Consider the following 70028-nt stretch of genomic DNA (forward strand, 5'->3'; position numbering starts at 1 on the left):
GGAACTTTTTGCCACCACCCGACTCCAAAATTCAGCGATTCCCCATCTCAGCCCAGAATGCAGGTAGAACCAAGTTTGTGAAGCCATTCAGCTGCCTCCCGGGGCAGTGTAAGAACTACCAAGAGAACTCCTTTCTGGCACCTTCCCCGGTGGAGTTGTGCATGGGGTGTGTTTGGAACATTTTGCCGCCAGCCGACCGCAACAATCAGCGATTCCCCATCTCAGCCCAGAAAGGAGGTAGATCAACTTTTGTGGTGCCTTTCACCTAGCTACCGGGGCAGTGTAAAAACTACCAAGAGAACTCGTTTCTGGCACCTTCCCCAGTGGAGTTGTGCATGGGGTGTGTTTGGACTCTTTTGTCTCCAGCCGACTCCAGAAGTCAGCGATTCCCCATCTCAGCCCAGAAAGGAGGTAGAACAACTTTTGTGGTGCCTTTCTGCTGGCTACCGGGGCAGTGTAAGAACTACGAAAAGAACTCCTTTCTGGCACCTTCCCCGGTGGAGTTGTGCATGGGCTGTGTTTGCAACACTTTGTCACCAGCCCAGTCCAAAATTCAGCGGTTCCCCATCTCAGCCCAGAAAGCAGGTAGAACAACTTCTTTGGTTCCTTTCAGCTGCCTCCCGGAGCAATGTAAAAACTGCCAAGAGAACTCCTTTCTGGCACCTTCCCCGGTGGAGTTGTGCATGGGGTGTGTTTGCAACACTTTGTCACCAGCCCAGTCCAAAATTCAGCAGTTCCCCATCTCAGCCCAGAAAGCAGGTAGAACAACTTTTGTGGTGCCTTTCAGCTGCCTCCCGGAGCACTGTAAAAATACCAAGAGAACTCCTTTCTGGCACCTTCCCCGGTGGAGTTGTGCATGGGCTGTGTTTGCAACACTTTGTCACCAGCCCAGTCCAAAATTCAGCAGTTCCCCATCTCAGCCCAGAAAGCAGGTAGAACAACTTTTGTGGTGCCTTTCAGCTGTCTCCCGGAGCACTGTAAAAATACCAAGAGAACTCCTTTCTGGCACCTTCCCCGGTGGAGTTGTGCATGGGGTGTTTTTGGAACATTTCATCTCCAGCCGACCGCAACAATCAGCGATTCCCCATCTCAGCCCAGAAAGGAGGTAGATCATCATTTGTGGTGCCTTTCAGCTGCCTCCCGGAGCACTGTAAGAATACCAAGAGAACTTCTTTTCTGGCACCTTCCCCGGTGGAGTTGTGCATTGGGGTGTGTTTGGAACTTTTTGCCACCACCCGACTCCAAAATTCAGCGGTTCCCCATCTCAGCCCAGAAAGCAGGTAGAACCAAGTTTGTGAAGCCATTCAGCTGCCTCCTGGGGCAGTGTAAGAACTACCAAGAGAACTCGTTTCTGGCACCTTCCCCGGTGGAGTTGTGCATGGGGTGTGTTTGGAACATTTTGCCGCCAGCCGACCGCAACAGTCAGCGATTCCCCATCTCAGCCCAGAAAGGAGGTAGATCAACTTTTGTGGTGCCTTTCACCTAGCTACCCGACAGTGTAAGAACTACCAAGAGAACTCCTTTCTGGCCCCTTCCCCGGTGGAGTTGTGCATGGGCTGTGTTTGCAACACTTTGTCACCAGCCCAGTCAAAAATTCAGCGGTTCCCCATCTCAGCCCAGAAAGCAGGTAGAACAACTTTTGTGGTGTCTTTCTGCTGGTTACCGCGTCAGTGTAAAAACTACCAAGGGACCTCCTTTCTGGCACCTTCCCCGGTGGAGTTGTGCATGGGGTGTGTTTGGAACATTTTGTCACGAGCCCAGTCCAAAATTCAGCAGTTCCGCATCTCAGCCCAGAAAGGAGGTAGAACAACTTCTGTGGTGCCTTTCAGCTGCCTCCCGGAGCAATGTAAAAACTACCAAGAGAACTCGTTTCTGGCACGTTGACCGGTGGAGTTGTGCATGGGGTGTGTTTGCAACATTTTTTCACCAGCCGACTCCAGAAGTCAGCGATTCCTCATCTCAGCCCAGAAAGCAGGTAGAACAACTTTTGTGGTGCCTTTCAGCTGCCTCCCGGAGCAATGTAAAAACTACCAAGAGAACTCCTTTCTGGCACGTTCCCCGGTGGAGTTGTGCATGGGGTGTGTTTGCAACATTTTTTCACCAGCCGACTCCAGAAGTCAGCGATTCCTCATCTCAGCCCAGAAAGCAGGTAGAACAACTTTTGTGGTGCCTTTCACCTAGCTACTGGGGCAGTGTAAGAACTACAAAAAGAACTCCTTTCTGGCACCTTCCCCGGTGGAGTTGTGCATGGGGTGTGTTTGGAACTTTTTGCCACCACCCGACTCCAAAATTCAGCGGTTCCCCATCTCAGCCCAGAAAGCAGGTAGAACCAAGTTTGTGAAGCCATTCAGCTGCCTCCTGGGGCAGTGTAAGAACTACCAAGAGAACTCCTTTCTGGCACCTTCCCCGGTGGAGTTGTGCATGGGGTTTTTTTGGACTCTTTTGTCTCGGGCCGACTCCAGAAGTCAGCGATTCCCCATCTCAGCCCAGAAAGCAGGTAGAACAACTTTTGTGGTGCTGTTCAGCTGCCTAACGGAGCAATGCAAAAACTTCCAAGAGAACTCCTTTCTGGCACCTTCCCCGGTGGAGTTGTGCATGGCCTGTGTTTGCAACACTTTGTCATCAGCCCAGTCCAAAATAAAGAGATTCCCCATCTCAGCCCAGAAAGCAGGTAGAACAACTTCTTTGGTGCCTTTCAGCTGCCTCCCGGAGCACTGTAAAAATACCAAGAGAACTCCTTTCTGGCACCTTCCCCGGTGGAGTTGTGCATGGGGTGTGTTTGGAACTTTTTGCCACCACCCGACTCCAAAATTCAGCGGTTCCCCATCTCAGCCCAGAATGCAGGTAGAACAAGTTTGTGAAGCCATTCAGCTGCCTCCCGGGGCAGTGTAAGAACTACCAAGAGAACTCCTTTCTGGCACCTTCCCCGGTGGAGTTGTGCATGGGGTGTTTTTGGAACTTTTTGCCACCACCCGACTCCAAAATTCAGCAGTTCCCCATCTCAGCCCAGAAAGGTGGTAGATCAACTTTTGTGGTGCCTTTCAGCTGCCTCCCGGAGCAATGTAAAAATTACCAAGAGAACTCCTTTCTGGCACCTTCCCCGGTGGAGTTGTGCATGGGCTGTGTTTGGAACACTTTGTCACCAGCCCAGTCCAAAATTCAGCCGTTCCCCATCTCAGCCCAGAAAGCATGTAGAACAACTTTTGTGGTGCCTTTCACCTAGCTACCGGGGCAGTGTAAGAACTACCAACAGAACTCCTTTCTGGCCCCTTCCCCGGTGGAGTTGTGCATGGGCTGTGTTTGCAACACTTTGTCACCAGCCCAGTCCAAAATTCAGCGATTCCCCATCTCAGCCCAGAAAGCAGGTAGAACAACTTTTGTGGTGCTGTTCAGCTGCCTAACGGAGCAATGCAAAAACTTCCAAGAGAACTCCTTTCTGGCACCTTCCCCGGTGGAGTTGTGCATGGCCTGTGTTTGCAACACTTTGTCATCAGCCCAGTCCAAAATAAAGAGATTCCCCATCTCAGCCCAGAAAGCAGGTAGAACAACTTCTTTGGTGCCTTTCAGCTGCCTCCCGGAGCACTGTAAAAATACCAAGAGAACTCCTTTCTGGCACCTTCCCCGGTGGAGTTGTGCATGGGGTGTGTTTGGAACTTTTTGCCACCACCCGACTCCAAAATTCAGCGGTTCCCCATCTCAGCCCAGAAAGCAGGTAGAACCAAGTTTGTGAAGCCATTCAGCTGCCTCCCGGGGCAGTGTAAGAACTACCAAGAGAACTCCTTTCTGGCACCTTCCCCGGTGGAGTTGTGCATGGGGTGTGTTTGGAACATTTTGCCGCCAGCCGACCGCAACAATCAGCGATTCCCCATCTCAGCCCAGAAAGGAGGTAGATCAACTTTTGTGGTGCCTTTCACCTAGCTACCGGGGCAGTGTAAAAACTACCAAGAGAACTCCTTTCTGGCACCTTCCCCGGTGGAGTTGTGCATGGGCTGTGTTTGCAACACTTTGTCACCAGCCCAGTCCAAAATTCAGCGGTTCCCCATCTCAGCCCAGAAAGCAGGTAGAACAACTTTTGTGGTGTCTTTCTGCTGGTTACCACGTCAGTGTAAAAACTACCAAGGCACCTCCTTTTTGGCACCTTCCCCGGTGGAGTTGTGCATGGGGTGTGTTTGGAACATTTTGTCACCAGCCGAGTCCAAAATTCAGCGATTCCCCATCTCAGCCCAGAAAGCAGGTAGAACAAGTTTTGTGGTGCCTTTCAGGTGCCTACCGGAGCAATGTAAAAACTACCAAGAGAACTCGTTTCTGGCACGTTGACCGGTGGAGTTGTGCATGGGGTGTGTTTGGAACATTTTGTCACGAGCCCAGTCCAAAATTCAGCAGTTCCGCATCTCAGCCCAGAAAGCAGGTAGAACAACTTCTTTGGTGCCTTTCAGCTGCCTCCCGGAGCAATGTAAAAACTACCAAGAGAACTCGTTTCTGGCACGTTGACCGGTGGAGTTGTGCATGGGGTGTGTTTGCAACATTTTTTTCACCAACTGACTCCAGAAGTCAGCGATTCCTCATCTCAGCCCAGAAAGCAGGTAGAACAAGTTTTGTGGTGCTGTTCAGCTGCCTCCCGGAGCAATGTAAAAACTACCAAGAGAACTCCTTTCTGGCACGTTCCCCGGTGGAGTTGTGCATGGGGTGTGTTTGCAACATTTTTTCACCAGCCGACTCCAGAAGTCAGCGATTCCTCATCTCAGCCCAGAAAGCATGTAGAACAACTTTTGTGGTGCCTTTCACCTAGCTACTGGGGCAGTGTAAGAACTACAAAAAGAACTCCTTTCTGGCACCTTCCCCGGTGGAGTTGTGCATGGGGTGTGTTTGGAACTTTTTGCCACCACCCGACTCCAAAATTCAGCGGTTCCCCATCTCAGCCCAGAAAGCAGGTAGAACCAAGTTTGTGAAACCATTCAGCTGCCTCCTGGGGCAGTGTAAGAACTACCAAGAGAACTCCTTTCTGGCACCTTCCCCGGTGGAGTTGTGCATGGGGTTTTTTTGGACTCTTTTGTCTCGGGCCGACTCCAGAAGTCAGCGATTCCCCATCTCAGCCCAGAAAGCAGGTAGAACAACTTTTGTGGTGCCTTTCACCTAGCTACCGGGGCAGTGTAAGAACTACCAACAGAACTCCTTTCTGGCACCTTCCCCGGTGGAGTTGTGCATGGGCTGTGTTTGCAACACTTTGTCACCGGCCCACTCCAAAATTCAGCGATTCCCCATCTCAGCCCAGAAAGCAGGTAGAACAACTTTTGTGGTGCTGTTCAGCTGCCTAACGGAGCAATGCAAAAACTTCCAAGAGAACTCCTTTCTGGCACCTTCCCCGGTGGAGTTGTGCATGGCCTGTGTTTGCAACACTTTGTCATCAGCCCAGTCCAAAATAAAGAGATTCCCCATCTCAGCCCAGAAAGCAGGTAGAACAACTTCTTTGGTGCCTTTCAGCTGCCTCCCGGAGCACTGTAAAAATACCAAGAGAACTCCTTTCTGGCACCTTCCCCGGTGGAGTTGTGCATGGGGTGTGTTTGGAACTTTTTGCCACCACCCGACTCCAAAATTCAGCGGTTCCCCATCTCAGCCCTGAATGCAGGTAGAACAAGTTTGTGAAGCCATTCAGCTGCCTCCCGGGGCAGTGTAAGAACTACCAAGAGAACTCCTTTCTGGCACCTTCCCCGGTGGAGTTGTGCATGGGGTGTGTTTGGAACTTTTTGCCACCACCCGACTCCAAAATTCAGCAGTTCCCCATCTCAGCCCAGAAAGGTGGTAGAACAAGTTTTGTGGTGCCTTTCAGCTGCCTCCCGGAGCAATGTAAAAACTACCAAGAGAACTCCTTTCTGGCACCTTCCCCGGTGGAGTTGTGCATGGGCTGTGTTTGGAACACTTTGTCACCAGCCCAGTCCAAAATTCAGCCGTTCCCCATCTCAGCCCAGAAAGCATGTAGAACAACTTTTGTGGTGCCTTTCACCTAGCTACCGGGGCAGTGTAAGAACTACCAACAGAACTCCTTTCTGGCACCTTCCCCGGTGGAGTTGTGCATGGGCTGTGTTTGCAACACTTTGTCACCAGCCCAGTCCAAAATTCAGCGATTCCCCATCTCAGCCCAGAAAGCAGGTAGAACAACTTCTTTGGTGCTGTTCAGCTGCCTAACGGAGCAATGCAAAAACTTCCAAGAGAACTCCTTTCTGGCACCTTCCCCGGTGGAGTTGTGCATGGCCTGTGTTTGCAACACTTTGTCATCAGCCCAGTCCAAAATAAAGAGATTCCCCATCTCAGCCCAGAAAGCAGGTAGAACAACTTCTTTGGTGCCTTTCAGCTGCCTCCCGGAGCACTGTAAAAATACCAAGAGAACTCCTTTCTGGCACCTTCCCCGGTGGAGTTGTGCATGGGGTGTGTTTGGAACTTTTTGCCACCACCCGACTCCAAAATTCAGCGGTTCCCCATCTCAGCCCAGAATGCAGGTAGAACCAAGTTTGTGAAGCCATTCAGCTGCCTCCCGGGGCAGTGTAAGAACTACCAAGAGAACTCCTTTCTGGCACCTTCCCCGGTGGAGTTGTGCATGGGGTGTGTTTGGAACATTTTGCCGCCAGCCGACCGCAACAATCAGCGATTCCCCATCTCAGCCCAGAAAGGAGGTAGATCAACTTTTGTGGTGCCTTTCACCTAGCTACCGGGGCAGTGTAAAAACTACCAAGAGAACTCCTTTCTGGCACCTTCCCCGGTGGAGTTGTGCATGGGGTGTGTTTGCAACACTTTGTCACCAGCCCAGTCCAAAATTCAGCGATTCCCCATCTCAGCCCAGAAAGCAGGTAGAACAACTTTTGTGGTGTCTTTCTGCTGGTTACCGCGTCAGTGTAAAAACTACCAAGGGACCTCCTTTCTGGCACCTTCCCCGGTGGAGTTGTGCATGGGGTGTGTTTGGAACATTTTGTCACGAGCCCAGTCCAAAATTCAGCAGTTCCGCATCTCAGCCCAGAAAGGAGGTAGAACAACTTTTGTGGTGCCTTTCAGCTGCCTCCCGGAGCAATGTAAAAACTACCAAGAGAACTCGTTTCTGGCACGTTCCCCGGTGGAGTTGTGCATGGGGTGTGTTTGCAACATTTTTTCACCAGCCGACTCCAGAAGTCAGTGATTCCTCATCTCAGCCCAGAAAGCAGGTAGAACAACTTTTGTGGTGCCTTTCAGCTGCCTCCCGGAGCACTGTAAAAATACCAAGAGAACTCCTTTCTGGCACCTTCCCCGGTGGAGTTGTGCATTGGGGTGTGTTTGGAACTTTTTGCCACCACCCGACTCCAAAATTCAGCGGTTCCCCATCTCAGCCCAGAAAGCAGGTAGAACCAAGTTTGTGAAGCCATTCAGCTGCCTCCTGGGGCAGTGTAAGAACTACCAAGAGAACTCCTTTCTGGCACCTTCCCCGGTGGAGTTGTGCATGGGGTGTGTTTGGAACATTTTGCCACCAGCCGACCGCAACAATCAGTGATTCCCCATCTCAGCCCAGAAAGGAGGTAGATCAACTTTTGTGGTGCCTTTCACCTAGCTACCCGACAGTGTAAAAACTACCAACAGAACTCCTTTCTGGCACCTTCCCCGGTGGAGTTGTGCATGGGCTGTGTTTGCAACATTTTTTCACCAGCCGACTCCAGAAGTCAGCGATTCCTCATCTCAGCCCAGAAAGCAGGTAGAACAACTTTTGTGGTGCTGTTCAGCTGCCTAACGGAGCAATGTAAAAACTTCCAAGACAACTCCTTTCTGGCACCTTCCCCGGTGGAGTTGTGCATGGGCTGTGCTTGCAACACTTTGTCACCAGCCCAGTCCAAAATAAAGAGATTCCCCATCTCAGCCCAGAAAGCAGGTAGAACAACTTCTTTGGTGCCTTTCAGCTGCCTCCCGGAGCAATGTAAAAACTACCAAGAGAACTCCTTTCTGGCACCTTCCCCGGTGGAGTTGTGCATGGGCTGTGTTTGCAACACTTTGTCACCAGCCGAGTCCAAAATTCAGCGGTTCCCCATCTCAGCCCAGAAAGCAGGTAGAACAACTTTTGTGGTGCCTTTCAGCTGCCTCCCGGAGCACTGTAAAAATACCAAGAGAACTCCTTTCTGGCCCCTTTCCGCGGTGGAGTTGTGCATGGGGTGTGTTTGGAACTTTTTGCCACCACCCGACTCCAAAATTCAGAGGTTCCGCATTTCAGCCCAGAATGCAGGTAGAACCAAGTTTGTGAAGCCATTCAGGTGCCTCCCGGGGCAGTGTAAGAACTACCAAGAGAACTCCTTTCTGGCACCTTCCCCGGTGGAGTTGTGCATGGGGTGTGTTTGGAACATTTTGCCGCCAGCCGACCGCAACAATCAGCGATTCCCCATCTCAGCCCAGAAAGGAGGTAGATCAACTTTTGTGGTGCCTTTCACCTAGCTACCGGGGCAGTGTAAAAACTACCAAGAGAACTCCTTTCTGGCACCTTCCCCGGTGGAGTTGTGCATGGGGTGTGTTTGGAACATTTCGTCTCCAGCCGACCGCAACAATCAGCGATTCCCCATCTCAGCCCAGAAAGCAGGTAGAACAACTTTTGTGGTGCCTTTCAGCTGCCTCCCGGAGCACTGTAAAAATACCAAGAGAACTCCTTTCTGGCACCTTCCCCGGTGGAGTTGTGCATTGGGGTGTGTTTGGAACTTTTTGCCACCACCCGACTCCAAAATTCAGCGGTTCCCCATCTCAGCCCAGAAAGCAGGTAGAACCAAGTTTGTGAAGCCATTCAGCTGCCTCCTGGGGCAGTGTAAGAACTACCAAGAGAACTCCTTTCTGGCACCTTCCCCGGTGGAGTTGTGCATGGGGTGTGTTTGGAACATTTTGCCACCAGCCGACCGCAACAATCAGTGATTCCCCATCTCAGCCCAGAAAGGAGGTAGATCAACTTTTGTGGTGCCTTTCACCAAGCTACCCGACAGTGTAAAAACTACCAACAGAACTCCTTTCTGGCACCTTCCCCGGTGGAGTTGTGCATGGGCTGTGTTTGCAACATTTTTTCACCAGCCGACTCCAGAAGTCAGCGATTCCTCATCTCAGCCCAGAAAGCAGGTAGAACAACTTTTGTGGTGCTGTTCAGCTGCCTAACGGAGCAATGTAAAAACTTCCAAGACAACTCCTTTCTGGCACCTTCCCCGGTGGAGTTGTGCATGGGCTGTGCTTGCAACACTTTGTCACCAGCCCAGTCCAAAATAAAGAGATTCCCCATCTCAGCCCAGAAAGCAGGTAGAACAACTTCTTTGGTGCCTTTCAGCTGCCTCCCGGAGCAATGTAAAAACTACCAAGAGAACTCCTTTCTGGCACCTTCCCCGGTGGAGTTGTGCATGGGCTGTGTTTGCAACACTTTGTCACCAGCCCAGTCCAAAATTCAGCGGTTCCCCATCTCAGCCCAGAAAGCAGGTAGAACAACTTTTGTGGTGCCTTTCAGCTGCCTCCCGGAGCACTGTAAAAATACCAAGAGAACTCCTTTCTGGCCCCTTTCCGCGGTGGAGTTGTGCATGGGGTGTGTTTGGAACTTTTTGCCACCACCCGACTCCAAAATTCAGAGGTTCCGCATTTCAGCCCAGAATGCAGGTAGAACCAAGTTTGTGAAGCCATTCAGGTGCCTCCCGGGGCAGTGTAAGAACTACCAAGAGAACTCCTTTCTGGCACCTTCCCCGGTGGAGTTGTGCATGGGGTGTGTTTGGAACATTTTGCCGCCAGCCGACCGCAACAATCAGCGATTCCCCATCTCAGCCCAGAAAGGAGGTAGATCAACTTTTGTGGTGCCTTTCACCTAGCTACCGGGGCAGTGTAAAAACTACCAAGAGAACTCCTTTCTGGCACCTTCCCCGGTGGAGTTGTGCATGGGGTATGTTTGGAACTTTTTGTTACCAGCCGAGTCCAAAATTCAGCTGTTCCCCATCTCAGCCCAGAAAGCAGGTAGAACAAGTTTTGTGGTGCCTTTCAGCTGCCTACTGGGGTAGTGTAAAAACTACCAACAGAACTCGTTTCTGGCACCTTCCCCGGTGGTGTTGTGCATGGGGTGTGTTTGGAACATTTTGTCACCAGCCGAGTCCAAAATTCAGCCGTTCCCCATCTCAGCCCAGAAAGCAGGTAGAACAAGTTTTGTGGTGCCTTTCAGCTGCCTACCGGGGTAGTGTAAAAACTACCAAGAGAACTCGTTTCTGGCACCTTCCCCGGTGGAGTTGTGCATGGGGTGTGTTTGGAACATTTTGTTACCAGCCGAGTCCAAAATTCAGCTGTTCCCCATCTCAGCCCCGAAAGCAGGTAGAACAAGTTTTGTGGTGCCTTTCAGCTGCCTACCGGGGTAGTGTAAAAACTACCAACAGAACTCGTTTCTGGCACCTTCCCCGGTGGAGCTGTGCATGGGGTATGCATTGGGAATGTTTGTCTCCAGCCTAGTACAAAAGTCAGCGGTTCCCCATCTCAGCCCAGAAAGCAGGTAGAACAACTTTTGTGGTGCCTTTCTGCTGGCTACCGGGGCAGTGTAAGAACTACCAACAGAACTCCTTTCTGGCACCTTCCCCGGTGGAGGTGTGCATGGGGTGTGTTTGGAACACTTTGTCACCAGCCCACTCCAAAATTCAGCGATTCCCCATCTCAGCCCAGAAAGCAGGTAGAACAACTTTTGTGGTGCCTTTCAGCTGCCTACTGGAGCAATATAGAAACTACCAAGAGAACTCCTTTCTAGCACCTTCCCCGGTGGAATTGTGCATGGGGTGTGTTTGAACTCTTTTGTCTCGGGCCGACTCCAGAAGTCAGCGATTCCCCATCTCAGCCCAGAAAGCAGGTAGAACAAGTTTTGTGGTGCCTTTCAGCTGCCTACCGGGGTAGTGTAAAAACTACCAACAGAACTCGTTTTTGGCACCTTCCCCGGTGGAGTTGTTCATGGGGTGTGTTTGGAACAGTCTGTCAGCAGCCGAGTCCAAAACTCAGCTGTTCCCCATCTCAGCCCAGAAAGCAGGTAGAAAAACTTCTGTGGTGCCTTTCAGCTGCCTACCGGGGTAGTGTAAAAACTACCAACAGAACTCGTTTCTGGCACCTTCCCCGGTGGAGCTGTGCATGGGGTGTGTTTGGAACATTTTGTTACCAGCCGAGTCCAAAATTCAGCCGTTCCCCATCTCAGCCCAGAAAGCAGGTAGAACAAGTTTTGTGGTGCCTTTCAGCTGCCTACCGGGGTAGTGTAAAAACTACCAACAGAACTCGTTTCTGGCACCTTCCCCGGTGGAGTTGTGCATGGGGTGTGTTTGGAACATTTTGTCAGCAGCCGAGTCCAAAATTCAGCTGATCCCCATCTCAGCCCAGAAAGCAGGTAGAAAAACTTTTGTGGTGCCTTTCAGCTGCCTACCGGGGTAGTGTAAAAACTACCAAGAGAACTCCTTTCTGGCACCTTCCCCGGTGGAGCTGTGCATGGGGTGTGTTTGGAACATTTTGTCACCAGCCGAGTCCAAAATTCAGCTATTCCCCATCTCAGCCCAGAAAGCAGGTAGAACCAAGTTTGTGAAGACATTCAGCTGCCTCCCGGGGCAGTGTAAGAACTACCAAGGAACTCCTTTCTGGCACCTTCCCCGGTGGAGTTGTGCATTGGGGTGTGTTTGGAACTTTTTGCCACCACCCGAGTCCAAAATTCAGCGGTTCCCCATCTCAGCCCAGAAAGCAGGTAGAACCAAGTTTGTGAAGCCATTCAGCTGCCTCCCGGGGCAGTGTAAGAACTACCAAGAGAACTCCTTTCTGGCACCTTCCCCGGTGGAGTTGTGCATGGGGTGTGTTTGGAACATTTTGTCACAAGCCCAGTCCAAAATTCAGCGATTCCCCGTCTCAGCCCAGAAAGGTGGTAGAACAACTTTTGTGGTGCTGTTCAGCTGCCTAACGGAGCAATGTAAAAACTACCAAGACAACTCGTTTCTGGCACCTTCCCCGGTGGAGTTGTGCATGGGCTGTGTTTGCAACACTTTGTCACCAGCCCAGTCCAAAATTCAGCGATTCCCCACCTCAGCCCAGAAAGCAGGTAGAACAACTTTTGTGGTGCCTTTCAGCTGCCTACCGGGGCAGTGTAAGAACTACCAACAGAACTCCTTTCTGGCACCTTCCCCGGTGGAGTTGTGCATGGGCTGTGTTTGCAACACTTTGTCACCAGCCCACTCCAAAATTCAGCGATTCCCCATCTCAGCCCAGAAAGCAGGTAGAACAAGTTTTGTGGTGCCTTTCAGCTGCCTACTGGAGCAATATAAAAACTACCAAGAGAACTCCTTTCTGGCACCTTCCCCGGTGGAATTGTGCATGGGGTGTGTTTGAACTCTTTTGTCTCGGGCCGACTCCAGAAGTCAGCGATTCCCCATCTCAGCCCAGAAAGCAGGTAGAACAACTTTTGTGAAGCCATTCAGCTGCCTACCGGGCAGTGTAAGAACTACCAACAGAACTCCTTTCTAGCACCTTCCCCGGTGGAGTTGTGCATGGGGTGTTTTTGGAACATTTCGTCTCCAGCCGACCGCAACAATCAGCGATTCCCCATCTCAGCCCAGAAAGCAGGTAGAACAACTTCTTTGGTGCCTTTCAGCTGCCTCCTGGAGCACTGTAAAAATACCAAGAGAACTCCTTTCTGACACCTTCCCCGGAGGAGTTGTGCATGGGGTGTGTTTGGAACTTTTTGTTACCAGCCGAGTCCAAAATTCAGCTGTTCCCCATCTCAGCCCAGAAAGCAGGTAGAACAAGTTTTGTGGTGCCTTTCAGCTGCCTACTCGGGTAGTGTAAAAACTACCAAAAGAACTCGTTTCTGGCACCTTCCCCGGTGGTGTTGTGCATGGGGTGTGTTTGGAATATGTTGTCACCTGTCGAGTCCAAAATTCAGCCGTTCCCCATCTCAGCCCAGAAAGCAGGTAGAACTAGTTTTGTGGTGCCTTTCAGCTGCCTACCGGGGTAGTGTAAAAACTACCAACAGAACTCGTTTCTGGCACCTTCCCCGGTGGAGTTGTTCATGGGGTGTGTTTGGAACAGTCTGTCACCAGCCGAGTCCAAAATTCAGCCGTTCCCCATCTCTAGTCCAGGAAGCAGATAGAACCGGTTTTGTGGTGCCTTTCAGCTGCCTTCCGGGGTAGTGTAAAAACTACCAACAGAACTCGTTTCTGGCACCTTCCCCGGTGGAGTTGTGCATGGGGTGTGTTTGGAACATTTTGTCAGCAGCCGAGTCCAAAATTCAGCTGATCCCCATCTCAGCCCAGTAAGCAGGTAGAACAAGTTTTGTGGTGCCTTTCAGCTGGCTACCGGGGTAGTGTAAGAACTACGAAAAGAACTCGTTTTTGGCTCCTTCCCCGGTGGAGTTGTTCATGGGGTGTGTTTGAAACAGTCTGTCACCAGCCGAGTCCAAAATTCAGCCGTTCCAAATCTCTAGTCCAGGAAGCAGGTAGAACAACTTTTGTGGTGCCTTTCTGCTGGCTACCGGGGCAGTGTAAGAACTACCAACAGAACTCCTTTCTGGCACCTTCCCCGGTGGAGTTGTGCATGGGCTGTGTTTGCAACACTTTGTCACCAGCCCACTCCAAAATTCAGCGATTACCCATCTCAGCCCAGAAAGCAGGTAGAACAACTTTTGTGGTGCCTTTCAGCTGCCTACTGGAGCAATATAAAAACTACCAAGAGAACTCCTTTCTAGCACCTTCCCCGGTGGAATTGTGCATGGGGTGTGTTTGAACTCTTTTGTCTCGGGCCGACTCCAGAAGTCAGCGATTCCCCATCTCAGCCCAGAAAGCAGGTAGAACAACTTTTGTGAAGCCATTCAGCTGCCTACCGGGCAGTGTAAGAACTACCAACAGAACTCCTTTCTAGCACCTTCCCCGGTGGAGTTGTGCATGGGGTGTTTTTGGAACATTTCGTCTCCAGCCGACCGCAACAATCAGCGATTCCCCATCTCAGCCCAGAAAGCAGGTAGAACAACTTCTTTGGTGCCTTTCAGCTGCCTCCTGGAGCACTGTAAAAATACCAAGAGAACTCCTTTCTGACACCTTCCCCGGAGGAGTTGTGCATGGGGTGTGTTTGGAACTTTTTGTTACCAGCCGAGTCCAAAATTCAGCTGTTCCCCATCTCAGCCCAGAAAGCAGGTAGAACAAGTTTTGTGGTGCCTTTCAGCTGCCTACCGGGGTAGTGTAAAAACTACCAACAGAACTCGTTTCTGGCACCTTCCCCGGTGGTGTTGTGCATGGGGTGTGTTTGGAACATTTTGTCAGCAGCCGAGTCCAAAATTCAGCCGTTCCCCATCTCAGCCCAGAAAGCAGGTAGAACTAGTTTTGTGGTGCCTTTCAGCTGCCTACCGGGGTAGTGTAAAAACTACCAACAGAACTCGTTTCTGGCACCTTCCCCGGTGGAGTTGTTCATGGGGTGTGTTTGGAACAGTCTGTCACCAGCCGAGTCCAAAATTCAGCCGTTCCCCATCTCTAGTCCAGGAAGCAGATAGAACCGGTTTTGTGGTGCCTTTCAGCTGCCTTCCGGGGTAGTGTAAAAACTACCAACAGAACTCGTTTCTGGCACCTTCCCCGGTGGAGTTGTGCATGGGGTGTGTTTGGAACATTTTGTCAGCAGCCGAGTCCAAAATTCAGCTGATCCCCATCTCAGCCCGGAAAGCAGGTAGAAAAACTTTTGTGGTGCCTTTCAGCTGCCTACCGGGGTACTGTAAAAACTACCAACAGAACTCGTTTCTGGCACCTTCCTCGGTGGAGTTGTGCATGGGGTGTGTTTGGAACATTTTGTCACCAGCCGAGTCCAAAACTCAGCTGTTCCCCATCTCAGCCCCGAAAGCAGGTAGAAAAACTTTTGTGGTGCCTTTCAGCTGCCTACCGGGGTAGTGTAAAAACTACCAACAGAACTCGTTTCTGGCACCTTCCCCGGTGGAGGTGTGCATGGGGTGTGTTTGGAACATTTTGTTACCAGCCGAGTCCAAAATTCAGCCGTTCCCCATCTCAGCCCAGTAAGCAGGTAGAACAAGTTTTGTGGTGCCTTTCAGCTGCCTACCGGGGTAGTGTAAAAACTACCAACAGAACTCGTTTTTGGCACCTTCCCCGGTGGAGTTGTTCATGGGGTGTGTTTGAAACAGTCTGTCACCAGCCGAGTCCAAAATTCAGCCGTTCCAAATCTCTAGTCCAGGAAGCAGATAGAACCGGTTTTGTGGTGCCTTTCAGCTGCCTACCGGGGTAGTGTAAAAACTACCAACAGAACTCGTTTCTGGCACCTTCCCCGGTGGAGCTGTGCATGGGGTGTGTTTGGAACATTTTGTTACCAGCCGAGTCCAAAATTCAGCTGTTCCCCATCTCAGCCCCGAAAGCAGGTAGAACAAGTTTTGTGGTGCCTTTCAGCTGCCTACCGGGGTAGTGTAAAAACTACCAACAGAACTCGTTTCTGGCACCTTCCCCGGTGGAGCTGTGCATGGGGTATGCATTGGGAATGTTTGTCTCCAGCCTAGTACAAAAGTCAGCGGTTCCCCATCTCAGCCCAGAAAGCAGGTAGAACAACTTTTGTGGTGCCTTTCTGCTGGCTACCGGGGCAGTGCAAGAACTACCAACAGAACTCCTTTCTGGCACCTTCCCCGGTGGAGTTGTGCATGGGCTGTGTTTGCAACACTTTGTCACCAGCCCACTCCAAAATTCAGCGATTCCCCATCTCAGCCCAGAAAGCAGGTAGAACAACTTTTGTGGTGCCTTTCAGCTGCCTACTGGAGCAATATAGAAACTACCAAGAGAACTCCTTTCTAGCACCTTCCCCGGTGGAATTGTGCATGGGGTGTGTTTGAACTCTTTTGTCTCGGGCCGACTCCAGAAGTCAGCGATTCCCCATCTCAGCCCAGAAAGCAGGTAGAACAACTTTTGTGAAGCCATTCAGCTGCCTACCGGGCAGTGTAAGAACTACCAACAGAACTCCTTTCTAGCACCTTCCCCGGTGGAGTTGTGCATGGGGTGTTTTTGGAACATTTCGTCTCCAGCCGACCGCAACAATCAGCGATTCCCCATCTCAGCCCAGAAAGCAGGTAGAACAACTTCTTTGGTGCCTTTCAGCTGCCTCCCGGAGCACTTTAAAAATACCAAGAGAACTCCTTTCTGGCACCTTCCCCGGTGGAGTTGTGCATGGGGTATGTTTGGAACTTTTTGTTACCAGCCGAGTCCAAAATTCAGCCGTTCCCCATCTCAGCCCAGAAAGCAGGTAGAACAACTTTTGTGGTGCCTTTCAGCTGCCTACTGGGGTAGTGTAAAAACTACCAAAAGAACTCGTTTCTGGCACCTTCCCCGGTGGTGTTGTGCATGGGGTGTGTTTGGAACATTTTGTCAGCAGCCGAGTCCAAAATTCAGCCGTTCCCCATCTCAGCCCAGAAAGCAGGTAGAACAAGTTTTGTGGTGCCTTTCAGCTGCCTACCGGGGTAGTGTAAAAACTACCAACAGAACTCGTTTCTGGCACCTTCCCCGGTGGAGTTGTTCATGGGGTGTGTTTGGAACAGTCTGTCACCAGCCGAGTCCAAAATTCAGCCGTTCCCCATCTCTAGTCCAGGAAGCAGATAGAACCGGTTTTGTGGTGCCTTTCAGCTGCCTACCGGGGTAGTGTAAAAACTACCAACAGAACTCGTTTCTGGCACCTTCCCCGGTGGAGTTGTGCATGGGGTGTGTTTGGAACATTTTGTTACCAGCCGAGTCCAAAATTCAGCCGTTCCCCATCTCAGCCCAGAAAGCAGGTAGAACAAGTTTTGTGGTGCCTTTCAGCTGCCTACTGGGGTAGTGTAAAAACTACCAAGAGAACTCGTTTCTGGCACCTTCCCCGGTGGAGCTGTGCATGGGGTGTGTTTGGAACATTTTGTTACCAGCCGAGTCCAAAATTCAGCCGTTCCCCATCTCAGCCCAGAAAGCAGGTAGAACAAGTTTTGTGGTGCCTTTCAGCTGCCAACCGGGGTAGTGTAAAAACTACCAACAGAACTCGTTTCTGGCACCTTCCCCGGTGGAGTTGTGCATTGGGGTGTGTTTGGAACTTTTTGCCACCACCCGACTCCAAAATTCAGCGGTTCCCCATCTCAGCCCAGAAAGCAGGTAGAACCAAGTTTGTGCAGCCATTCAGCTGCCTCCCGGGGCAGTGTAAGAACTACCAAGGAACTCCTTTCTGGCACCTTCCCCGGTGGAGTTGTGCATTGGGGTGTGTTTGGAACTTTTTGCCACCACCCGACTCCAAAATTCAGTGGTTCCCCATCTCAGCCCAGAAAGCAGGTAGAACCAAGTTTGTGAAGCCATTCAGCTGCCTCCCGGGGCAGTGTAAAAACTACCAAGAGAACTCCTTTCTGGCACCTTCCCCGGTGGAGTTGTGCATGGGGTGTGTTTGGAACATTTTGTCACAAGCCCAGTCCAAAATTCAGCGATTCCCCATCTCAGCCCAGAAAGCAGGTAGAACAAGTTTTGTGGTGCTGTTCAGCTGCCTAACGGAGCAATGTAAAAACTTCGAAGACAACTCCTTTCTGGCACCTTCCTCGGTGGAGTTGTGCATGGGGTGTGTTTGGAACATTTTGTCAGCAGCCGAGTCCAAAACTCAGCTGTTCCCCATCTCAGCCCAGAAAGCAGGTAGAAAAACTTTTGTGGTGCCTTTCAGCTGCCTACCGGGGTAGTGTAAAAACTACCAACAGAACTCGTTTCTGGCACCTTCCCCGGTGGAGTTGTGCATGGGGTGTGTTTGGAACATTTTGTTACCAGCCGAGTCCAAAATTCAGCCGTTCCCCATCTCAGCCCAGTAAGCAGGTAGAACAAGTTTTGTGGTGCCTTTCAGCTGCCTACCGGGGTAGTGTAAAAACTACCAACAGAACTCGTTTCTGGCACCTTCCCCGGTGGAGTTGTGCATGGGGTGTGTTTGGAACATTTTGTTACCAGCCGAGTCCAAAATTCAGCCGTTCCCCATCTCAGCCCAGAAAGCAGGTAGAACAAGTTTTGTGGTGCCTTTCAGCTGCCTACCGGGGTAGTGTAAAAACTACCAACAGAACTCGTTTCTGGCACCTTCCCCGGTGGAGTTGTGCATGGGGTGTGTTTAGAACATTTTGTCACCAGACGAGTCCAAAATTCAGCGATTCCCCATCTCAGCCCAGAAAGCAGGTAGAAGAAGTTTTGTGGTGCCTTTCAGCTGCCTACCGGGGTAGTGTAAAAACTACCAACAGTACTCCTTTCTGGCACCTTCCCCGGTGGAGTTGTGCATGGGGTGTGTTTGGAACATTCTGTCACCAGCCGAGTCCAAAATTCAGCTGTTCCCCATCTCTAGCCCAGGAAGCAGATAAGAACCGGTTTTATGGTGCCTTTCAGCTGCCTACCGGGGTACTGTAAAAACTACCAACAGAACTCGTTTCTGGCACCTTCCCCGGTGGAGTTGTGCATGGGGTGTGTTTGGAACATTTTGTCAGCAGCCGAGTCCAAAACTCAGCGATTCCCCATCTCAGCCCAGAAAGCAGGTAGAACAAGTTTTGTGGTGCCTTTCAGCTGCCTACCGGGGTAGTGTAAAAACTACCAGCAGAACTCGTTTCTGGCACCTTCCCCGGTGGAGTTGTGCATGGGGTGTGTTTGGAACATTTTGTCAGCAGCCGAGTCCAAAATTCAGCTGTTCCCCATCTCTAGCCCAGGAAGCAGATAAGAACCGGTTTTATGGTGCCTTTCAGCTGCCTACCGGGGTAGTGTAAAAACTACCAACAGAACTCGTTTCTGGCACCTTCCCCGGTGGAGTTGTGCATGGGGTGTATTTGGAACATTCTGTCAGCAGCCGAGTCCAAAATTCAGCGATTCCCCATCTCAGCCCAGAAAGCAGGTAGAACAAGTTTTGTGGTGCCTTTCAGCTGCCTACCGGGGTAGTGTAAAAACTACCAACAGAACTCGTTTCTGGCACCTTCCTCGGTGGAGTTGTACATGGGGTGTGTTTGGAACATTTTGTCACCAGCCGAGTCTAAAATTCAGCCATTCCCCATCTCAGCCCAGAAAGCAGGTAGAAAAACTTTTGTGGTGCCTTTCAGCTGCCTACCGGGGTAGTGTAAAAACTACCAACAGAACTCGTTTCTGGCACCTTCCCCGGTGGAGTTGTGCATGGGGTGTGTTTGGAACATTTTGTCAGCAGCCGAGTCCAAAATTCAGCTGTTCCCCATCTCAGCCCAGAAAGCAGGTAGAACAAGTTTTGTGGTGCCTTTCAGCTGCCTACCGGGGTAGTGTAAAAACTACCAACAGAACTCGTTTCTGGCACCTTCCCCGGTGGAGTTGTGCATGGGGTGTGTTTGGAACATTTTGTTACCAGCCGAGTCCAAAATTCAGCCGTTCCCCATCTCAGCCCAGAATGCAGGTAGAACAAGTTTTGTGGTGCCTTTCAGCTGCCTACCGGGGTAGTGTAAAAACTACCAACAGAACTCGTTTCTGGCACCTTCCCCGGAGGAGTTGTGCATGGGGTGTGTTTGGAACATTTTGTCACCAGCCGAGTCCAAAATTCAGCTGATCCCCATCTCAGCCCAGAAAGCAGGTAGAAAAACTTTTGTGGTGCCTTTCAGCTGCCTACCGGGGTAGTGTAAAAACTACCAACATAACTTGTTTCTGGCACCTTCCCCGGTGGAGTTGTGCATGGGGTGTGTTTGGAACATTCTGTCACCAGCCGAGTCCAAAATTCAGCTGTTCCCCATCTCTAGCCCAGAAAGCAGATAAGAACCGGTTTTATGGTGCCTTTCAGCTGCCTACCGGGGTAGTGTAAAAACTACCAACAGAACTCGTTTCTGGCACCTTCCCCAGTGGAGTTGTGCATGGGGTGTGTTTGGAACATTTTGTCAGCAGCCGAGTCCAAAATTCAGCCGTTCCCCATCTCAGCCCAGAAAGCAGGTAGAAAAACTTTTGTGGTGCCTTTCAGCTGCCTACCGGGGTAGTGTAAAAACTACCAACAGAACTCGTTTCTGGCTCCTTTGCCGGTGGAGCTGTGCATGGGGTGTGTTTGGAACATTTTGTCACCAGCCGAGTCCAAAATTCAGCCGTTCCCCATCTCAGCCCAGAAAGCAGGTAGAACAAGTTTTGTGGTGCCTTTCAGCTGCCTACCGGGGTAGTGTAAAAACTACCAACAGAACTCGTTTCTGGCACCTTCCCCGGTGGAGTTGTGCATGGGGTGTGTTTGGAACATTTTGTCACCAGCCGAGTCCAAAATTCAGCGATTCCCCATCTCAGCTCAGAAATTAGGTAGAACAAGTTTTGTGGTGCCTTTCAGCTGCCTACTGGGGTAGTGTAAAAACTACCAACAGAACTCGTTTCTGGCACCTTCCCCGGTGGAGTTGTGCATGGGGTGTGTTTGGAACATTTTGTCAGCAGCCGAGTCCAAAACTCAGCTGTTCCCCATCTCAGCCCAGAAAACAGGTAGAACAAGTTTTGTGGTGCCTTTCAGCTGCCTACCGGGGTAGTGTAAAAACTACCAACAGAACTCGTTTCTGGCACCTTCCCCGGTGGAGTTGTGCATGGGGTGTATTTGGAACATTCTGTCACCAGCCGAGTCCAAAATTCAGCGATTCCCCATCTCAGCCCAGAAAGCAGGTAGAACAAGTTTTGTGGTGCCTTTCAGCTGCCTACCGGGGTAGTGTAAAAACTACCAACAGAACTCGTTTCTGGCACCTTCCTCGGTGGAGTTGTACATGGGGTGTGTTTGGAACATTTTGTCACCAGCCGAGTCTAAAATTCAGCCATTCCCCATCTCAGCCCAGAAAGCAGGTAGAAAAACTTTTGTGGTGCCTTTCAGCTGCCTACCGGGGTAGTGTAAAAACTACCAACAGAACTCGTTTCTGGCACCTTCCCCGGTGGAGTTGTGCATGGGGTGTGTTTGGAACATTTTGTCAGCAGCCGAGTCCAAAATTCAGCTGTTCCCCATCTCAGCCCAGAAAGCAGGTAGAACAAGTTTTGTGGTGCCTTTCAGCTGCCTACCGGGGTAGTGTAAAAACTACCAACAGAACTCGTTTCTGGCACCTTCCCCGGTGGAGTTGTGCATGGGGTGTGTTTGGAACATTTTGTTACCAGCCGAGTCCAAAATTCAGCCGTTCCCCATCTCAGCCCAGAATGCAGGTAGAACAAGTTTTGTGGTGCCTTTCAGCTGCCTACCGGGGTAGTGTAAAAACTACCAACAGAACTCGTTTCTGGCACCTTCCCCGGTGGAGTTGTGCATGGGGTGTGTTTGGAACATTTTGTCACCAGCCGAGTCCAAAATTCAGCTGATCCCCATCTCAGCCCAGAAAGCAGGTAGAAAAACTTTTGTGGTGCCTTTCAGCTGCCTACCGGGGTAGTGTAAAAACTACCAACATAACTTGTTTCTGGCACCTTCCCCGGTGGAGTTGTGCATGGGGTGTGTTTGGAACATTCTGTCACCAGCCGAGTCCAAAATTCAGCTGTTCCCCATCTCTAGCCCAGAAAGCAGATAAGAACCGGTTTTATGGTGCCTTTCAGCTGCCTACCGGGGTAGTGTAAAAACTACCAACAGAACTCGTTTCTGGCACCTTCCCCAGTGGAGTTGTGCATGGGGTGTGTTTGGAACATTTTGTCAGCAGCCGAGTCCAAAATTCAGCCGTTCCCCATCTCAGCCCAGAAAGCAGGTAGAAAAACTTTTGTGGTGCCTTTCAGCTGCCTACCGGGGTAGTGTAAAAACTACCAACAGAACTCGTTTCTGGCTCCTTTGCCGGTGGAGCTGTGCATGGGGTGTGTTTGGAACATTTTGTCACCAGCCGAGTCCAAAATTCAGCCGTTCCCCATCTCAGCCCAGAAATCAGGTAGAACAAGTTTTGTGGTGCCTTTCAGCTGCCTACTGGGGTAGTGTAAAAACTACCAACAGAACTCGTTTCTTGCACCTTCCCCGGTGGAGTTGTGCATGGGGTGTGTTTGGAACATTTTGTTACCAGCTGAGTCCAAAATTCAGCCGTTCCCCATCTCAGCCCAGAAAGCAGGTAGAACAAGTTTTGTGGTGCCTTTCTCTTGCCTACCGGGGTAGTGTAAAAACTACCAACAGAACTCGTTTCTGGCACCTTCCCCGGTGGAGTTGTGCATGGGGTGTGTTTGGAACATTTTGTCAGCAGCCGAGTCCAAAATTCAGCTGATCCCCATCTCAGCCCAGAAAGCAGGTAGAACAAGTTTTGTGGTGCCTTTCAGCTGCCTACCGGGGTAGTGTAAAAACTACCAACAGAACTCGTTTCTGGCACCTTCCCCGGTGGAGTTGTGCATGGGGTGTGTTTGGAACATTTTGTCACCAGCCGAGTCCAAAATTCAGCGATTCCCCATCTCAGCTCAGAAATTAGGTAGAACAAGTTTTGTGGTGCCTTTCAGCTGCCTACTGGGGTAGTGTAAAAACTACCAACAGAACTCGTTTCTGGCACCTTCCCCGGTGGAGTTGTGCATGGGGTGTGTTTGGAACATTTTGTCAGCAGCCGAGTCCAAAACTCAGCTGTTCCCCATCTCAGCCCAGAAAACAGGTAGAACAAGTTTTGTGGTGCCTTTCAGCTGCCTACCGGGGTAGTGTAAAAACTACCAACAGAACTCGTTTCTGGCACCTTCCCCGGTGGAGTTGTGCATGGGGTGTGTTTGGAACATTTTGTCACCAGCCGAGTCCAAAATTCAGCTGTACCCCTTCTCTAGCCCAGGAAGCAGATAAGAACCGGTTTTATGGTGCCTTTCAGCTGCCTACCGGGGTAGTGTAAAAACTACCAACAGAACTCGTTTCTGGCACCTTCCCCGGTGGAGTTGTGCATGGGGTGTGTTTGGAACATTTTGTCAGCAGCCGAGTCCAAAACTCAGCGATTCCCCATCTCAGCCCAGAAAGCAGGTAGAAAAAGTTTTGTGGTGCCTTTCAGCTGCCTACTGGGGTAGTGTAAAAACTACCAACATAACTCGTTTCTGGCACCTTCCCTGGTGGAGTTGTGCATGGGGTGTGTTTGGAACATTTTGTCACCAGCCGAGTCCAAAATTCAGCGATTCCCCATCTCAGCCCAGAAAGCAGGTAGAACAAGTTTTGTGGTGCCTTTCAGCTGCCTACCGGGGTAGTGTAAAAACTACCAACAGAACTCGTTTCTGGCACCTTCCCCGGTGGAGTTGTGCATGGGGTGTGTTTGGAACATTCTGTCACCAGCCGAGTCCAAAATTCAGCTGTTCCCCATCTCTAGCCCAGGAAGCAGATAAGAACCAGTTTTATGGTGCCTTTCAGCTGCCTACCGGGGTACTGTAAAAACTACCAACAGAACTCGTTTCTGGCACCTTCCCCGGTGGAGCTGTGCATGGGGTGTGTTTGGAACATTTTGTCACCAGCCGAGTCCAAAATTCAGCCGTTCCCCATCTCAGCCCAGAAAGCAGGTAGAACAAGTTTTGTGGTGCCTTTCAGCTGCCTACCGGGGTAGTGTAAAAACTACCAACAGAACTCGTTTCTGGCACCTTCCCCGGTGGAGTTGTGCATGGGGTGTGTTTGGAACATTTTGTCACCAGCCGAGTCCAAAATTCAGCGATTCCCCATCTCAGCCCAGAAAGCAGGTAGAACAAGTTTTGTGGTGCCTTTCAGCTGCCTACCGGGGTAGTGTAAAAACTACCAACAGAACTCGTTTCTGGCACCTTCCCCGGTGGAGTTGTGCATGGGGTGTGTTTGGAACATTTTGTCACCAGCCGAGTCCAAAATTCAGCGATTCCCCATCTCAGCCCAGGAAGCAGATAAGAACCGGTTTTATGGTGCCTTTCAGCTGCCTACCGGGGTACTGTAAAAACTACCAACAGAACTCGTTTCTGGCACCTTCCCCGGTGGAGTTGTGCATGGGGTGTGTTTGCAACATTTTGTCAGCAGCCGAGTCCAAAATTCAGCGATTCCCCATCTCAGCCCAGAAAGCAGGTAGAACAAGTTTTGTGGTGCCTTTCAGCTGCCTACCGGGGTAGTGTAAAAACTACCAACACAACTCGTTTCTGGCACCTTCCCCGGTGGAGTTGTGCATGGGGTGTGTTTGGAACATTTTGTCACCAGCCGAGTCCAAAATTCAGCGATTCCCCATCTCAGCCCAGAAAGCATGTAGCACAAGTTTTGTGGTGCCTTTCAGCTGCCTACCGGGGTAGTGTAAAAACTACCAACAGAACTCGTTTCTGGCACCTTCCCCGGTGGAGTTGTGCATGGGGTGTGTTTGGAACATTTTGTCAGCAGCCGAGTCCAAAATTCAGCCGTTCCCCATCTCAGCCCAGAAAGCAGGTAGAACAAGTTTTGTGGTGCCTTTCAGCTGCCTACCGGGGTAGTGTAAAAACTACCAACAGAACTCGTTTCTAGCACCTTCCCCGGTGGAGTTGTGCATGGGGTGTGTTTAGAACATTTTGTCACCAGCCGAGTCCAAAATTCAGCGATTCCCCATCTCAGCCCAGAAAGCAGGTAGAAGAAGTTTTGTGGTGCCTTTCAGCTGCCTACCGGGGTAGTGTAAAAACTACCAACAGTACTCCTTTCTGGCACCTTCCCCGGTGGAGTTGTGCATGGGGTGTGTTTGGAACATTCTGTCACCAGCCGAGTCTAAAATTCAGCTGTTCCCCATCTCTAGCCCAGGAAGCAGATAAGAACCGGTTTTATGGTGCCTTTCAGCTGCCTACCGGGGTACTGTAAAAACTACCAACAGAACTCGTTTCTGGCACCTTCCCCGGTGGAGTTGTGCATGGGGTGTGTTTGGAACATTTTGTCAGCAGCCGAGTCCAAAATTCAGCGATTCCCCATCTCAGCCCAGAAAGCAGGTAGAACAAGTTTTGTGGTGCCTTTCAGCTGCCTACCGGGGTAGTGTAAAAACTACCAGCAGAACTCGTTTCTGGCACCTTCCCCGGTGGAGTTGTGCATGGGGTGTGTTTGGAACATTTTGTCAGCAGCCGAGTCCAAAATTCAGCTGTTCCCCATCTCTAGCCCAGGAAGCAGATAAGAACCGGTTTTATGGTGCCTTTCAGCTGCCTACCGGGGTAGTGTAAAAACTACCAACAGAACTCGTTTCTGGCACCTTCCCCGGTGGAGTTGTGCATGGGGTGTATTTGGAACATTTTGTCAGCAGCCGAGTCCAAAATTCAGCGATTCCCCATCTCAGCCCAGAAAGCAGGTAGAACAAGTTTTGTGGTGCCTTTCAGCTGCCTACCGGGGTAGTGTAAAAACTACCAACAGAACTCGTTTCTGGCACCTTCCCCGGTGGAGTTGTGCATGGGGTGTGTTTGGAACATTTTGTCACCAGCCGAGTCCAAAATTCAGCGATTCCCCATCTCAGCCCAGAAAGCAGGTAGAACAAGTTTTGTGGTGCCTTTCAGCTGCCTACCGGGGTAGTGTAAAAACTACCAACAGAACTCGTTTCTGGCACCTTCCCCGGTGGAGTTGTGCATGGGGTGTGTTTGGAACATTTTGTCACCAGCCGAGTCCAAAATTCAGCGATTCCCCATCTCAGCCCAGGAAGCAGATAAGAACCGGTTTTATGGTGCCTTTCAGCTGCCTACCGGGGTACTGTAAAAACTACCAACAGAACTCGTTTCTGGCACCTTCCCCGGTGGAGTTGTGCATGGGGTGTGTTTGCAACATTTTGTCAGCAGCCGAGTCCAAAATTCAGCGATTCCCCATCTCAGCCCAGAAAGCAGGTAGAACAAGTTTTGTGGTGCCTTTCAGCTGCCTACCGGGGTAGTGTAAAAACTACCAACACAACTCGTTTCTGGCACCTTCCCCGGTGGAGTTGTGCATGGGGTGTGTTTGGAACATTTTGTCACCAGCCGAGTCCAAAATTCAGCGATTCCCCATCTCAGCCCAGAAAGCATGTAGCACAAGTTTTGTGGTGCCTTTCAGCTGCCTACCGGGGTAGTGTAAAAACTACCAACAGAACTCGTTTCTGGCACCTTCCCCGGTGGAGTTGTGCATGGGGTGTGTTTGGAACATTTTGTCAGCAGCCGAGTCCAAAATTCAGCCGTTCCCCATCTCAGCCCAGAAAGCAGGTAGAACAAGTTTTGTGGTGCCTTTCAGCTGCCTACCGGGGTAGTGTAAAAACTACCAACAGAACTCGTTTCTAGCACCTTCCCCGGTGGAGTTGTGCATGGGGTGTGTTTAGAACATTTTGTCACCAGCCGAGTCCAAAATTCAGCGATTCCCCATCTCAGCCCAGAAAGCAGGTAGAAGAAGTTTTGTGGTGCCTTTCAGCTGCCTACCGGGGTAGTGTAAAAACTACCAACAGTACTCCTTTCTGGCACCTTCCCCGTGGAGTTGTGCATGGGGTGTGTTTGGAACATTCTGTCACCCAGCCGAGTCTAAAATTCAGCTGTTCCCCATCTCTAGCCCAGGAAGCAGATAAGAACCGGTTTTATGGTGCCTTTCAGCTGCCTACCGGGGTACTGTAAAAACTACCAACAGAACTCGTTTCTGGCACCTTCCCCGGTGGAGTTGTGCATGGGGTGTGTTTGGAACATTTTGTCAGCAGCCGAGTCCAAAATTCAGCGATTCCCCATCTCAGCCCAGAAAGCAGGTAGAACAAGTTTTGTGGTGCCTTTCAGCTGCCTACCGGGGTAGTGTAAAAACTACCAGCAGAACTCGTTTCTGGCACCTTCCCCGGTGGAGTTGTGCATGGGGTGTGTTTGGAACATTTTGTCAGCAGCCGAGTCCAAAATTCAGCTGTTCCCCATCTCTAGCCCAGGAAGCAGATAAGAACCGGTTTTATGGTGCCTTTCAGCTGCCTACCGGGGTAGTGTAAAAACTACCAACAGAACTCGTTTCTGGCACCTTCCCCGGTGGAGTTGTGCATGGGGTGTATTTGGAACATTCTGTCACCAGCCGAGTCCAAAATTCAGCGATTCCCCATCTCAGCCCAGAAAGCAGGTAGAACAAGTTTTGTGGTGCCTTTCAGCTGCCTACCGGGGTAGTGTAAAAACTACCAACAGAACTCGTTTCTGGCACCTTCCCCGGTGGAGTTGTGCATTGGGGGTGTGTTTGGAACATTTTGTTACCAGCCGAGTCCAAAATTCAGCCGTTCCCCATCTCAGCCCAGAAAGCAGGTAGAACAAGTTTTGTGGTGCCTTTCAGCTGCCTACCGGGGTAGTGTAAAAACTACCAACAGAACTCGTTTCTGGCACCTTCCCCGGAGGAGTTGTGCATGGGGTGTGTTTGGAACATTTTGTCACCAGCCGAGTCCAAAATTCAGCTGATCCCCATCTCAGCCCAGAAAGCAGGTAGAAAAAGTTTTGTGGTGCCTTTCAGCTGCCTACCGGGGTAGTGTAAAAACTACCAACAGAACTCGTTTCTGGCACCTTCCCCGGTGGAGTTGTGCATGGGGTGTGTTTGGAACATTCTGTCACCAGCCGAGTCCAAAATTCAGCTGTTCCCCATCTCTAGCCCAGAAAGCAGATAAGAACCGGTTTTATGGTGCCTTTCAGCTGCCTACCGGGGTAGTGTAAAAACTACCAACAGAACTCGTTTCTGGCACCTTCCCCAGTGGAGTTGTGCATGGGGTGTGTTTGGAACATTTTGTCAGCAGCCGAGTCCAAAAATTCAGCCGTTCCCCATCTCACAGAAAGCAGGTAGAAAAACTTTTGTGGTGCCTTTCAGCTGCCTACCGGGGTAGTGTAAAAACTACCAACAGAACTCGTTTCTGGCACCTTCCCCGGTGGAGCTGTGCATGGGGTGTGTTTGGAACATTTTGTCACCAGCCGAGTCCAAAATTCAGCCGTTCCCCATCTCAGCCCAGAAAGCAGGTAGAACAAGTTTTGTGGTGCCTTTCAGCTGCCTACTGGGGTAGTGTAAAAACTACCAACAGAACTCCTTTCTGGCACCTTCCCCGGTGGAGTTGTGCATGGGGTGTGTTTGGAACATTTTGTTACCAGCTGAGTCCAAAATTCAGCCGTTCCCCATCTCAGCCCAGAAAGCAGGTAGAACAAGTTTTGTGGTGCCTTTCTCTTGCCTACCGGGGTAGTGTAAAAACTACCAACAGAACTCGTTTCTGGCACCTTCCCCGGTGGAGTTGTGCATGGGGTGTGTTTGGAACATTTTGTCAGCAGCCGAGTCCAAAACTCAGCTGTTCCCCATCTCAGCCCAGAAAACAGGTAGAACAAGTTTTGTGGTGCCTTTCAGCTGCCTACCGGGGTAGTGTAAAAACTACCAACAGAACTCGTTTCTGGCACCTTCCCCGGTGGAGCTGTGCATGGGGTGTGTTTGGAACATTTTGTCTCCAGCCGAGTCCAAAATTCAGCCGTTCCCCATCTCAGCCCAGAAAGCAGGTAGAACAAGTTTTGTGGTGCCTTTCAGCTGCCTACCGGGGTAGTGTAAAAACTACCAACAGAACTCGTTTCTGGCACTTTCCCCGGTGGAGTTGTGCATGGGGTGTGTTTGGAACATTTTGTCAGCAGCCGAGTCCAAAATTCAGCGATTCCCCATCTCAGCCCAGAAAGCAGGTAGAAAAACTTTTGTGGTGCCTTTCAGCTGCCTACCGGGGTAGTGTAAAAACTACCAACAGAACTCGTTTCTGGCACCTTTGCCGGTGGAGCTGTGCATGGGGTGTGTTTGGAACATTTTGTTACCAGCCGAGTCCAAAATTCAGCCGTTCCCCATGTCAGCCCAGGAAGCAGATAAGAACCGGTTTTATGGTGCCTTTCAGCTGCCTACCGGGGTAGTGTAAAAACTACCAACAGAACTCGTTTCTGGCACCTTCCCCGGTGGAGTTGTGCATGGGGTGTGTTTGGAACATTTTGTCAGCAGCCGAGTGCAAAATTCAGCGATTCCCCATCTCAGCCCAGAAAGCAGGTAGAAAAACTTTTGTGGTGCCTTTCAGCTGCCTACCGGGGTAGTGTAAAAACTACCAACAGAACTCGTTTCTGGCACCTTCCCCGGTGGAGCTGTGCATGGGGTGTGTTTAGAACATTTTGTTACCAGCCGAGTCCAAAACTCAGCCGTTCCCCATCTCAGCCCAGAAAGCAGGTAGAACAAGTTTTGTGGTGCCTTTCAGCTGCCTACCGGGGTAGTGTAAAAACTACCAACAGAACTCGTTTCTGGCACCTTCCCCGGTGGAGTTGTGCATGGGGTGTGTTTGGAACATTTTGTCACCAGCCGAGTCCAAAATTCAGCTGTTCCCCTTCTCTAGCCCAGGAAGCAGATAAGAACCGGTTTTATGGTGCCTTTCAGCTGCCTACCGGGGTAGTGTAAAAACTACCAACAGAACTCGTTTCTGGCACCTTCCCCGGTGGAGTTGTGCATGGGGTGTGTTTGGAACATTTTGTCAGCAGCCGAGTCCAAAACTCAGCGATTCCCCATCTCAGCCCAGAAAGCAGGTAGAACAAGTTTTGTGGTGCCTTTCAGCTGCCTACTGGGGTAGTGTAAAAACTACCAACATAACTCGTTTCTGGCACCTTCCCCGGTGGAGTTGTACATGGGGTGTGTTTGGAACATTTTGTCACCAGCCGAGTCCAAAATTCAGCGATTCCCCATCTCAGCCCAGAAAGCAGGTAGAAAAACTTTTGTGGTGCCTTTCAGCTGCCAACCGGGGTAGTGTAAAAACTACCAATAGAACTCGTTTCTGGCACCTTCCCGGTGGAGTTGTGCATGGGGTGTGTTTGGAACATTTTGTCACCAGCCGAGTCCAAAATTCAGCGATTCCCCATCTCAGCCCAGAAAGCAGGTAGAACAAGTTTTGTGGTGCCTTTCAGCTGCCTACCGGGGTAGTGTAAAAACTACCAACAGAACTCGTTTCTGGCACCTTCCCCGGTGGAGTTGTGCATGGGGTGTGTTTGGAACATTTTGTCACCAGCCGAGTCCAAAACTCAGCGATTCCCCATCTCAGCCCAGGAAGCAGGTAGAACAAGTTTTGTGGTGCCTTTCAGCTGCCTACCGGGGTAGTGTAAAAACTACCAACAGAACTCGTTTCTGGCACCTTCCCCGGTGGACTTGTGCATGGGGTGTGTTGGAACATTTTTTCACCAGCCGAGTCCAAAACTCAGCGATTCCCCATCTCAGCCCAGAAAGCAGGTAGAACAAGTTTTGTGGTGCCTTTCAGCTGCCTACTGGGGTAGTGTAAAAACTACCAACAGGACTCGTTTCTGGCACCTTCCCCGGTGGAGTTGTACATGGGGTGTGTTTGGAACATTTTATCAGCAGCCGAGTCCAAAATTCAGCGATTCCCCATCTCAGCCCAGAAAGCAGGTAGAACAAGTTTTGTGGTGCCTTTCAGCTGCCTACCGGGGTAGTGTAAAAACTACCAACAGAACTCGTTTCTGGCACCTTCCCCGGTGGAGTTGTGCATGGGGCGTGTTTGGGACATTTTGTCACCAGCCGAGTCCAAAATTCAGCGATTCCCCATCTCAGCCCAGAAAGCAGGTAGAACAAGTTTTGTGGTGCCTTTCAGCTGCCTACCGGGGTAGTGTAAAAACTACCAACAGAACTCGTTTCTGGCACCTTCCCCGGTGGAGTTGTGCATGGGGTGTGTTTGGAACATTCTGTCACCAGCCGAGTCCAAAATTCAGCTGTTCCCCATCTCTAGCCCAGGAAGCAGATAAGAACCAGTTTTATGGTGCCTTTCAGCTGCCTACCGGGGTACTGTAAAAACTACCAACAGAACTCGTTTCTGGCACCTTCCCCGGTGGAGCTGTGCATGGGGTGTGTTTGGAACATTTTGTCAGCAGCCGAGTCCAAAATTCAGCCGTTCCCCATCTCAGCCCAGAAAGCAGGTAGAACAAGTTTTGTGGTGCCTTTCAGCTGCCTACCGGGGGTAGTGTAAAAACTACCAACAGAACTCGTTTCTGGCACCTTCCCCGGTGGAGTTGTGCATGGGGTGTGTTTGGAACATTTTGTCACCAGCCGAGTCCAAAATTCAGCGATTCCCCATCTCAGCCCAGAAAGCAGGTAGAACAAGTTTTGTGGTGCCTTTCAGCTGCCTACCGGGGTAGTGTAAAAACTACCAACAGAACTCGTTTCTGGCACCTTCCCCGGTGGAGTTGTGCATGGGGTGTGTTTGGAACATTTTGTCACCAGCCGAGTCCAAAATTCAGCTGTTCCCCATCTCAGCCCAGGAAGCAGATAAGAACCGGTTTTATGGTGCCTTTCAGCTGCCTACCGGGGTACTGTAAAAACTACCAACAGAACTCGTTTCTGGCACCTTCCCCGGTGGAGTTGTGCATGGGGTGTGTTTGCAACATTTTGTCACCAGCCGAGTCCAAAATTCAGCGATTCCCCATCTCAGCCCAGAAAGCAGGTAGAACAAGTTTTGTGGTGCCTTTCAGCTGCCTACCGGGGTAGTGTAAAAACTACCAAGAGAACTCGTTTCTGGCACCTTCCCCGGTGGAGTTGTACATGGGGTGTGTTTGGAACATTTTGTCAGCAGCCGAGTCCAAAATTCAGCCGTTCCCCATCTCAGCCCAGAAAGCAGGTAGAAAAACTTTTGTGGTGCCTTTCAGCTGCCTACCGGGGTAGTGTAAAAACTACCAACAGAACTCGTTTCTGGCACCTTCCCCGGTGGAGTTGTGCATGGGGTGTGTTTAGAACATTTTGTCACCAGCCGAGTCCAAAATTCAGCGATTCCCCATCTCAGCCCAGAAAGCAGGTAGAAAAACTTTTGTGGTGCCTTTCAGCTGCCTACTGGGGTAGTGTAAAAACTACCAACATAACTCGTTTCTGGCACCTTCCCCGGTGGAGTTGTACATGGGGTGTGTTTGGAACATTTTGTCAGCAGCCGAGTCCAAAATTCAGCGATTCCCCATCTCAGCCCAGAAAGCAGGTAGAACAAGTTTTGTGGTGCCTTTCAGCTGCCTACCGGGGTAGTGTAAAAACTACCAACAGAACTCGTTTCTGGCACCTTCCCCGGTGGAGTTGTGCATGGGGTGTGTTTGGAACATTTTGTCACCAGCCGAGTCCAAAATTCAGCGATTCCCCATCTCAGCCCAGAAAGCAGGTAGAAAAACTTTTGTGGTGCCTTTCAGCTGCCTACCAGGGTAGTGTAAAAACTACCAACAGAACTCGTTTCTGGCACCTTCCCCGGTGGAGCTGTGCATGGGGTGTGTTTAGAACATTTTGTTACCAGCCGAGTCCAAAACTCAGCCGTTCCCCATCTCAGCCCAGAAATCAGGTAGAAAAACTTTTGTGGTGCCTTTCAGCTGCCTACCGGGGTAGTGTAAAAACTACCAACAGAACTCGTTTCTGGCACCTTTGCCGGTGGAGCTGTGCATGGGGTGTGTTTGGAACATTTTGTTACCAGCCGAGTCCAAAATTCAGCCGTTCCCCATCTCAGCCCAGAAAGCAGGTAGAACAAGTTTTGTGGTGCCTTTCAGCTGCCTACCGGGGTAGTGTAAAAAATACCAACAGAACTCCTTTCTGGCACCTTCCCCGGTGGAGTTGTGCATGGGGTGTGTTTGGAACATTTTGTCACCAGCCGAGTCCAAAATTCAGCGATTCCCCATCTCAGCCCAGAAAGCAGGTAGAAAAACTTTTGTGGTGCCTTTCAGCTGCCTACCGGGGTAGTGTAAAAACTACCAACAGAACTCGTTTCTGGCACCTTCCCCGGTGGAGCTGTGCATGGGGTGTGTTTAGAACATTTTGTTACCAGCCGAGTCCAAAACTCAGCCGTTCCCCATCTCAGCCCAGAAAGCAGGTAGAAAAACTTTTGTGGTGCCTTTCAGCTGCCTACCGGGGTAGTGTAAAAACTACCAACAGAACTCGTTTCTGGCACCTTTGCCGGTGGAGCTGTGCATGGGGTGTTTTTGGAACATTTTGTTACCAGCCGAGTCCAAAATTCAGCCGTTCCCCATCTCAGCCCAGAAAGCAGGTAGAACAAGTTTTGCGGTGCCTTTCAGCTGCCTACCGGGGTAGTGTAAAAACTACCAACAGAACTCGTTTCTGGCACCTTCCCCGGTGGAGTTGTGCATGGGGTGTGTTTGGAACATTTTGTCACCAGCCGAGTCCAAAACTCAGCGATTCCCCATCTCAGCCCAGGAAGCAGGTAGAACAAGTTTTGTGGTGCCTTTCAGCTGCCTACCGGGGTAGTGTAAAAACTACCAACAGAACTCGTTTCTGGCACCTTCCCCGGTGGAGTTGTGCATGGGGTGTGTTGGAACATTTTTTCACCAGCCGAGTCCAAAACTCAGCGATTCCCCATCTCAGCCCAGAAAGCAGGTAGAACAAGTTTTGTGGTGCCTTTCAGCTGCCTACTGGGGTAGTGTAAAAACTACCAACAGGACTCGTTTCTGGCACCTTCCCCGGTGGAGTTGTACATGGGGTGTGTTTGGAACATTTTATCAGCAGCCGAGTCCAAAATTCAGCGATTCCCCATCTCAGCCCAGAAAGCAGGTAGAACAAGTTTTGTGGTGCCTTTCAGCTGCCTACCGGGGTAGTGTAAAAACTACCAACAGAACTCGTTTCTGGCACCTTCCCCGGTGGAGTTGTGCATGGGGCGTGTTTGGGACATTTTGTCACCAGCCGAGTCCAAAATTCAGCCGTTCCCCATCTCAGCCCAGAAAGCAGGTAGAACAAGTTTTGTGGTGCCTTTCAGCTGCCTACTGGGGTAGTGTAAAAACTACCAACAGAACTCGTTTCTGGCACCTTCCCCGGTGGAGTTGTGCATGGGGTGTGTTTGGAACATTTTGTCAGCAGCCGAGTCCAAAATTCAGCGATTCCCCATCTCAGCCCAGAAAGCAGGTAGAACAAGTTTTGTGGTGCCTTTCAGCTGCCTACCGGGGTAGTGTAAAAACTACCAACAGAACTCGTTTCTGGCACCTTCCCCGGTGGAGTTGTACATGGGGTGTGTTTGGAACATTTTGTCACCAGCCGAGTCCAAAATTCAGCGATTCCCCATCTCAGCCCAGAAAGCAGGTAGAACAAGTTTTGTGGTGCCTTTCAGCTGCCTACTGGGGTAGTGTAAAAACTACCAACAGAACTCGTTTCTGGCACCTTCCCCGGTGGAGCTGTGCATGGGGTGTGTTTGGAACATTTTGTTACCAGCCGAGTCCAAAATTCAGCCGTTCCCCATCTCAGCCCAGAAAGCAGGTAGAACAAGTTTTGTGGTGCCTTTCAGCTGCCTACCGGGGTAGTGTAAAAACTACCAACAGAACTCGTTTCTGGCACCTTCCCCGGTGGAGTTGTGCATGGGGTGTGTTTGGAACATTTTGTCAGCAGCCGAGTCCAAAACTCAGCTGTTCCCCATCTCAGCCCCGAAAGCAGGTAGAAAAACTTTTGTGGTGCCTTTCAGCTGCCTACCGGGGTAGTGTAAAAACTACCAACAGAACTCGTTTCTGGCACCTTCCCCGGTGGAGGTGTGCATGGGGTGTGTTTGGAACATTCTGTCACCAGCCGAGTCCAAAATTCAGCCGTTCCCCATCTCAGCCCAGAAAGCAGGTAGAAAAACTTTTGTGGTGCCTTTCAGCTGCCTACCGGGGTAGTGTAAAAACTACCAACAGAACTCGTTTCTGGCACCTTCCCCGGTGGAGTTGTGCATGGGGTGTGTTTGGAACATTTTGTTACCAGCCAAGTCCAAAATTCAGCCGTTCCCCATCTCAGCCCCGAAAGCAGGTAGAACAACTTTTGTGGTGCCTTTCAGCTGCCTACCGGGGTAGTGTAAAAACTACCAACAGAACTCGTTTCTGGCACCTTCCCCGGTGGAGTTGTGCATGGGGTGTGTTTGGAACATTTTGTCACGAGCCGAGTCCAAAATTCAGCCGTTCCCCATCTCAGCCCAGAAAGCAGGTAGAAAAACTTTTGTGGTGCCTTTCAGCTGCCTACCGGGGTAGTGTAAAAACTACCAACAGAACTCGTTTCTGGCACCTTTGCCGGTGGAGCTGTGCATGGGGTGTTTTTGGAACATTTTGTCACCAGCCGAGTCCAAAATTCAGCCGTTCCCCATCTCAGCCCAGAAAGCAGGTAGAACAAGTTTTGCGGTGCCTTTCAGCTGCCTACCGGGGTAGTGTAAAAACTACCAACAGAACTCGTTTCTGGCACCTTCCCCGGTGGAGTTGTGCATGGGGTGTGTTTGGAACATTTTGTCACCAGCCGAGTCCAAAACTCAGCGATTCCCCATCTCAGCCCAGGAAGCAGGTAGAACAAGTTTTGTGGTGCCTTTCAGCTGCCTACCGGGGTAGTGTAAAAACTACCAACAGAACTCGTTTCTGGCACCTTCCCCGGTGGAGTTGTGCATGGGGTGTGTTGGAACATTTTTTCACCAGCCGAGTCCAAAACTCAGCGATTCCCCATCTCAGCCCAGAAAGCAGGTAGAAAAACTTTTGTGGTGCCTTTCAGCTGCCTACCGGGGTAGTGTAAAAACTACCAACAGAACTCGTTTCTGGCACCTTCCCCGGTGGAGCTGTGCATGGGGTGTGTTTGGAACATTTTGTTACCAGCCGAGTCCAAAACTCAGCCGTTCCCCATCTCAGCCCAGAAAGCAGGTAGAAAAACTTTTGTGGTGCCTTTCAGCTGCCTACCGGGGTAGTGTAAAAACTACCAACAGAACTCGTTTCTGGCACCTTTGCCGGTGGAGCTGTGCATGGGGTGTGTTTGGAACATTTTGTTACCAGCCGAGTCCAAAATTCAGCCGTTCCCCATCTCAGCCCAGAAAGCAGGTAGAACAAGTTTTGCGGTGCCTTTCAGCTGCCTACCGGGGTAGTGTAAAAACTACCAACAGAACTCGTTTCTGGCACCTTCCTCGGTGGAGTTGTGCATGGGGTGTGTTTGGAACATTCTGTCACCAGCCGAGTCCAAAATTCAGCTGTTCCCCATCTCTAGCCCAGGAAGCAGGTAGAACCGGTTTTGTGGTGCCTTTCAGCTGCCAACCGGGGTAGTGTAAAAACTACCAACAGAACTCGTTTCTGGCACCTTCCCCGGTGGAGTTGTGCATGGGGTGTGTTTGGAACATTCTGTCACCAGCAGAGTCCAAAATTCAGCCGTTCCCCATCTCAGCCCAGGAAGCAGGTAGAAAAACTTTTGTGGTGCCTTTCAGCTGCCTACCGGGGTAGTGTAAAAACTACCAACAGAACTCATTTCTGGCACCTTCCCCGGTGGAGGTGTGCATGGGGTGTGTTTGGAACATTTTGTCACCAGCCGAGTCCAAAACTCAGCCGTTCCCCATCTCAGCCCAGAAAGCAGGTAGAACAAGTTTTGTGGTGCCTTTCAGCTGCCTACCGGGGTAGTGTAAAAACTACCAACAGAACTCGTTTCTGGCACCTTCCCCGGTGGAGTTGTGCATGGGGTGTGTTTGGAACATTTTGTCAGCAGCCGAGTCCAAAACTCAGCTGTTCCCCATCTCAGCCCCGAAAGCAGGTAGAAAAACTTTTGTGGTGCCTTTCAGCTGCCTACCGGGGTAGTGTAAAAACTACCAACAGAACTCGTTTCTGGCACCTTCCCCGGTGGAGCTGTGCATGGGGTGTGTTTGGAACATTTTGTCACCAGCCGAGTCCAAAATTCAGCCGTTCCCCATCTCAGCCCAGAAAGCAGGTAGAAAAACTTTTGTGGTGCCTTTCAGCTGCCTACCGGGGTAGTGTAAAAACTACCAACAGAACTCGTTTCTGGCACCTTCCCCGGTGGAGTTGTGCATGGGGTGTGTTTGGAACATTTTGTCACCAGCCGAGTCCAAAACTCAGCCGTTCCCCATCTCAGCCCCGAAAGCAGGTAGAACAACTTTTGTGGTGCCTTTCAGCTGCCTACCGGGGTAGTGTAAAAACTACCAACAGAACTCGTTTCTGGCACCTTCCCCGGTGGAGTTGTGCATGGGGTGTGTTTGGAACATTTTGTCACCAGCCGACTCCAAAATTCAGCCGTTCCCCATCTCAGCCCAGAAAGCAGGTAGAACAAGTTTTGTGGTGCCTTTCAGCTGCCTACCGGGGTAGTGTAAAAACTACCAACAGAACTCGTTTCTGGCACCTTCCCCGGTGGAGTTGTGCATGGGGTGTGTTTGGAACATTTTTTCACCAGCCGAGTCCAAAATTCAGCCGTTCCCCATCTCAGCCCAGAAAGCAGGTAGAACAAGTTTTGTGGTGCCTTTCAGCTGCCTACCGGGGTAGTGTAAAAACTACCAACAGAACTCGTTTCTGGCACCTTCCCCGGTGGAGTTGTGCATGGGGTGTGTTTGGAACATTTTGTCAGCAGCCGAGTCCAAAATTCAGCGATTCCCCATCTCAGCCCAGAAAGCAGGTAGAACAAGTTTTGTGGTGCCTTTCAGCTGCCTACCGGGGTAGTGTAAAAACTACCAACAGAACTCGTTACTGGCACCTTCCCCGGTGGAGGTGTGCATGGGGTGTGTTTGGAACATTTTGTTACCAGCCGAGTCCAAAATTCAGCGATTCCCCATCTCAGCCCAGAAAGCAGGTAGAACAAGTTTTGTGGTGCCTTTCAGCTGCCTACTGGGGTATTGTAAAAACTACCAACAGAACTCGTTTCTGGCACCTTCCCCGGTGGAGTTGTACATGGGGTGTGTTTGGAACATTTTGTCAGCAGCCGAGTCCAAAATTCAGCGATTCCCCATCTCAGCCCAGAAAGCAGGTAGAACAAGTTTTGTGGTGCCTTTCAGCTGCCTACCGGGGTAGTGTAAAAACTACCAACAGAACTCGTTTCTGGCACCTTCCCCGGTGGAGTTGTGCATGGGGTGTGTTTGGAACATTTTGTCAGCAGCCGAGTCCAAAACTCAGCGATTCCCCATCTCAGCCCAGAAAGCAGGTAGAACAAGTTTTGTGGTGCCTTTCAGCTGCCTACCGGGGTAGTGTAAAAACTACCAACAGAACTCGTTTCTGGCACCTTCCCCGGTGGAGTTGTACATGGGGTGTGTTTGGAACATTTTGTCAGCAGCCGAGTCCAAAATTCAGCGATTCCCCATCTCAGCCCAGAAAGCAGGTAGAACAAGTTTTGTGGTGCCTTTCAGCTGCCTACTGGGGTAGTGTAAAAACTACCAACAGAACTCGTTTCTGGCACCTTCCTCGGTGGAGTTGTGCATGGGGTGTGTTTGCAACACTTTGTCACCAGCCCAGTCCAAAATTCAGCGATTCCCCATCTCAGCCCAGAAAGCAGGTAGAACAACTTTTGTGGTGCCTTTCAGCTGCCTCCCGGAGCACTGTAAAAATACCAAGAGAACTCCTTTCTGGCACCTTTGCCGGTGGAGTTGTGCATGGGGTGTGTTTGGAACTTTTTGCCACCACCCAACTCCAAAATTCAGCGGTTCCCCATCTCAGCCCAGAAAGCAGGTAGAACCAAGTTTGTGAAGCCATTCAGCTGCTTCCCGGGGCAGTGTAAGAACTACCAAGAGAACTCCTTTCTGGCACCTTCCCCGGTGGAGTTGTGCATGGGGTGTGTTTGGAACATTTTGCCGCCAGCCGACCGCAACAATCAGCGATTCCCCATCTCAGCCCAGAAAGGAGGTAGATCAACTTTTGTGGTGCCTTTCACCTAGCTACCGGGGCAGTGTAAAAACTACCAAGAGAACTCCTTTCTGGCACCTTCCCCGGTGGAGTTGTGCATGGGGTGTGTTTGGACTCTTTTGTCTCCAGCCGACTCCAGAAGTCAGCGATTCCCCATCTCAGCCCAGAAAGGAGGTAGAACACTTTTGTGGTGCCTTTCTGCTGGCTACCGGGGCAGTGTAAGAACTACGAAAAGAACTCCTTTCTGGCACCTTCCCCGGTGGAGTTGTGCATGGGATGTGTTTCCAACACTTTGTCACCAGCCCAGTCCAAAATTCAGCCGTTCCCCATCTCAGCCCAGAAAGCAGGTAGAACAACTTCTTTGGTGCCTTTCAGCTGCCTCCCGGAGCAATGTAAAAACTACCAACAGAACTCCTTTCTGGCACCTTCCCCGGTGGAGTTGTGCATGGGCTGTGTTTGCAACACTTTGTCACCAGCCCAGTCCAAATTTCAGCGATTCCCCATCTCAGCCCAGAAAGCAGGTAGAACAACTTTTGTGGTGCTGTTCAGCTGCCTACTGGAGCAATGTAAAAACTACCTAGAGAACTCCTTTCTAGCACCTTCCCCGGTGGAGTTGTGCATGGGGTGTGTTTGAACTCTTTTGTCTCGGGCCTACTCCAGAAGTCAGCGATTCCCCATCTCAGCCCAGAAAGCAGGTAGAACAACTTTTGTGGTGCCTTTCAGCTGCCTACCGGGGTAGTGTAAAAACTACCAACAGAACTCCTTTCTGGCACCTTCCCCGGTGGAGTTGTGCATGGGGTGTGTTTGGAACATTTTGTCTCCAGCCGACTCCAGTAGTCAGCGATTCCCCATCTCAGCCCAGAAAGCAGGTAGAACAACTTTTGTGGTGCCTTTCAGCTGCCTACCGGGGCAGTGTAAAAATTACCAACAGAACTCCTTTCTGGCACCTTCCCCGGTGGAGTTGTGCATGGGCTGTGTTTGGAACATTTTTTCACCAGCCCAGTCCAAAATTCAGCAGTTCCGCATCTCAGCCCAGAAAGCAGGTAGAACAACTTTTGTGGTGCCTTTCAGCTGCCTCCCGGAGCAATGTAAAAACTACCAAGAGAACTCCTTTCGGGCACCTTCCCCGGTGGAGCTGTGCATGGGCTGTGTTTGCAACACTTTATCTCCAGCCCAGTCCAAAATTCAGCGATTCCCCACCTCAGCCCAGAAAGCAGGTAGAACAACTTTTGTGGTGCCTTTCACCTAGCTACCGGGGCAGTGTAAGAACTACCAACAGAACTCCTTTCTGGCACGTTCCCCGGTGGAGTTGTGCATGGGCTGTGTTTGCAACACTTTGTCACCAGCCCAGTCCAAAATTCAGCGATTCCCCATCTCAGCCCAGAAAGCAGGTAGAACAACTTTTGTGGTACTGTTCAGCTGCCTAACGGAGCAATGTAAAAACTACCAAGAGAACTCCTTTCTGGTACCTTCCCCGGTGGAGTTGTGCATGGGCTGTGTTTGCAACACTTTGTCACCAGCCCAGTCCAAAATAAAGAGATTCCCCATCTCAGCCCAGAAAGCAGGTAGAACAACTTTTGTTGTGCCTTTCAGCTGCGTCCCGGAGCAATGTAAGAACTACCAAGAGAACTCCTTTCTGGCACCTTCCCCGGTGGAGTTGTGCATGGGGTGTGTTTGGAACATTTTGCCGCCAGCCGACCGCAACAATCAGCGATTCCCCATCTCAGCCCAGAAAGGAGGTAGAATAACTTTTGTGGTGCCTTTCACCTAGCTACCGGGGCAGTGTAAAAACTACCAAGAGAACTCCTTTCTGGCACCTTCCCCGGTGGAGTTGTGCATGGGGTGTGTTTGGACTCTTTTGTCTCCAGCCGACTCCAGAAGTCAGCGATTCCGGTCTCAGCCCAGAAAGGAGGTAGAACAACTTTTGTGGTGCCTTTCTGCTAGCTACCGGGGCAGTGTAAGAACTACCAACAGAACTCCTTTCTGGCACCTTCCCCGGTGGAGTTGTGCATGGGCTGTGTTTGCAACACTTTGTCACCAGCCCAGTCCAAAATTCAGCGGTTCCCCATCTCAGCCCAGAAAGCAGGTAGAACAACTTCTTTGGTGCCTTTCAGCTGCCTCCCGGAGCAATGTAAAAACTACCAAGAGAACTCCTTTCTGGCACCTTCCCCGGTGGAGTTGTGCATGGGCTGTGTTTGCAACACTTTGTCACCAGCCGAGTCCAAAATAAAGAGATTCCCCATCTCAGCCCAGAAAGCAGGTAGAACAACTTCTTTGGTGCCTTTCAGCTGCCTCCCGGGGCAGTGTAAGAACTACCAAGAGAGCTCCTTTCTGGCACCTTCCCCGGTGGAGTTGTGCATTGGGGTGTGTTTGGAACTTTTTGCCACCACCCGACTCCAAAATTCAGCGGTTCCCCATCTCAGCCCAGAAAGCAGGTAGAACCATGTTTGTGAAGCCATTCAGCTGCCTCCCGGGGCAGTGTAAGAACTACCAAGAGAACTCCTTTCTGGCACCTTCCCCGGTGGAGCTGTGCATGGGGTGTGTTTGGAACATTTTGCCGCCAGCCGACCGCAACAATCAGCGATTCCCCATCTCAGCCCAGAAAGGAGGTAGATCAACTTTTGTGGTGCCTTTCACCTAGCTACCGGGGCAGTGTAAAAACTACCAAGAGAACTCCTTTCTGGCACCTTCCCCGGTGGAGTTGTGCATGGGGTGTGTTTGCAACACTTTGTCACCAGCCCAGTCCAAAATTCAGCGATTCCCCATCTCAGCCCAGAAAGCAGGTAGAACAACTTTTGTGGTGTCTTTCTGCTGGTTACCGCGTCAGTGTAAAAACTACCAAGGGACCTCCTTTCTGGCACCTTCCCCGGTGGAGTTGTGCATGGGGTGTGTTTGGAACATTTTGTCACGAGCCCAGTCCAAAATTCAGCAGTTCCGCATCTCAGCCCAGAAAGGAGGTAGAACAAGTTTTGTGGTGCCTTTCAGCTGCCTCCCGGAGCAATGTAAAAACTACCAAGAGAACTCGTTTCTGGCACGTTCCCCGGTGGAGTTGTGCATGGGGTGTGTTTGCAACATTTTGTCACCAGCCGAGTCCAAAATTCAGCCGTTCCCCATCTCAGCCCAGAAAGCAGGTAGAACAAGTTTTGTGGTGCCTTTCAGCTGCCTACCGGGGTAGTGTAAAAACTACCAACAGAACTCGTTTCTGGCACCTTCCCCGGTGGAGCTGTGCATGGGGTGTGTTTGGAACATTTTGTCACCAGCCGAGTCCAAAATTCAGCGCTTCCCCATCTCAGCCCAGAAAGCAGGTAGAACAAGTTTTGTGGTGCCTTTCAGCTGCCAACCGGGGTAGTGTAAAAACTACCAACAGAACTCGTTTCTGGCACTTTCCCCGGTGGAGGTGTGCATGGGGTGTGTTTGGAACATTTTGTCACCAGCCGAGTCCAAAACTCAGCCGTTCCCCATCTCAGCCCAGAAAGCAGGTAGAACCGGTTTTGTGGTGCCTTTCAGCTGCCAACCGGGGTAGTGTAAAAACTACCAACAGAACTTGTTTCTGGCACCTTCCCCGGTGGAGTTGTGCATGGGGTGTGTTTGGAACATTCTGTCACCAGCAGAGTCCAAAATTCAGCCGTTCCCCATCTCAGCCCAGGAAGCAGGTAGAACCGGTTTTGTGGTGCCTTTCAGCTGCCTACCGGGGTAGTGTAAAAACTACCAACAGAACTCGTTTCTGGCACCTTCCTCGGTGGAGTTGTGCATGGGGTGTGTTTGGAACATTCTGTCACCAGCCGAGTCCAAAATTCAGCTGTTCCCCATCTCTAGCCCAGGAAGCAGGTAGAACCGGTTTTGTGGTGCCTTTCAGCTGCCTACCGGGGTAGTGTAAAAACTACCAACAGAACTCGTTTCTGGCACCTTCCCCGGTGGAGTTGTGCATGGGGTGTGTTTGGAACATTCTGTCACCAGCAGAGTCCAAAATTCAGCCGTTCCCCATCTCAGCCCAGGAAGCAGATAGAACCGGTTTTGTGGTGCCTTTCAGCTGCCTACCGGGGTAGTGTAAAAACTACCAACAGAACTCGTTTCTGGCACCTTCCCCGGTGGAGGTGTGCATGGGGTGTGTTTGGAACATTTTGTCAGCAGCCGAGTCCAAAACTCAGCGATTCCCCATCTCAGCCCAGAAAGCAGGTAGAACCGGTTTTGTGGTGCCTTTCAGCTGCCAACCGGGGTAGTGTAAAAACTACCAACAGAACTTGTTTCTGGCACCTTCCCCGGTGGAGTTGTGCATGGGGTGTGTTTGGAACATTCTGTCACCAGCAGAGTCCAAAATTCAGCCGTTCCCCATCTCAGCCCAGGAAGCAGATAGAACCTGTTTTGTGGTGCCTTTCAGCTGCCTACCGGGGTAGTGTAAAAACTACCAACAGAACTCGTTTCTGGCACCTTCCCCGGTGGAGTTGTGCATGGGGTGTGTTTGGAACATTTTGTCACCAGCCGAGTCCAAAATTCAGCTGTTCCCCATCTCAGCCCAGAAAGCAGGTATGAACAAGTTTTGTGGTGCCTTTCTCTTGCCTACCGGGGTAGTGTAAAAACTACCAACAGAACTCGTTTCTGGCACCTTCCTCGGTGGAGTTGTGCATGGGGTGTGTTTGGAACATTCTGTCACCAGCCGAGTCCAAAATTCAGCTGTTCCCCATCTCTAGCCCAGGAAGCAGGTAGAACCGGTTTTGTGGTGCCTTTCAGCTGCCAACCGGGGTAGTGTAAAAACTACCAACAGAACTCGTTTCTGGCACCTTCCCCGGTGGAGTTGTGCATGGGGTGTGTTTGGAACATTCTGTCACCAGCCGAGTCCAAAATTCAGCCGTTCCCCATCTCAGCCCAGAAAGCAGGTAGAACCGGTTTTGTGGTGCCTTTCAGCTGCCTACCGGGGTAGTGTAAAAACTACCAACAGAACTCGTTTCTGGCACCTTCCCCGGTGGAGTTGTGCATGGGGTGTGTTTGGAACATTTTGTCACCAGCCGAGTCCAAAATTCAGCCGTTCCCCATCTCAGCCCAGAAAGCAGGTATGAACAAGTTTTGTGGTGCCTTTCTCTTGCCTACCAGGGTAGTGTAAAAACTAAAAACAGAACTCGTTTCTGGCACCTTCCCCGGTGGAGTTGTGCATGGGGTGTGTTTGGAACATTTTGTCACCAGCCGAGTCCAAAACTCAGCCGTTCCCCATCTCAGCCAAGAAAGCAGGTAGAACAAGTTTTGTGGTGCCTTTCTCTTGCCTACCGGGGTAGTGTAAAAACTACCAACAGAACTCGTTTCTGGCACCTTCCCCGGTGGAGTTGTGCATGGGGTGTGTTTGGAACATTTTGTCACCAGCCGAGTCCAAAATTCAGCCGTTCCCCATCTCAGCCCAGAAAGCAGGTATGAACAAGTTTTGTGGTGCCTTTCTCTTGCCTACCGGGGTAGTGTAAAAACTACCAACAGAACTCATTTCTGGCACCTTCCTCGGTGGAGTTGTGCATGGGGTGTGTTTGGAACATTTTGTCAGCAGCCGAGTCCAAAACTCAGCCGTTCCCCATCTCAGCCCAGAAAGCAGGTAGAACCGGTTTTGTGGTGCCTTTCAGCTGCCAACCGGGGTAGTGTAAAAACTACCAACAGAACTCGTTTCTGGCACCTTCCCCGGTGGAGCTGTGCATGGGGTGTGTTTGGAACATTTTGTCACCAGCCGAGTCCAAAACTCAGCCGTTCCCCATCTCAGCCCAGAAAGCAGGTAGAACAAGTTTTGTGGTGCCTTTCAGCTGCCAACCGGGGTAGTGTAAAAACTACCAACAGAACTCGTTTCTGGCACTTTCCCCGGTGGAGGTGTGCATGGGGTGTGTTTGGAACATTTTGTCAGCAGCCGAGTCCAAAACTCAGCCGTTCCCCATCTCAGCCCAGAAAGCAGGTAGAACCGGTTTTGTGGTGCCTTTCAGCTGCCTACCGGGGTAGTGTAAAAACTACCAACAGAACTCGTTTCTGGCACCTTCCCCGGTGGAGTTGTGCATGGGGTGTGTTTGGAACATTTTGTCACCAGCCGAGTCCAAAATTCAGCCGTTCCCCATCTCAGCCCAGAAAGCAGGTATGAACAAGTTTTGTGGTGCCTTTCTCTTGCCTACCGGGGTAGTGTAAAAACTAAAAACAGAACTCGTTTCTGGCACCTTCCCCGGTGGAGTTGTGCATGGGGTGTGTTTGGAACATTTTGTCAGCAGCCGAGTCCAAAATTCAGCCGTTCCCCATCTCAGCCCAGAAAGCAGGTAGAAGAACTTTTGTGGTGCCTTTCTCTTGCCTACCGGGGTAGTGTAAAAACTACCAACAGAACTCATTTCTGGCACCTTCCCCGGTGGAGTTGTGCATGGGGTGTGTTTGGAACATTTTGTCACCAGCCGAGTCCAAAATTCAGCCGTTCCCCATCTCAGCCCAGAAAGCAGGTAGAACAAGTTTTCTGGTGCCTTTCAGCTGCCTACCGGGGTAGTGTAAAAACTACCAACAGAACTCGTTTCTGGCACCTTCCCCGGTGGAGGTGTGCATGGGGTGTGTTTGGAACATTTTGTCACCAGCCGAGTCCAAAACTCAGCCGTTCCCCATCTCAGCCCAGAAAGCAGGTAGAACCGGTTTTGTGGTGCCTTTCAGCTGCCTACCGGGGTAGTGTAAAAACTACCAACAGAACTCGTTTCTGGCACCTTCCCCGGTGGAGCTGTGCATGGGGTGTGTTTGGAACATTTTGTCACCAGCCGAGTCCAAAACTCAGCCGTTCCCCATCTCAGCCCAGAAAGCAGGTAGAACAAGTTTTGTGGTGCCTTTCAGCTGGCAACCGGGGTAGTGTAAAAACTACCAACAGAACTCGTTTCTGGCACTTTCCCCGGTGGAGGTGTGCATGGGGTGTGTTTGGAACATTTTGTCACCAGCCGAGTCCAAAACTCAGCCGTTCCCCATCTCAGCCCAGAAAGCAGGTAGAACCGGTTTTGTGGTGCCTTTCAGCTGCCTACCGGGGTAGTGTAAAAACTACCAACAGAACTCCTTTCTGGCACCTTCCCCGGTGGAGTTGTGCATGGGGTGTGTTTGGAACATTTTGTCACCAGCCGAGTCCAAAATTCAGCCGTTCCCCATCTCAGCCCAGAAAGCAGGTATGAACAAGTTTTGTGGTGCCTTTCTCTTGCCTACCGGGGTAGTGTAAAAACTACCAACAGAACTCGTTTCTGGCACCTTCCCCGGTGGAGTTGTGCATGGGGTGTGTTTGGAACATTTTGTCAGCAGTCGAGTCCAAAATTCAGCTTTTCCCCATCTCAGCCCAGAAAGCAGGTAGAAGAACTTTTGTGGTGCCTTTCTCTTGCCTACCGGGGTACTGTAAAAACTACAAACAGAACTCATTTCTGGCACCTTCCCCGGTGGAGTTGTGCATGGGGTGTGTTTGGAACATTTTGTCACCAGCCGAGTCCAAAATTCAGCCGTTCCCCATCTCAGCCCAGAAAGCAGGTAGAACCGGTTTTGTGGTGCCTTTCAGCTGCCTACCGGGGTAGTGTAAAAACTACCAACAGAACTCGTTTCTGGCACCTTCCCCGGTGGAGGTGTGCATGGGGTGTGTTTGGAACATTTTGTCACCAGCCGAGTCCAAAACTCAGCCGTTCCCCATCTCAGCCCAGAAAGCAGGTAGAACCGGTTTTGTGGTGCCTTTCAGCTGCCTACCGGGGTAGTGTAAAAACTACCAACAGAACTCGTTTCTGGCACCTTCCCCGGTGGAGGTGTGCATGGGGTGTGTTTGGAACATTTTGTCACCAGCCGAGTCCAAAACTCAGCCGTTCCCCATCTCAGCCCAGAAAGCAGGTAGAACCGGGTTTGTGGTGCCTTTCAGCTGCCAACCGGGGTAGTGTAAAAACTACCAACAGAACTCATTTCTGGCACCTTCCCCGGTGGAGTTGTGCATGGGGTGTGTTTGGAACATTTTGTCACCAGCCGAGTCCAAAATTCAGCCGTTCCCCATCTCAGCCCAGAAAGCAGGTAGAACAAGTTTTGTGGTGCCTTTCAGCTGCCTACCGGGGTAGTGTAAAAACTACCAACAGAACTCGTTTCTGGCACCTTCCTCGGTGGAGTTGTGCATGGGGTGTGTTTGGAACATTTTGTTACCAGCCGAGTCCAAAATTCAGCCGTTCCCCATCTCAGCCCAGAAAGCAGGTAGAACAAGTTTTGTGGTGCCTTTCAGCTGCCTACCGGGGTAGTGTAAAAACTACCAACAGAACTCGTTTCTGGCACCTTCCCCGGTGGAGTTGTGCATGGGGTGTGTTTGGAACATTTTGTCAGCAGCCGAGTCCAAAATTCAGCGATTCCCCATCTCAGCCCAGAAAGCAGGTAGAACAAGTTTTGTGGTGCCTTTCAGCTGCCTACCGGGGTAGTGTAAAAACTACCAACAGAACTCGTTACTGGCACCTTCCCCGGTGGAGTTGTGCATGGGGTGTGTTTGGAACATTTTGTCAGCAGCCGAGTCCAAAACTCAGCGATTCCCCATCTCAGCCCAGAAAGCAGGTAGAACAAGTTTTGTGGTGCCTTTCAGCTGCCTACCGGGGTAGTGTAAAAACTACCAACAGAACTCGTTTCTGGCACCTTCCCCGGTGGAGCTGTACATGGGGTGTGTTTGGAACATTTTGTCACCAGCCGAGTCCAAAATTCAGTGATTCCCCATCTCAGCCCAGAAAGCAGGTAGAACAAGTTTTGTGGTGCCTTTCAGCTGCCTACCGGGGTAGTGTAAAAACTACCAACAGAACTCGTTTCTGGCACCTTCCCCGGTGGAGTTGTGCATGGGGTGTGTTTGGAACATTTTGTCACCAGCCGAGTCCAAAATTCAGCCATTCCCCATCTCAGCCCAGAAAGCAGGTAGAACAAGTTTTGTGGTGCCTTTCAGCTGCCTACTGGGGTAGTGTAAAAACTACCAACAGAACTCGTTTCTGGCACCTTCCTCGGTGGAGTTGTGCATGGGGTGTGTTTGGAACATTTTGTTACCAGCCGAGTCCAAAATTCAGCCGTTCCCCATCTCAGCCCAGAAAGCAGGTAGAACAAGTTTTGTGGTGCCTTTCAGCTGCCTACCGGGGTAGTGTAAAAACTACGAACAGAACTCGTTTCTGGCACCTTCCCCGGTGGAGTTGTGCATGGGGTGTGTTTGGAACATTTTGTCAGCAGCCGAGTCCAAAATTCAGCGATTCCCCATCTCAGCCCAGAAAGCAGGTAGAACAAGTTTTGTGGTGCCTTTCAGCTGCCTACCGGGGTAGTGTAAAAACTACCAACAGAACTCGTTTCTGGCACCTTCCCCGGTGGAGTTGTGCATGGGGTGTGTTTGGAACATTTTGTCAGCAGCCGAGTCCAAAATTCAGCGATTCCCCATCTCAGCCCAGAAAGCAGGTAGAACAAGTTTTGTGGTGCCTTTCAGCTGCCTACTGGGGTAGTGTAAAAACTACCAACAGAACTCGTTTCTGGCACCTTCCCCAGTGGAGTTGTACATGGGGTGTGTTTGGAACATTTTGTCACCAGCCCAGTCCAAAATTCAGCGATTCCCCATCTCAGCCCAGAAAGCAGGTAGAACCGGTTTTGTGGTGCCTTTCAGCTGCCAACCGGGGTAGTGTAAAAACTACCAACAGAACTTGTTTCTGGCACCTTCCCCGGTGGAGTTGTGCATGGGGTGTGTTTGGAACATTCTGTCACCAGCAGAGTCCAAAATTCAGCCGTTCCCCATCTCAGCCCAGGAAGCAGATAGAACCGGTTTTGTGGTGCCTTTCAGCTGCCTACCGGGGTAGTGTAAAAACTACCAACAGAACTCGTTTCTGGCACCTTCCCCGGTGGAGTTGTGCATGGGGTGTGTTTGGAACATTTTGTCACCAGCCGAGTCCAAAATTCAGCCGTTCCCCATCTCAGCCCAGAAAGCAGGTATGAACAAGTTTTGTGGTGCCTTTCTCTTGCCTACCGGGGTAGTGTAAAAACTACCAACAGAACTCGTTTCTGGCACCTTCCTCGGTGGAGTTGTGCATGGGGTGTGTTTGGAACATTCTGTCACCAGCCGAGTCCAAAATTCAGCTGTTCTCCATCTCTAGCCCAGGAAGCAGGTAGAACCGGTTTTGTGGTGCCTTTCAGCTGCCAACCGGGGTAGTGTAAAAACTACCAACAGAACTCGTTTCTGGCACCTTCCCCGGTGGAGGTGTGCATGGGGTGTGTTTGGAACATTTTGTCACCAGCCGAGTCCAAAATTCAGTGATTCCCCATCTCAGCCCAGAAAGCAGGTAGAACAAGTTTTGTGGTGCCTTTCAGCTGCCTACCGGGGTAGTGTAAAAACTACCAACAGAACTCGTTTCTGGCACCTTCCCCGGTGGAGGTGTGCATGGGGTGTGTTTGGAACATTTTGTCACCAGCCGAGTCCAAAACTCAGCCGTTCCCCATCTCAGCCCAGAAAGCAGGTAGAACAAGTTTTGTGGTGCCTTTCAGCTGCCTACTGGGGTAGTGTAAAAACTACCAACAGAACTCATTTCTGGCACCTTCCCCGGTGGAGCTGTGCATGGGGTGTGTTTGGAACATTTTGTTACCAGCCGAGTCCAAAATTCAGCCATTCCCCATCTCAGCCCCGAAAGCAGGTAGAAAAACTTTTGTGGTGCCTTTCAGCTGCCTACCGGGGTAGTGTAAAAACTACCAACAGAACTCGTTTCTGGCACCTTCCCCGGTGGAGCTGTGCATGGGGTGTGTTTGGAACATTTTGTCACCAGCCGAGTCCAAAATTCAGCCGTTCCCCATCTCAGCCCAGAAAGCAGGTAGAAAAACTTTTGTGGTGCCTTTCAGCTGCCTACCGGGGTAGTGTAAAAACTACCAATAGAACTCGTTTCTGGCACCTTCCCCGGTGGAGTTGTGCATGGGGTGTGTTTGGAACATTTTGTTACCAGCCGAGTCCAAAACTCAGCCGTTCCCAATCTCAGCCCCGAAAGCAGGTAGAACAACTTTTGTGGTGCCTTTCAGCTGCCTACCGGGGTAGTGTAAAAACTACCAACAGAACTCGTTTCTGGCACCTTCCCCGGTGGAGTTGTGCATGGGGTGTGTTTGGAACATTTTGTCACCAGCCGAGTCCAAAATTCAGCCGTTCCCCATCTCAGCCCAGAAAGCAGGTAGAACAAGTTTTGTGGTGCCTTTCAGCTGCCTACCGGGGTAGTGTAAATACTACCAACAGAACTCGTTTCTGGCACCTTCCTCGGTGGAGTTGTGCATGGGGTGTGTTTGGAACATTTTGTTACCAGCCGAGTCCAAAATTCAGCCGTTCCCCATCTCAGCCCAGAAAGCAGGTAGAACAAGTTTTGTGGTGCCTTTCAGCTGCCTACCGGGGTAGTGTAAAAACTACCAACAGAACTCGTTTCTGGCACCTTCCCCGGTGGAGTTGTGCATGGGGTGTGTTTGGAACATTTTGTCAGCAGCCGAGTCCAAAATTCAGCGATTCCCCATCTCAGCCCAGAAAGCAGGTAGAACAAGTTTTGTGGTGCCTTTCAGCTGCCTACCGGGGTAGTGTAAAAACTACCAACAGAACTCGTTACTGGCACCTTCCCCGGTGGAGTTGTGCATGGGGTGTGTTTGGAACATTTTGTCAGCAGCCGAGTCCAAAACTCAGCGATTCCCCATCTCAGCCCAGAAAGCAGGTAGAACAAGTTTTGTGGTGCCTTTCAGCTGCCTACCGGGGTAGTGTAAAAACTACCAACAGAACTCGTTTCTGGCACCTTCCCCGGTGGAGTTGTGCATGGGGTGTGTTTGGAACATTCTGTCACCAGCAGAGTCCAAAATTCAGCCGTTCCCCATCTCAGCCCAGGAAGCAGATAGAACCGGTTTTGTGGTGCCTTTCAGCTGCCTACCGGGGTAGTGTAAAAACTACCAACAGAACTCGTTTCTGGCACCTTCCCCGGTGGAGTTGTGCATGGGGTGTGTTTGGAACATTTTGTCAGCAGCCGAGTCCAAAATTCAGCCGTTCCCCATCTCAGCCCAGAAAGCAGGTAGAACAAGTTTTGTGGTGCCTTTCAGCTGCCTACCGGGGTAGTGTAAAAACTACCAACAGAACTCGTTTCTGGCACCTTCCCCGGTGGAGGTGTGCATGGGGTGTGTTTGGAACATTTTGTCACCAGCCGAGTCCAAAATTCAGCGATTCCCCATCTCAGCCCAGAAAGCAGGTAGAACAAGTTTTGTGGTGCCTTTCAGCTGCCTACCGGGGTAGTGTAAAAACTACCAACAGAACTCGTTTCTGGCACTTTCCCCGGTGGAGGTGTGCATGGGGTGTGTTTGGAACATTTTGTCACCAGCCGAGTCCAAAACTCAGCCGTTCCCCATCTCAGCCCAGAAAGCAGGTAGAACAAGTTTTGTGGTGCCTTTCAGCTGCCAACCGGGGTAGTGTAAAAACTACCAACAGAACTCGTTTCTGGCACCTTCCCCGGTGGAGTTGTGCATGGGGTGTGTTTGGAACATTTTGTCACCAGCCGAGTCCAAAATTCAGCCGTTCCCCATCTCAGCCCAGAAAGCAGGTATGAACAAGTTTTGTGGTGCCTTTCTCTTGCCTACCGGGGTAGTGTAAAAACTACAAACAGAACTCGTTTCTGGCACCTTCCTCGGTGGAGTTGTGCATGGGGTGTGTTTGGAACATTCTGTCACCAGCCGAGTCCAAAATTCAGCTGTTCCCCATCTCTAGCCCAGGAAGCAGGTAGAACCGGTTTTGTGGTGCCTTTCAGCTGCCAACCGGGGTAGTGTAAAAACTACCAACAGAACTCGTTTCTGGCACCTTCCCCGGTGGAGTTGTGCATGGGGTGTGTTTGGAACATTCTGTCACCAGCAGAGTCCAAAATTCAGCCGTTCCCCATCTCAGCCCAGAAAGCAGGTAGAACCAGTTTTGTGGTGCCTTTCAGCTGCCTACCGGGGTAGTGTAAAAACTACCAACAGAACTCGTTTCTGGCACCTTCCCCGGTGGAGTTGTGCATGGGGTGTGTTTGGAACATTCTGTCACCAGCAGAGTCCAAAATTCAGCCGTTCCCAATCTCAGCCCAGGAAGCAGATAGAACAAGTTTTGTGGTGCCTTTCAGCTGCCTACCGGGGTAGTGTAAAAACTACCAACAGAACTCGTTTCTGGCACCTTCCCCGGTGGAGTTGTGCATGGGGTGTGTTTGGAACATTTTGTCACCAGCCGAGTCCAAAATTCAGCTGTTCCCCATCTCAGCCCCGAAAGCAGGTAGAACAAGTTTTGTGGTGCCTTTCAGCTGCCTACCGGGGTAGTGTAAAAACTACGAACAGAACTCGTTTCTGGCACCTTCCCCGGTGGAGTTGTTCATGGGGTGTGTTTGGAACATTTTGTCACCAGCCGAGTCCAAAATTCAGCGATTCCCCATCTCAGCCCAGAAAGCAGGTAGAACAAGTTTTGTGGTGCCTTTCAGCTGCCTACTGGGGTAGTGTAAAAACTACCAACAGAACTCGTTTCTGGCACCTTCCCCGGTGGAGCTGTGCATGGGGTGTGTTTGGAACATTTTGTTACCAGCCGAGTCCAAAATTCAGCCGTTCCCCATCTGAGCCCAGAAAGCAGGTAGAACAAGTTTTGTGGTGCCTTTCAGCTGCCTACCGGGGTAGTGTAAAAACTACCAACAGAACTCCTTTCTGGCACCTTCCCCGGTGGAGTTGTGCATGGGGTGTGTTTGGAACATTTTGTTACCAGCCGAGTCCAAAATTCAGCCGTTCCCCATCTCAGCCCAGAAAGCAGGTAGAACAAGTTTTGTGGTGCCTTTCAGCTGCCTACCTGGGTAGTGTAAAAACTACCAACAGAACTCGTTTCTGGCACCTTCCCCGGTGGAGCTGTGCATGGGGTGTGTTTGGAACATTTTGTCACCAGCCGAGTCCAAAATTCAGCCGTTCCCCATCTCAGCCCAGAAAGCAGGTAGAACAAGTTTTCTGGTGCCTTTCAGCTGCCTACCGGGGTAGTGTAAAAACTACCAACAGAACTCCTTTCTGGCACCTTCCCCGGTGGAGTTGTGCATGGGGAGTGTTTGGAACATTTTGTCACCAGCCGAGTCCAAAATTCAGCCGTTCCCCATCTCAGCCCAGAAAGCAGGTAGAACAAGTTTTCTGGTGCCTTTCAGCTGCCTACCGGGGTAGTGTAAAAACTACCAACAGAACTCGTTTCTGGCACCTTCCTCGGTGGAGTTGTGCATGGGGTGTGTTTAGAACATTTTGTTACCAGCCGAGTCCAAAATTCAGCCGTTCCCCATCTCAGCCCAGAAAGCAGGTAGAACAAGTTTTGTGGTGCCTTTCAGCTGCCTACCGGGGTAGTGTAAAAACTACCAACAGAACTCGTTTCTGGCACCTTCCCCGGTGGAGTTGTGCATGGGGTGTGTTTGGAACATTTTGTCAGCAGCCGAGTCCAAAATTCAGCGATTCCCCATCTCAGCCCAGAAAGCAGGTAGAACAAGTTTTGTGGTGCCTTTCAGCTGCCTACCGGGGTAGTGTAAAAACTACCAACAGAACTCGTTTCTGGCACCTTCCCCGGTGGAGTTGTGCATGGGGTGTGTTTGGAACATTTTGTCAGCAGCCGAGTCCAAAACACAGCGATTCCCCATCTCAGCCCCTAAAGCAGGTAGAAAAACTTTTGTGGTGCCTTTCAGCTGCCTACCGGGGTAGTGTAAAAACTACCAACAGAACTCGTTTCTGGCACCTTCTCCAGTGGAGCTGTACATGGGGTGTGTTTGGAACATTTTGTCACCAGCCGAGTCCAAAAGTCAGCCGTTCCCCATCTCAGCCCAGAAAGCAGGTAGAACCGGTTTTGTGGTGCCTTTCAGCTGCCTACCAGGGTAGTGTAAAAACTACCAACACAACTCGTTTCTGGCACCTTCCCCGGTGGAGTTGTGCATGGGGTGTGTTTGGAACATTTTGTCACCAGCCGAGTCCAAAATTCAGCCGTTCCCCATCTCAGCCCAGAAAGCAGGTATGAATAAGTTTTGTGGTGCCTTTCTCTTGCCTACCGGGGTAGTGTAAAAACTACAAACAGAACTCGTTTCTGGCACCTTCCTCGGTGGAGTTGTGCATGGGGTGTGTTTGGAACATTCTGTCACCAGCCGAGTCCAAAATTCAGCTGTTCCCCATCTCTAGCCCAGGAAGCAGGTAGAACCGGTTTTGTGGTGCCTTTCAGCTGCCAACCGGGGTAGTGTAAAAACTACCAACAGAACTCGTTTCTGGCACCTTCCCCGGTGGAGTTGTGCATGGGGTGTGTTTGGAACATTCTGTCACCAGCAGAGTCCAAAATTCAGCCGTTCCCCATCTCAGCCCAGAAAGCAGGTAGAACCAGTTTTGTGGTGCCTTTCAGCTGCCTACCGGGGTAGTGTAAAAACTACCAACAGAACTCGTTTCTGGCACCTTCCCCGGTGGAGGTGTGCATGGGGTGTGTTTGGAACATTTTGTCACCAGCCGAGTCCAAAACTCAGCGATTCCCCATCTCAGCCCAGAAAGCAGGTAGAACAACTTTTGTGGTGCCTTTCAGCTGCCTACTGGGGTAGTGTAAAAACTACCAACAGAACTCGTTTCTGGCACCTTCCCCGGTGGAGCTGTGCATGGGGTGTGTTTGGAACATTTTGTTACCAGCCGAGTCCAAAATTCAGCCGTTCCCCATCTCAGCCCAGAAAGCAGGTAGAACAAGTTTTGTGGTGCCTTTCAGCTGCCTACCGGGGTAGTGTAAAAACTACCAACAGAACTCGTTTCTGGCACCTTCCCCGGTGGAGTTGTGCATGGGGTGTGTTTGGAACATTTTGTCAGCAGCCGAGTCCAAAACTCAGCTGTTCCCCATCTCAGCCCAGAAAGCAGGTAGAACAAGTTTTGTGGTGCCTTTCAGCTGCCTACCGGGGTAGTGTAAAAACTACCAACAGAACTCGTTTCTGGCACCTTCCTAGGTGGAGTTGTGCATGGGGTGTGTTTGGAACATTTTGTTACCAGCCGAGTCCAAAATTCAGCCGTTCCCCATCTCAGCCCAGAAAGCAGGTAGAACAAGTTTTGTGGTGCCTTTCAGCTGCCTACCGGGGTAGTGTAAAAACTACCAACAGAACTCGTTTCTGGCACCTTCCCCGGTGGAGTTGTGCATGGGGTGTGTTTGGAACATTTTGTCAGCAGCCGAGTCCAAAATTCAGCGATTCCCCATCTCAGCCCAGAAAGCAGGTAGAACAAGTTTTGTGGTGCCTTTCAGCTGCCTACTGGGGTAGTGTAAAAACTACCAACAGAACTCGTTTCTGGCACCTTCCCCGGTGGAGTTGTGCATGGGGTGTGTTTGGAACATTTTGTCACCAGCCGAGTCCAAAATTCAGCGATTCCCCATCTCAGCCCAGAAAGCAGGTAGAACAAGTTTTGTGGTGCCTTTCAGCTGCCTACTGGGGTAGTGTAAAAACTACCAACAGAACTCGTTTCTGGCACCTTCCCCGGTGGAGCTGTGCATGGGGTGTGTTTGGAACATTTTGTTACCAGCCGAGTCCAAAATTCAGCCGTTCCCCATCTGAGCCCAGAAAGCAGGTAGAACAAGTTTTGTGGTGCCTTTCAGCTGCCTACCGGGGTAGTGTAAAAACTACCAACAGAACTCCTTTCTGGCACCTTCCCCGGTGGAGTTGTGCATGGGGTGTGTTTGGAACATTTTGTTACCAGCCGAGTCCAAAATTCAGCGATTCCCCATCTCAGCCCAGAAAGCAGGTAGAACAAGTTTTGTGGTGCCTTTCAGCTGCCTACCGGGGTAGTGTAAAAACTACCAACAGAACTCGTTTCTGGCACCTTCCCCGGTGGAGGTGTGCATGGGGTGTGTTTGGAACATTTTGTCACCAGCCGAGTCCAAAATTCAGCCGTTCCCCATCTCAGCCCAGAAAGCAGGTAGAACAAGTTTTCTGGTGCCTTTCAGCTGCCTACCGGGGTAGTGTAAAAACTACCAACAGAACTCCTTTCTGGCACCTTCCCCGGTGGAGTTGTGCATGGGGAGTGTTTGGAACATTTTGTCACCAGCCGAGTCCAAAATTCAGCCGTTCCCCATCTCAGCCCAGAAAGCAGGTAGAACAAGTTTTCTGGTGCCTTTCAGCTGCCTACCGGGGTAGTGTAAAAACTACCAACAGAACTCGTTTCTGGCACCTTCCTCGGTGGAGTTGTGCATGGGGTGTGTTTAGAACATTTTGTTACCAGCCGAGTCCAAAATTCAGCCGTTCCCCATCTCAGCCCAGAAAGCAGGTAGAACAAGTTTTGTGGTGCCTTTCAGCTGCCTACCGGGGTAGTGTAAAAACTACCAACAGAACTCGTTTCTGGCACCTTCCCCGGTGGAGTTGTGCATGGGGTGTGTTTGGAACATTTTGTCACCAGCCGAGTCCAAAATTCAGCGATTCCCCATCTCAGCCCAGAAAGCAGGTAGAACAAGTTTTGTGGTGCCTTTCAGCTGCCTACCGGGGTAGTGTAAAAACTACCAACAGAACTCGTTTCTGGCACCTTCCCCGGTGGAGTTGTGCATGGGGTGTGTTTGGAACATTTTGTCAGCAGCCGAGTCCAAAACACAGCGATTCCCCATCTCAGCCCCGAAAGCAGGTAGAAAAACTTTTGTGGTGCCTTTCAGCTGCCTACCGGGGTAGTGTAAAAACTACCAACAGAACTCGTTTCTGGCACCTTCTCCAGTGGAGCTGTACATGGGGTGTGTTTGGAACATTTTGTCACCAGCCGAGTCCAAAAGTCAGCCGTTCCCCATCTCAGCCCAGAAAGCAGGTAGAACCGGTTTTGTGGTGCCTTTCAGCTGCCTACCGGGGTAGTGTAAAAACTACCAACAGAACTCGTTTCTGGCACCTTCCCCGGTGGAGGTGTGCATGGGGTGTGTTTGGAACATTTTGTCACCAGCCGAGTCCAAAACTCAGCGATTCCCCATCTCAGCCCAGAAAGCAGGTAGAACAACTTTTGTGGTGCCTTTCAGCTGCCTACTGGGGTAGTGTAAAAACTACCAACAGAACTCGTTTCTGGCACCTTCCCCGGTGGAGCTGTGCATGGGGTGTGTTTGGAACATTTTGTTACCAGCCGAGTCCAAAATTCAGCCGTTCCCCATCTCAGCCCAGAAAGCAGGTAGAACAAGTTTTGTGGTGCCTTTCAGCTGCCTACCGGGGTAGTGTAAAAACTACCAACAGAACTCGTTTCTGGCACCTTCCCCGGTGGAGTTGTGCATGGGGTGTGTTTGGAACATTTTGTCAGCAGCCGAGTCCAAAGCTCAGCTGTTCCCCATCTCAGCCCAGAAAGCAGGTAGCAAAACTTTTGTGGTGCCTTTCAGCTGCCTACCGGGGTAGTGTAAAAACTACCAACAGAACTCGTTTCTGGCACCTTCCCCGGTGGAGCTGTGCATGGGGTGTGTTTGGAACATTTTGTCACCAGCCGAGTCCAAAATTCAGCGATTCCCCATCTCAGCCCAGAAAGCAGGTAGAACAAGTTTTGTGGTGCCTTTCAGCTGCCTACCGGGGTAGTGTAAAAACTACCAACAGAACTCGTTTCTGGCACCTTCCCCGGTGGAGTTGTGCATGGGGTGTGTTTGGAACATTTTGTCACCAGCCGAGTCCAAAATTCAGCCGTTCCCCATCTCAGCCCAGAAAGCAGGTAGAACAAGTTTTGTGGTGCCTTTCAGCTGCCTACCGGGGTAGTGTAAAAACTACCAACAGAACTCGTTTCTGGCACCTTCCTAGGTGGAGTTGTGCATGGGGTGTGTTTGGAACATTTTGTTACCAGCCGAGTCCAAAATTCAGCCGTTCCCCATCTCAGCCCAGAAAGCAGGTAGAACAAGTTTTGTGGTGCCTTTCAGCTGCCTACCGGGGTAGTGTAAAAACTACCAACAGAACTCGTTTCTGGCACCTTCCCCGGTGGAGTTGTGCATGGGGTGTGTTTGGAACATTTTGTCAGCAGCCGAGTCCAAAATTCAGCGATTCCCCATCTCAGCCCAGAAAGCAGGTAGAACAAGTTTTGTGGTGCCTTTCAGCTGCCTACTGGGGTAGTGTAAAAACTACCAACAGAACTCGTTTCTGGCACCTTCCCCGGTGGAGTTGTACATGGGGTGTGTTTGGAACATTTTGTCAGCAGCCGAGTCCAAAATTCAGCGATTCCCCATCTCAGCCCAGAAAGCAGGTAGAACAAGTTTTGTGGTGCCTTTCAGGTGCCTACCGGGGTAGTGTAAAAACTACCAACAGAACTCGTTTCTGGCACCTTCCCCGGTGGAGTTGTGCATGGGGTGTGTTTGGAACATTTTGTCAGCAGCCGGGTCCAAAATTCAGCGATTCCCCATCTCAGCCCAGAAAGCAGGTAGAACAAGTTTTGTGGTGCCTTTCAGCTGCCTACTGGGGTAGTGTAAAAACTACCAACAGAACTCGTTTCTGGCACGTTCCCCGGTGGAGTTGTACATGGGGTGTGTTTGGAACATTTTGTCAGAAGCCGAGTCCAAAATTCAGCGATTCCCCATCTCAGCCCAGAAAGCAGGTAGAACAAGTTTTGTGGTGCCTTTCAGCTGCCTACTGGGGTAGTGTAAAAACTACCAACAGAACTCGTTTCTGGCACCTTCCCCGGTGGAGTTGTACATGGGGTGTGTTTGGAACATTTTGTCACCAGCCGAGTCCAAAATTCAGCGATTCCCCATCTCAGCCCAGAAAGCAGGTAGAACAAGTTTTGTGGTGCCTTTCTCTTGCCTACCGGGGTAGTGTAAAAACTACCAACAGAACTCGGTTCTGGCACCTTCCCCGGTGGAGTTGTGCATGGGGTGTGTTTGGAACATTTTGTCAGCAGCCGGGTCCAAAATTCAGCGATTCCCCATCTCAGCCCAGAAAGCAGGTAGAACAAGTTTTGTGGTGCCTTTCAGCTGCCTACTGGGGTAGTGTAAAAACTACCAACAGAACTCGTTTCTGGCACCTTCCCCGGTGGAGTTGTACATGGGGTGTGTTTGGAACATTTTGTCAGCAGCCGAGTCCAAAATTCAGCGATTCCCCATCTCAGCCCAGAAAGCAGGTAGAACAAGTTTTGTGGTGCCTTTCAGCTGCCTACCGGGGTAGTGTAAGAACTACCAACAGAACTCGTTTCTGGCACCTTCCCCGGTGGAGTTGTGCATTGGGTGTGTTTGGAACATTTTGTCACCAGCCGAGTCCAAAACTCAGCGATTCCCCATCTCAGCCCAGAAAGCAGGTAGAACAAGTTTTGTGGTGCCTTTCAGCTGCCTACCGGGGTAGTGTAAAAACTACCAACAGAACTCGTTTCTGGCACCTTCCCCGGTGGAGTTGTACATGGGGTGTGTTTGGAACATTTTGTCAGCAGCCGAGTCCAAAATTCAGCGATTCCCCATCTCAGCCCAGAAAGCAGGTAGAACAAGTTTTGTGGTGCCTTTCAGCTGCCTACCGGGGTAGTGTAAAAACTACCAACAGAACTCGTTTCTGGCACCTTCCCCGGTGGAGTTGTGCATGGGGTGTGTTTGGAACATTTTGTCAGCAGCCGAGTCCAAAATTCAGCGATTCCCCATCTCAGCCCAGAAAGCAGGTAGAACAAGTTTTGTGGTGCCTTTCTCTTGCCTACCGGGGTAGTGTAAAAACTACCAACAGAACTCGTTTCTGGCACCTTCCCCGGTGGAGCTGTGCATGGGGTGTGTTTGGAACATTTTGTCACCAGCCGAGTCCAAAATTCAGCGATTCCCCATCTCAGCCCAGAAAGCAGGTAGAACAAGTTTTGTGGTGCCTTTCAGCTGCCTACCGGGGTAGTGTAAAAACTACCAACAGAACTCGTTTCTGGCACCTTCCCCGGTGGAGGTGTGCATGGGGTGTGTTTGGAACATTTTGTCACCAGCCGAGTCCAAAATTCAGCGATTCCCCATCTCAGCCCAGAAAGCAGGTAGAACCGGTTTTATGGTGCCTTTCAGCTGCCTACCGGGGTAGTGTAAAAACTACCAACAGAACTCGTTTCTGGCACCTTCCCCGGTGGAGGTGTGCATGGGGTGTGTTTGGAACATTTTGTCAGCAGCCGAGTCCAAAATTCAGCGATTCCCCATCTCAGCCCAGAAAGCAGATAGAACCGGTTTTATGGTGCCTTTCAGCTGCCTACCGGGGTAGTGTAAAAACTACCAACAGAACTCCTTTCTGGCACCTTCCCCGGTGGAGGTGTGCATGGGGTGTGTTTGGAACATTTTGTCACCAGCCGAGTCCAAAATTCAGCGATTCCCCATCTCAGCCCAGAAAGCAGGTAGAACAAGTTTTGTGGTGCCTTTCAGCTGCCTACCGGGGTAGTGTAAAAACTACCAACAGAACTCGTTTCTGGCACCTTCCCCGGTGGAGGTGTGCATGGGGTGTGTTTGGAACATTTTGTCAGCAGCCGAGTCCAAAATTCAGCGATTCCCCATCTCAGCCCAGAAAGCAGGTAGAACAAGTTTTGTGGTGCCTTTCAGCTGCCTACCGGGGTAGTGTAAAAACTACCAACAGAAATCGTTTCTGGCACCTTCCCCGGTGGAGGTGTGCATGGGGTGTGTTTGGAACATTTTGTCAGCAGCCGAGTCCAAAATTCAGCGATTCCCCATCTCAGCCCAGAAAGCAGGTAGAACCGGTTTTATGGTGCCTTTCAGCTGCCTACCGGGGTAGTGTAAAAACTACCAACAGAACTCGTTTCTGGCACCTTCCCCGGTGGAGTTGTGCATGGGGTGTGTTTGGAACATTTTGTCAGCAGCCGAGTCCAAAATTCAGCGATTCCCCATCTCAGCCCAGAAAGCAGGTAGAACAAGTTTTGTGGTGCCTTTCAGCTGCCTACCGGGCTAGTGTAAAAACTACCAACAGAACTCCTTTCTGGCACCTTCCCCGGTGGAGTTGTGCATGGGGTGTGTTTGGAACATTTTGTCACCAGCCGAGTCGAAAATTCAGCGATTCCCCATCTCAGCCCAGAAAGCAGGTAGAACAAGTTTTGTGGTGCCTTTCAGCTGCCTACCGGGGTAGTGTAAAAACTACCAACAGAACTCGTTTCTGGCACCTTCCCCGGTGGAGTTGTGCATGGGGTGTGTTTGGAACATTTTGTCACCAGCCGAGTCCAAAATTCAGCGATTCCCCATCTCAGCCCAGAAAGCACGTAGAACAAGTTTTGTGGTGCCTTTCAGCTGCCTACCGGGGTAGTGTAAAAACTACCAACAGAACTCCTTTCTGGCACCTTCCCCGGTGGAGTTGTGCATGGGGTGTGTTTGGAACATTTTGTCAGCAGCCGGGTCCAAAATTCAGCGATTCCCCATCTCAGCCCAGAAAGCAGGTAGAACAAGTTTTGTGGTGCCTTTCAGCTGCCTACCGGGGTAGTGTAAAAACTACCAACAGAACTCGTTTCTGGCACCTTCCCCGGTGGAGGTGTGCATGGGGTGTGTTTGGAACATTTTGTCACCAGCCGAGTCCAAAATTCAGCGATTCCCCATCTCAGCCCAGAAAGCAGGTAGAACCGGTTTTATGGTGCCTTTCAGCTGCCTACCGGGGTAGTGTAAAAACTACCAACAGAACTCGTTTCTGGCACCTTCCCCGGTGGAGTTGTGCATGGGGTGTGTTTGGAACATTTTGTCACCAGCCGAGTCCAAAATTCAGCGATTCCCCATCTCAGCCCAGAAAGCAGGTAGAACAAGTTTTGTGGTGCCTTTCAGCTGCCTACCGGGGTAGTGTAAAAACTACCAACAGAACTCGTTTCTGGCACCTTCCCCGGTGGAGGTGTGCATGGGGTGTGTTTGGAACATTTTGTCACCAGCCGAGTCCAAAATTCAGCGATTCCCCATCTCAGCCCAGAAAGCAGGTAGAACAAGTTTTGTGGTGCCTTTCAGCTGCCTACCGGGGTAGTGTAAAAACTACCAAAAGAACTCGTTTCTGGCACCTTCCCCGGTGGAGTTGTGCATGGGGTGTGTTTGGAACATTTTGTCACCAGCCGAGTCCAAAATGCAGCGATTCCCCATCTCAGCCCAGAAAGCAGGTAGAACAAGTTTTGTGGTGCCTTTCAGCTGCCTACCGGGGTAGTGTAAAAACTACCAACAGAACTCGTTTCTGGCACCTTCCCCGGTGGAGGTGTGCATGGGGTGTGTTTGGAACATTTTGTCACCAGCCGAGTCCAAAACTCAGCGATTCCCCATCTCAGCCCAGAAAGCAGGTAGAACCGGTTTTATGGTGCCTTTCAGCTGCCTACCGGGGTAGTGTAAAAACTACCAACAGAACTCGTTTCTGGCACCTTCCCCGGTGGAGTTGTGCATGGGGTGTGTTTGGAACATTTTGTCACCAGCCGAGTCCAAAATTCAGCGATTCCCCATCTCAGCCCAGAAAGCAGGTAGAACAAGTTTTGTGGTGCCTTTCAGCTGCCTACCGGGGTAGTGTAAAAACTACCAACGGAACTCGTTTCTGGCACCTTCCCCGGTGGAGGTGTGCATGGGGTGTGTTTGGAACATTTTGTCAGCAGCCGAGTCCAAAATTCAGCGATTCCCCATCTCAGCCCAGAAAGCAGGTAGAACCGGTTTTATGGTGCCTTTCAGCTGCCTACCGGGGTAGTGTAAAAACTACCAACAGAACTCGTTTCTGGCACCTTCCCCGGTGGAGGTGTGCATGGGGTGTGTTTGGAACATTTTGTCACCAGCCGAGTCCAAAATTCAGCGATTCCCCATCTCAGCCCAGAAAGCAGGTAGAACAAGTTTTGTGGTGCCTTTCAGCTGCCTACCGGGGTAGTGTAAAAACTACCAACGGAACTCGTTTCTGGCACCTTCCCCGGTGGAGTTGTGCATGGGGTGTGTTTGGAACATTTTGTCACCAGCCGAGTCCAAAATTCAGCGATTCCCCATCTCAGCCCAGAAAGCAGGTAGAACAAGTTTTGTGGTGCCTTTCAGCTGCCTACCGGGGTAGTGTAAAAACTACCAACAGAACTCGTTTCTGGCACCTTCCCCGGTGGAGGTGTGCATGGGGTGTGTTTGGAACATTTTGTCACCAGCCGAGTCCAAAACTCAGCTGTTCCCCATCTCAGCCCAGAAAGCAGGTAGAACAAGTTTTGTGGTGCCTTTCAGCTGCCTACCGGGGTAGTGTAAAAACTACCAACAGAACTCGTTTCTGGCACCTTCCCCGGTGGAGTTGTGCATGGGGTGTGTTTGGAACATTTTGTCACCAGCCGACTCCAAAATTCAGCGATTCCCCATCTCAGCCCAGAAAGCAGGTAGAACAAGTTTTGTGGTGCCTTTCAGCTGCCTACCGGGGTAGTGTAAAAACTACCAACAGAACTCCTTTCTGGCACCTTCCCCGGTGGAGGTGTGCATGGGGTGTGTTTGGAACATTTTGTCAGCAGCCGAGTCCAAAACTCAGCTGTTCCCCATCTCAGCCCAGAAAGCAGGTAGAACAAGTTTTGTGGTGCCTTTCAGCTGCCTACCGGGGTAGTGTAAAAACTACCAACAGAACTCGTTTCTGGCACCTTCCCCGGTGGAGTTGTGCATGGGGTGTGTTTGGAACATTTTGTCACCAGCCGAGTCCAAAATTCAGCGATTCCCCATCTCAGCCCAGAAAGCAGGTAGAACAAGTTTTGTGGTGCCTTTCAGCTGCCTACCGGGGTAGTGTAAAAACTACCAACAGAACTCGTTTCTGGCACCTTCCCCGGTGGAGTTGTGCATGGGGTGTGTTTGGAACATTTTGTCACCAGCCGACTCCAAAATTCAGCGATTCCCCATCTCAGCCCAGAAAGCAGGTAGAACAAGTTTTGTGGTGCCTTTCAGCTGCCTACCGGGGTAGTGTAAAAACTACCAACAGAACTCGTTTCTGGCACCTTCCCCGGTGGAGTTGTGCATGGGGTGTGTTTGGAACATTTTGTCACCAGCCGAGTCCAAAATTCAGCGATTCCCCATCTCAGCCCAGAAAGCAGGTAGAACAAGTTTTGTGGTGCCTTTCAGCTGCCTACCGGGGTAGTGTAAAAACTACCAACAGAACTCGTTTCTGGCACCTTCCCCGGTGGAGGTGTGCATGGGGTGTGTTTGGAACATTTTGTCACCAGCCGAGTCCAAAATTCAGCGATTCCCCATCTCAGCCCAGAAAGCAGGTAGAACCGGTTTTATGGTGCCTTTCAGCTGCCTACCGGGGTAGTGTAAAAACTACCAACAGAACTCGTTTCTGGCACCTTCCCCGGTGGAGTTGTGCATGGGGTGTGTTTGGAACATTTTGTCACCAGCCGAGTCCAAAATTCAGCGATTCCCCATCTCAGCCCAGAAAGCAGGTAGAACAAGTTTTGTGGTGCCTTTCAGCTGCCTACCGGGGTAGTGTAAAAACTACCAACAGAACTCCTTTCTGGCACCTTCCCCGGTGGAGTTGTGCATGGGGTGTGTTTGGAACATTTTGTCACCAGCCGAGTCCAAAATTCAGCGATTCCCCATCTCAGCCCAGAAAGCAGGTAGAACAAGTTTTGTGGTGCCTTTCAGCTGCCTACCGGGGTAGTGTAAAAACTACCAACAGAACTCGTTTCTGGCACCTTCCCCGGTGGAGTTGTGCATGGGGTGTGTTTGGAACATTTTGTCACCAGCCGAGTCCAAAATTCAGCGATTCCCCATCTCAGCCCAGAAAGCAGGTAGAACAAGTTTTGTGGTGCCTTTCAGCTGCCTACCGGGGTAGTGTAAAAACTACCAACAGAACTCGTTTCTGGCACCTTCCCCGGTGGAGGTGTGCATGGGGTGTGTTTGGAACATTTTGTCACCAGCCGAGTCCAAAATTCAGCGATTCCCCATCTCAGCCCAGAAAGCAGGTAGAACCGGTTTTATGGTGCCTTTCAGCTGCCTACCGGGGTAGTGTAAAAACTACCAACAGAACTCGTTTCTGGCACCTTCCCCGGTGGAGTTGTGCATGGGGTGTGTTTGGAACATTTTGTCACCAGCCGAGTCCAAAATTCAGCGATTCCCCATCTCAGCCCAGAAAGCAGGTAGAACAAGTTTTGTGGTGCCTTTCAGCTGCCTACCGGGGTAGTGTAAAAACTACCAACGGAACTCGTTTCTGGCACCTTCCCCGGTGGAGTTGTGCATGGGGTGTATTTGGAACATTTTGTCACCAGCCGAGTCCAAAATTCAGCGATTCCCCATCTCAGCCCAGAAAGCAGGTAGAACAAGTTTTGTGGTGCCTTTCAGCTGCCTACCGGGGTAGTGTAAAAACTACCAACAGAACTCGTTTCTGGCACCTTCCCCGGTGGAGTTGTGCATGGGGTGTGTTTGGAACATTTTGTTACCAGCCGAGTCCAAAATTCAGCCGTTCCCCATCTCAGCCCAGAAAGCAGGTAGAACAAGTTTTGTGGTGCCTTTCAGCTGCCTACCGGGGTAGTGTAAAAACTACCAACAGAACTCGTTTCTGGCACCTTCCCCGGTGGAGGTGTGCATGGGGTGTGTTTGGAACATTTTGTCAGCAGCCGACTCCAAAATTCAGCGATTCCCCATCTCAGCCCAGAAAGCAGGTAGAACAAGTTTTGTGGTGCCTTTCAGCTGCCTACCGGGGTAGTGTAAAAACTACCAACGGAACTCGTTTCTGGCACCTTCCCCGGTGGAGTTGTGCATGGGGTGTGTTTGGAACATTTTGTCACCAGCCGAGTCCAAAATTCAGCGATTCCCCATCTCAGCCCAGAAAGCAGGTAGAACAAGTTTTGTGGTGCCTTTCAGCTGCCTACCGGGGTAGTGTAAAAACTACCAACAGAACTCGTTTCTGGCACCTTCCCCGGTGGAGTTGTGCATGGGGTGTGTTTGGAACATTTTGTCACCAGCCGAGTCCAAAATTCAGCGATTCCCCATCTCAGCCCAGAAAGCAGGTAGAACAAGTTTTGTGGTGCCTTTCAGCTGCCTACCGGGGTAGTGTAAAAACTACCAACAGAACTCGTTTCTGGCACCTTCCCCGGTGGAGTTGTGCATGGGGTGTGTTTGGAACATTTTGTCACCAGCCGAGTCCAAAATTCAGCGATTCCCCATCTCAGCCCAGAAAGCAGGTAGAACAAGTTTTGTGGTGCCTTTCAGCTGCCTACCGGGGTAGTGTAAAAACTACCAACGGAACTCCTTTCTGGCACCTTCCCCGGTGGAGTTGTGCATGGGGTGTGTTTGGAACATTTTGTCAGCAGCCGAGTCCAAAATTCAGCGATTCCCCATCTCAGCCCAGAAAGCAGGTAGAACAAGTTTTGTGGTGCCTTTCAGCTGCCTACCGGGGTAGTGTAAAAACTACCAACAGAACTCGTTTCTGGCACCTTCCCCGGTGGAGGTGTGCATGGGGTGTGTTTGGAACATTTTGTCACCAGCCGAGTCCAAAATTCAGCGATTCCCCATCTCAGCCCAGAAAGCAGGTAGAACAAGTTTTGTGGTGCCTTTCAGCTGCCTACCGGGGTAGTGTAAAAACTACCAACAGAAATCGTTTCTGGCACCTTCCCCGGTGGAGGTGTGCATGGGGTGTGTTTGGAACATTTTGTCACCAGCCGAGTCCAAAATTCAGCGATTCCCCATCTCAGCCCAGAAAGCAGGTAGAACCGGTTTTATGGTGCCTTTCAGCTGCCTACCGGGGTAGTGTAAAAACTACCAACAGAACTCGTTTCTGGCACCTTCCCCGGTGGAGGTGTGCATGGGGTGTGTTTGGAACATTTTGTCACCAGCCGAGTCCAAAATTCAGCGATTCCCCATCTCAGCCCAGAAAGCAGGTAGAACAAGTTTTGTGGTGCCTTTCAGCTGCCTACCGGGGTAGTGTAAAAACTACCAACGGAACTCGTTTCTGGCACCTTCCCCGGTGGAGTTGTGCATGGGGTGTGTTTGGAACATTTTGTCACCAGCCGAGTCCAAAATTCAGCGATTCCCCATCTCAGCCCAGAAAGCAGGTAGAACAAGTTTTGTGGTGCCTTTCAGCTGCCTACCGGGGTAGTGTAAAAACTACCAACAGAACTCCTTTCTGGCACCTTCCCCGGTGGAGGTGTGCATGGGGTGTGTTTGGAACATTTTGTCAGCAGCCGAGTCCAAAACTCAGCTGTTCCCCATCTCAGCCCAGAAAGCAGGTAGAACAAGTTTTGTGGTGCCTTTCAGCTGCCTACCGGGGTAGTGTAAAAACTACCAACAGAACTCGTTTCTGGCACCTTCCCCGGTGGAGTTGTGCATGGGGTGTGTTTGGAACATTTTGTCACCAGCCGACTCCAAAATTCAGCGATTCCCCATCTCAGCCCAGAAAGCAGGTAGAACAAGTTTTGTGGTGCCTTTCAGCTGCCTACCGGGGTAGTGTAAAAACTACCAACAGAACTCCTTTCTGGCACCTTCCCCGGTGGAGGTGTGCATGGGGTGTGTTTGGAACATTTTGTCACCAGCCGAGTCCAAAATTCAGCGATTCCCCATCTCAGCCCAGAAAGCAGGTAGAACAAGTTTTGTGGTGCCTTTCAGCTGCCTACCGGGGTAGTGTAAAAACTACCAACAGAACTCGTTTCTGGCACCTTCCCCGGTGGAGTTGTGCATGGGGTGTGTTTGGAACATTTTGTCACCAGCCGAGTCCAAAATTCAGCGATTCCCCATCTCAGCCCAGAAAGCAGGTAGAACAAGTTTTGTGGTGCCTTTCAGCTGCCTACCGGGGTAGTGTAAAAACTACCAACAGAAATCGTTTCTGGCACCTTCCCCGGTGGAGGTGTGCATGGGGTGTGTTTGGAACATTTTGTCACCAGCCGAGTCCAAAATTCAGCGATTCCCCATCTCAGCCCAGAAAGCAGGTAGAACCGGTTTTATGGTGCCTTTCAGCTGCCTACCGGGGTAGTGTAAAAACTACCAACAGAACTCGTTTCTGGCACCTTCCCCGGTGGAGTTGTGCATGGGGTGTGTTTGGAACATTTTGTCACCAGCCGAGTCCAAAATTCAGCGATTCCCCATCTCAGCCCAGAAAGCAGGTACAACAAGTTTTGTGGTGCCTTTCAGCTGCCTACCGGGGTAGTGTAAAAACTACCAACGGAACTCGTTTCTGGCACCTTCCCCGGTGGAGGTGTGCATGGGGTGTATTTGGAACATTTTGTCACCAGCCGAGTCCAAAATTCAGCGATTCCCCATCTCAGCCCAGAAAGCAGGTAGAACAAGTTTTGTGGTGCCTTTCAGCTGCCTACCGGGGTAGTGTAAAAACTACCAACAGAACTCGTTTCTGGCACCTTCCCCGGTGGAGTTGTGCATGGGGTGTGTTTGGAACATTTTGTTACCAGCCGAGTCCAAAATTCAGCCGTTCCCCATCTCAGCCCAGAAAGCAGGTAGAACAAGTTTTGTGGTGCCTTTCAGCTGCCTACCGGGGTAGTGTAAAAACTACCAACAGAACTCGTTTCTGGCACCTTCCCCGGTGGAGGTGTGCATGGGGTGTGTTTGGAACATTTTGTCAGCAGCCGACTCCAAAATTCAGCGATTCCCCATCTCAGCCCAGAAAGCAGGTAGAACAAGTTTTGTGGTGCCTTTCAGCTGCCTACCGGGGGTAGTGTAAAAACTACCAACAGAACTCGTTTCTGGCACCTTCCCCGGTGGAGTTGTGCATGGGGTGTGTTTGGAACATTTTGTCACCAGCCGAGTCCAAAATTCAGCGATTCCCCATCTCAGCCCAGAAAGCAGGTAGAACAAGTTTTGTGGTGCCTTTCAGCTGCCTACCGGGGTAGTGTAAAAACTACCAACAGAACTCGTTTCTGGCACCTTCCCCGGTGGAGGTGTGCATGGGGTGTGTTTGGAACATTTTGTCACCAGCCGAGTCCAAAATTCAGCGATTCCCCATCTCAGCCCAGAAAGCAGGTAGAACCGGTTTTATGGTGCCTTTCAGCTGCCTACCGGGGTAGTGTAAAAACTACCAACAGAACTCCTTTCTGGCACCTTCCCCGGTGGAGGTGTGCATGGGGTGTGTTTGGAACATTTTGTCACCAGCCGAGTCCAAAATTCAGCGATTCCCCATCTCAGCCCAGAAAGCAGGTAGAACAAGTTTTGTGGTGCCTTTCAGCTGCCTACCGGGGTAGTGTAAAAACTACCAACGGAACTCGTTTCTGGCACCTTCCCCGGTGGAGGTGTGCATGGGGTGTGTTTGGAACATTTTGTCAGCAGCCGAGTCCAAAATTCAGCGATTCCCCATCTCAGCCCAGAAAGCAGGTAGAACAAGTTTTGTGGTGCCTTTCAGCTGCCTACCGGGGGTAGTGTAAAAACTACCAACAGAAATCGTTTCTGGCACCTTCCCCGGTGGAGTTGTGCATGGGGTGTGTTTGGAACATTTTGTCACCAGCCGAGTCCAAAATTCAGCGATTCCCCATCTCAGCCCAGAAAGCAGGTAGAACAAGTTTTGTGGTGCCTTTCAGCTGCCTACCGGGGTAGTGTAAAAACTACCAACAGAACTCGTTTCTGGCACCTTCCCCGGTGGAGTTGTGCATGGGGTGTGTTTGGAACATTTTGTTACCAGCCGAGTCCAAAATTCAGCCGTTCCCCATCTCAGCCCAGAAAGCAGGTACAACAAGTTTTGTGGTGCCTTTCTCTTGCCTACCGGGGTAGTGTAAAAACTACCAACAGAACTCGTTTCTGGCACCTTCCCCGGTGGAGGTGTGCATGGGGTGTGTTTGGAACATTTTGTCACCAGCCGAGTCCAAAATTCAGCGATTCCCCATCTCAGCCCAGAAAGCAGGTAGAACAAGTTTTGTGGTGCCTTTCAGCTGCCTACCGGGGTAGTGTAAGAACTACCAACAGAACTCCTTTCTGGCACCTTCCCCGGTGGAGGTGTGCATGGGGTGTGTTTGGAACATTTTGTCACCAGCCGAGTCCAAAATTCAGCGATTCCCCATCTCAGCCCAGAAAGCAGGTAGAACAAGTTTTGTGGTGCCTTTCAGCTGCCTACCGGGGTAGTGTAAAAACTACCAACAGAACTCGTTTCTGGCACCTTCCCCGGTGGAGGTGTGCATGGGGTGTGTTTGGAACATTTTGTCACCAGCCGAGTCCAAAATTCAGCGATTCCCCATCTCAGCCCAGAAAGCAGGTAGAACAAGTTTTGTGGTGCCTTTCAGCTGCCTACCGGGGTAGTGTAAAAACTACCAACAGAACTCCTTTCTGGCACCTTCCCCGGTGGAGTTGTGCATGGGGTGTGTTTGGAACATTTTGTCACCAGCCGACTCCAAAATTCAGCGATTCCCCATCTCAGCCCAGAAAGCAGGTAGAACAAGTTTTGTGGTGCCTTTCAGCTGCCTACCGGGGTAGTGTAAAAACTACCAACAGAACTCGTTTCTGGCACCTTCCCCGGTGGAGGTGTGCATGGGGTGTGTTTGGAACATTTTGTCACCAGCCGAGTCCAAAATTCAGCGATTCCCCATCTCAGCCCAGAAAGCAGGTAAACAAGTTTTGTGGTGCCTTTCAGCTGCCTACCGGGGTAGTGTAAAAACTACCAACAGAACTCGTTTCTGGCACCTTCCCCGGTGGAGGTGTGCATGGGGTGTGTTTGGAACATTTTGTCACCAGCCGAGTCCAAAATTCAGCTGTTCCCCATCTCAGCCCAGAAAGCAGGTAGAACAAGTTTTGTGGTGCCTTTCAGCTGCCTACCGGGGTAGTGTAAAAACTACCAACGGAACTCGTTTCTGGCACCTTCCCCGGTGGAGTTGTGCATGGGGTGTATTTGGAACATTTTGTCACCAGCCGAGTCCAAAATTCAGCGATTCCCCATC

This window comes from Falco cherrug, chromosome 18 (genome assembly GCF_023634085.1).
Source record: "Falco cherrug isolate bFalChe1 chromosome 18, bFalChe1.pri, whole genome shotgun sequence".
NCBI classification, from domain to species: Eukaryota; Metazoa; Chordata; class Aves; order Falconiformes; family Falconidae; genus Falco; species Falco cherrug.